At 34.8% G+C, this 61665-nt stretch overlaps 4 protein-coding genes across 8 annotated transcripts; all 4 read left to right on the top strand.

Moving 5' to 3' along the window:
* The first annotated feature begins 1448 nt into the window (after positions 1-1448).
* On the top strand, positions 1449-9848 carry mif4gda (MIF4G domain containing a). Of its 2 annotated transcripts, none has more exons than XM_005166179.6 (6): positions 1449-3220; positions 3458-3522; positions 4354-4463; positions 4619-4774; positions 4867-4959; positions 9083-9848. In XM_005166179.6, exons 1-6 carry the CDS (start codon positions 3141-3143, stop codon positions 9308-9310), a joined length of 732 nt encoding a protein of 243 aa, XP_005166236.3. In that variant the 5' UTR covers positions 1449-3140; the 3' UTR covers positions 9311-9848.
* A 527-nt stretch (positions 9849-10375) lies between these two features.
* Positions 10376-29484, top strand: gga3a (golgi associated, gamma adaptin ear containing, ARF binding protein 3a). Of its 4 annotated transcripts, none has more exons than NM_001089354.2 (17): positions 10376-10447; positions 12962-13046; positions 13126-13201; positions 13288-13386; positions 13520-13643; positions 13733-13830; positions 14086-14166; positions 15448-15585; positions 15682-15763; positions 15859-15969; positions 16936-17199; positions 18169-18254; positions 18856-19019; positions 19364-19623; positions 23552-23721; positions 23852-23962; positions 28348-29483. In NM_001089354.2, the coding sequence occupies exons 1-17, from the start codon at positions 10408-10410 to the stop codon at positions 28456-28458; spliced, it is 2100 nt and encodes a 699-aa protein (NP_001082823.2). In that variant the 5' UTR covers positions 10376-10407; the 3' UTR covers positions 28459-29483. The 4 variants fall into 4 exon arrangements, 2 of the variants coding, with proteins under 2 accessions (NP_001082823.2, XP_068077807.1); XR_012407338.1 differs by having other exon boundaries at positions 10392-10447; positions 18976-19019; positions 22025-23721; positions 28348-29484; XR_012407337.1 differs by having other exon boundaries at positions 10392-10447; positions 22025-23721; positions 28348-29484.
* A 1108-nt stretch (positions 29485-30592) lies between these two features.
* sumo2a (small ubiquitin like modifier 2a) lies at positions 30593-36988 on the top strand. Its single transcript, NM_001386416.1, has 4 exons — positions 30593-30836; positions 33669-33797; positions 36307-36378; positions 36461-36988. The coding sequence occupies exons 1-4, from the start codon at positions 30816-30818 to the stop codon at positions 36521-36523; spliced, it is 285 nt and encodes a 94-aa protein (NP_001373345.1). The 5' UTR covers positions 30593-30815; the 3' UTR covers positions 36524-36988.
* A 1750-nt stretch (positions 36989-38738) lies between these two features.
* Positions 38739-49479, top strand: jpt1a (Jupiter microtubule associated homolog 1a). Its single transcript, NM_001089513.1, is given in 5 exon segments — positions 38739-38932; positions 41168-41307; positions 42288-42397; positions 42540-42576; positions 48557-49479. Coding segments are annotated over 5 exon segments (489 nt in total). The 5' UTR covers positions 38739-38876; the 3' UTR covers positions 48703-49479.
* Positions 49480-61665: the final 12186 nt, after the last annotated feature.

Here is a 61665-nt window from a genome sequence, read left to right as displayed (position 1 = left end):
TGGGCATATTGTTATCAGAATTGTTGATAGTAGTGCTCTGTAAATGTTTATTAGTAGCATTTGTTGAGCCTCCCTGTATAGTCTGATAGAGCACTTGGACCTGGAATCTGTGACGTCAGACTTAAAAAGCTGATAGCAAAACAAATATGAAGTCAACTTTTTCTCTTAAAGCAACAGTTTACCAAGAAATTAAAATTCTGTCACTCATGTTGTTCCTTTTTATATAAAGTGTATTATTACAAATGAATAAATTACTTGATTGATTCATTCATTAAACTAATAATAATAATGAATTAAAAATGCATTGAAAATATTTAAATTTTTGTTCCACAGAGGAAAGCCTTTCTGAGCGTAATGGTGCCAAATTATCTGTAGCAGATCAATGATCAAATGCAACCAATTTGGATCATTTCACAACGACCTTTAAAATGCCACTGGATGTATTTCCTTTATTAAGCAAATTCCTTTAGAGCATGAATACTTTTTTTCTGTAAATTACACGGAATAAAAATATTTCCAGCAAAACCTTCCAATGCACTTGTACAGATTTCTTAAAAAAAAAAAAAAAAAAAAAAAACATCAAATGTTTGATGTATATATTTAGTAGTGAATAAAAAATCTAGATCTTGTGCCATCTAGAATGATGCCATAACTGTGTTGACAAAGGGCTGAACTTGCACAGATTGATTACTCAATAGTATGCATTTTGTCTGAATGTGAATAAAGTTTGTTGCCACAATTTACAGGGGGCCTTTAGAAGCAGCATATGATGTCATTTGAAGTTGATTTGTTTTCATTTTTGTTTTATTTTTGAGTTTGTTTTTGAACTAATGTGGTCCTGGGTTATTAAAAGAAAACAAATCAAATATCTTCTAATTTGTGTTCCACTTTTAATGCAGATTTTCAGTTGAAAGCTGTAATGTGCAACTTCTTAGATACTTTTAGCCCTTTAGTTGCTTTCTTCCCAGGAAGGTAATTTGTTTTCATGGGAGCAACTTTGTGTGTGGTAATTTTCAATGTGCAATCAGATTTTTCTTTTATTGTTAACTTAGAAATGAGATGTGTGTCTTTTTGGAAGAATAGTTTGTTTATTTTGAGCCATTCCATCTGCTGCAGTAAACCTCAAGAATAGAAATAATGCATAAGGTATCAGTTTACTGAATAAGGCCGTTTATAATTATGAGCACATCTGCAATGTAGACTGAATGCATTTCATAACATTTACCTTTCTCTGTGTGTGTTTTATTATCGCTATTATTTGTCTTTAGTTATTGTCATGTATGATGTGTACACAATGTCAATCGGAGAATTCTGGAGTCTTTGACTATTAGAAGTCCACTTTGTTTAAAAAAATAAAATGGTTTCAGCCTGTTTTGTTTGGCTGATCTATGGGTTCTGTTAAAGTCTGCATCAACCAGAAGTTGTAACTGTTTTTTTTTTCTAGTTCCTAGAAAAAGAGGTATATCAAATTTAAAAGTGGATGTGACTTATCTTGTTGATTGAATGTTGCAAAGTAGGAATTTCATTCAAAAAGATTTCATTTAAAAAGAGTTATTACAACCAACAGACACCTCCTCCTCACCATTTCTGTTGGTTGTCATAGTTAGTTAGTTGGAGGGGTGTGGTTAAGAAAGTTAACAGGCCCGTAGACAGAGGGGGTTCTAAGAACCCATCCCAGTACTGTCGAAGGTCCAGTATTTGTCCCATACATTAGCTCATTTGTCCTATTTTGACTGTTATGCCATCATAAATTATCAAAATATCCCACTGAAAAAGGCTTTATAAAGACCTAAAGTAAGACCTGCAAGTAAAGTCAACTTTCACTGTATTGTTGTTGAATATTTTAGAAGTAACTTTTATTCCAAATCTTGGACCTTGTTCTTGAAAGAAAAAATGACCAATAAAATGTTGTGTAGCCCATATTGAAGTTACTTATAATACAAATTAGGCTATTGTTGCTATCTATGAATTATCAAATGTACTTTTTATAAGACAGTCTACAAAAATCATGAATCATGCTCTATGTTATTATCATTATTATTAATTATTTATTATTCAAATGCCCACATTCTGACAGGGGAAAGTTTTTTGGGCAGTTTGTAATCTGCCTAATAAATGACAATAGGCCACAGTTTTTGTTTTAAAACTTTAACAGATTCCTATTTTTACCCCCTCGTGATATATGATGTAGTGAATTGTAACAGTAGTCTATTTTTCACATTTCTTTATTTTAAATCTTTAGAAAATATTTTTAGTACGTCAAAAAGTGTGACCATCTGTCAAACTAAAATTTCACTTAAAAACAGTATTTAAACCTCATAATTAAATAGAAAATAAGTTTAATAACTAAAAAAAAGTTTACTTTTTGAGGAAAAAAAAATAAATCACACCATTAACCAGGCTGGCTATGGGCTTGGTTAACCAATCCCAATGCATCAGACAGACATATGCATATGCGGACAGTGCATTTTCAGATATCAATTTTAGATAACAAGGTCAAACTTTTTTTTTTTTTAATGGCATGCACAGAAGAATTGTTCACCACAAAACTAGCAATCTGTTTATAATGTAGCATTACATGCTACATTATAACAAAGTCAACATGGTTTTGATTCCATGCATACTTTAATTACCCAAAAATAAAAATGTAGCCTACTTGTTATTTACTCTCCTTTAAGTGGTTATAAACAATAGTGAGTTTCTTTGTTTCTTTTTACTGTTTAACAAAAAAGATTATATTTGAAGAAATCTGAAAACCTGTGACAATTAACATTCAGGACAAACAAATACCATTTTCAAAATGTTTTCTTTTTTGTTCAACAGAAAAGAGAGACTCAGCAAGTTTGGAACACGAGGAGGGAAAGAAAATAATGACTATTTACTTTTTTGGATGAACTATACCTTTCAGGCCAACAACAAACTACATGTTTGCGGTTTACATTGTAATTTGTCGCCCCCCAGTGACCAGTTGGTAAATTATTATTTTCTGTAACTGCACACAGAAGACAAGCAGATATTGCAAATCATAATAATAATAAACGGGCACGCACGCTCATTTTAAGAGCATAATGATGAGACACTAATTGTCATATTTGCTGCATGTCAGTGTTGAAACCAGGTCGAAATTTGAATTCTGAGGTATGCTCCCATGCGCATGCGCGCAGCTCACAGCATCAGGAAACGAATCAACAAACGCCAGGATTCCGCGTGGATCTCTTAAGTAAGATCGATGAAACAAAATTGCAATTTCGTGATCTTTTTTTAACTAACGTTAAAAGAAGTTCGTAGTGAAGTTATCATTTGTGCAAAGTTGCAAACCGTCAAACATTTCAGCACAGCGATTTCAAAGAGGAGATGTAGGTGATAGCGTTCTGTGTTATTGTCATGTTACTTAATCTAAATTATCAATTTAATTTGTCCTTGTTTTCGTCTCTACGTTATTGTTTATTCCGAACAGCATGGATTCAGCATGGACTGCTCTTGATATGGAAACTCAGACTATGCTTAAAACAGCGATTAAAGGTATGCGAACTTTATCATGTGTCTTTCTCTGATGGTCTTTAAAAAAAGCTTTTGCAAGATTTTTAAACAACATGCCTCAATTTTTACGTTAAATCTTCAAATGGCAATTCACTCAGAAATGAAAATTCCATTCCTTCAAATTGTGTTAGGCTGTACTTCATTCAATCATTCATTCATTCATTCATTCATTCATTCATTCATTCGTTCAATTTCTTTTCGGCTTTGTCCTTTTATTAAATTGAGGTCGCCACAGCGGAATGTACCGCCAACTTATCCTGCAAATGCTTTATGCAGCATATGCCCTGCAACCCATCACTGGGAAACATCCATACACTCTCATTCACACACACCGTGGACAATTTTAGCTTACCTAATTTACATATACCACATGTCTTTGGACTTGTGGGGGAAACCAGAGCATCCGGTGGAAACCCACGTGAACATGGGGAGAATATGCAAACTCCACACATAAATGCCAGTTGATCCAGCCAGGGCTTGAACCAGTGACCTTCTTGCTGAGAGGCGATTATGCTACCCACTGCGCCACCGTGCTGCCCCTATACATTATTATTATTATTACTATTTTATATTATTATATTATATTATTATTGTTATTATTTATATTATTATTATTTTATTGCGCTTCAAAAAAACATTAAATGGCATGATTGAAAAAACAATGGTAGCCAAGACTAGAACAAAGAAATCCTTGAAGGTTTGGAGCCATTTTATGGTGATCAAAAGTTTGTACACATTTGGCTGTCCTGTCTTTTTAAGAAATGCATAACAAAGAAATAATAAATTATTGTATTTTACACCCCTTCCTCACAGATCCCAAGACAGTAGATTTGGAGAAGCTGTCTAATGCTGTCGTAGAACATTCTTTGAAAGACCTGTCATTCTGTAAAGATGCTGGCCGCATGTGTTATGCTGTTGTTCAGGTATATTTTTATGATGTTGTTAACTTGTGCTCTTTAATCTAGTCAAAGCAAAACAAAAACTGTTTTCATGACACAGCACTTTGCTTGTTATCTGAAAAAAACACACATTAAAATAAACTTGTGTTCATTAACTTCCTTGTATTTATATTTAATAGGCAGAGGCTCAGAAAACTGCATCCAGTGTGTTCAGGCGAAATCTGTTGAACCGTTTACAGCAGGAGTTCATTGCAAGAGAAGAGACAAGAAAACGCTCAATGCAGGAGTGGGTGTGTGTGGTCACATTTATCTGCAGCATTTTTGATTATATCAAGGTAAAATCTTACTAGTTTACCATTTCTTAATTGTATTGGGTGCTTGTTGTTTTTTTTTTATTTACCTGGCTTGTTTGTTGATTTAATTTTAGGTGAACAATTCTCCCATTGCAGCCCTTGTGGATCCAGTGTATGACTGCCTCTTTGGATTGGCTCAGCCTGATTCTTTGATGAATGAGGAAGAGGTAAGGGTATATTCAGACAAGCATTTGAAAGTTTGACTTTGGGAAGGAATGTGAAATTATCCTATGAAGCAATTTTTTTTACAACCCCAAATCAGAAAAAATGGGACAGGATTGAAATGGCTAATAAAAAAGAAAGTAGTGATTTCCAAATTTACTTGGAATTTTATTGCAGACAACACAACACACAATATTTAATGTTTTGCCTGGTCAACTTAATTTCATTTGTCAATATATATCCTTTCCTTTCATTCAGACCAACAACACATTCAAACAATGGGAACTAGAGCAGTTATTAATGAAGAAATAAGTAATAATATAGTAATCAGGTAAATTGGGTAAATAATAATGTAATTTGAAACCGGTGATGTCAACAGGAGATTGTAATTGTGGTTTGGTACAAAAGCAGCATCCATGTAAACAATTTGCTAACAAATATGTGAGAAAAAAAATATTTAAATGTGTAAAATTAATTTTCCTTAAAGAATGATAGGAAGACATTTGAATATTTCACATTTAACAGTGCATAACATAATTAAAAGATTCAAGGAATCTGGAGGAATTTTAGTGCGTAAAGCACAAGGGTGCCACATTCTTCACACATTACAAAGTCTTAGCTGCAGGAGAAAAGGATACAAGTATTTGACTGGCCTGTCTGCAGTCCTGATCTGAATTTCACCTGAAACACTTGGTGTCATCAGTCCCTAAATGTTTTTAAGTGTTAAATGTGAAAAGGAATGACAACATTACAAAGTGGTAAATGTGTTACTGTTCCAACATTTTTTGAAATGTGTTGCAAGAACCAACATTGGAATACGTGTTTATTTAAAAAATCATGAGAAACACACTAATGTGCTGCTGTATTGTCTGCAATGAAACACAAGACAAAGTAAATTTAGAAATCAGTTCTTTTTTACTTGCATTTTCCATACTGTCCCAACTTTTTCGGATATATGGTTGTAATATGTTGAACTGGAACCTTAACTTCATTTAAATTAAAGTGTGAGCTCAATCAGAAATTATGAAAATTATGTTATTGATTACTTGCCCTTATGTTGTTACAAACCCTTAAGACCTTTGCAAATTTTGAGACCTTTTTTGTTGTTGATATTTTAGTTGAAATCTGACTCTCATTCTTCATAAACAGCATAGGTCCCAACTTGTTTAAAGTACAGAAAAATGCTAGAGAACATACTCAAAGCAAACCATATGCAAAACAGAACTTCGGTGATTAAATATTGCAATATTTTGAAATTACAAAAATACTTTTGTGCACACATGAAACAAAAATAGCTTTTACCCAAGAGTTTCTTTTTTTCAGTATCAGTATATTGTGCTCTGATCTACACCCCTTATGCCTGCTTTGAAACAAAGCACAGACGCATCCGGGGTAATTTGTCAGAGGCCCGACACTGAGGGGAAGAAAATGTTGAATAAAGTCATTATTTTTATTTTATATGCACAGAAAAAGGATTTTTATAGATTGATAATATTCCGATTGAACCACTGGGGTCTGTTCTTCGTACCTCACTTAAAGGATCTAAGATGATTTGACAGATCCTGGATCTTTTAATCTCGATTACTGATCTCTCGCTAATTTGGTTCTTCAAACAAGTTCGCGAATCAGATTAGAATGTCTGGATAACTGATCTGAGATCGCTGCGTGTTTTGTGAAGGACAGATCTATCGATCCTCGAAATCATGATCAGCAATGCAACGGTTGGCTGACGGCACAGCAGCGTAATGACATCATCCGATTGATATTCAATTCTCCATGTGAGCAAAATTACATCAAATCAGCAGTAAACCGTTTGTTAAGTATGACACGCAATAACTTTCCACATTTGTTGTGAGCGGCAGGCTTTACACTTTCATGTGTCAGTATTAATCATGTATTTCAATGCATATCAATGTATTAAGTTCTGCATTTACAAAAGATTTTCTTTATTATAGTAGTCATTTTTTTAATCAATATAAAGAATAACGGGATGTTTACAAAAGCATTTTGATATTGGTAAAGGCGTCTGCAACTTTTGTAAAGCATAATCACTGGCATATTAACTGTCAAAACATGTTTATGACTGCATTTATGTATTATTTCTTTTTTTAAAGTCACATATTCTGTATTATTATTATTATCATACACAAATTGTACTAAAGCGATCTAAAAAGTTCTTACCAATAAGTTTTCTCTTTGCACCACCAGGTGGCAGTCTTTGTACTTTCATTACGGGGGTGCAGATTGCATAAGTTTCATTAATATATAACTTTATTCATTTTATTAATAACTTTATATATATATATATAAATATATATATATATATATATATATATATATATATATATATATATATATATATATATATATATAGTTAAAAATGTTTACTATTTTCCCAAGTGTATATAACTACTACTGTAAGAAAATATCAGAATTCGGTACATGCTTTCTTTATTATCTTTGCCTGAACTGAGCCGATCTAATCCTGTTTATATAAATTAAACCTGCTTCCGATCAGGTTTAAGCTAGCATAACTGTTGCTATGACAACAACTCTCGGATCAGCTTTGAAGAACGAAACGATCCTGGATCGTGTCAAATCGTCAATATCCAAATCCAGCTAACTGAGTAATCCACATACAAAGAACGGACCCCTGAAAGCCTATGGTCTGTTTTGAGGTACTTTAAATGAGTCTGGAACCTTACTGTGTATAGCTATGTTTCTATCCAAAGATGTGAATTAAATTTATGTGCATAACTGGAATATCGCATGCAAATAAAGTTTTCATCCAAGTAGTCAAACAGAACAAAATCATCACTTTCTGATTATTTGGCACCAAATATCAAAAGTAAAAATGGAATTTGCTGCGTTAGGAGAAGCTGTGTGAATTTTTTCTGTTTAATTAATGATTTGCGCCTCAGAAGGCAATGAACGCATGGTGGCGTTTGGTGGCATCAGATGCAGAGTGCCGACGCTCTTTACAATTTTGGAGGTAATCTTATAATAACACTAATACTGATGTTTTAGAATGACCAGCATTTCAGATGTTTTACAGTGTGCTCAGCCTGCTGGTTTGTTCATTCACATACATTTTTACCATTAAATGATCTTATATAAAAGAATAACTTTTTTAATGAGCATACTGAAATTTGTTCGATAAAAGTGTTTCTACTGTAGTTTATGCTCATCTTTTTCTTATCGAATAAAAAGTTTGTTACTCAGTAATGCGCATATGTTTTTATGCACATTTTTAAAATTGATGCCCATCATGCCGCAGGAAATGTACCTTATGTAAAACGAGAGCGCACTTAAATGTATCTTCATTTGTTTTCTGAACAAATGCCTCTGGGGCTTGGCGCAAGATGAGGTTGAGCATTAATAACAATTTTTATTTTTGGATGTTGTTAAATGATTGACAGATTATGGACTACAGGTTGTAAGAAAATAAGAGGACAAATTGTGTTTGATATTCTTTTATATCACAATTCACATAAAACAGTCTGAGAAAAACTTAAGCAGATTTTGATGTGCCTATTCCAGCTGACATTTAAGAAAAATAGACTTGTTGGTCTTTGTCTGTGCATTAACCTAAACATGCATATCATCACTCATCTAGGCTCATACAGCACACGCAGAAATCCACAGATGTTTGAGCCCATCATTCAATCTACTTATTTACTTGTATTAATCTGTATATTTATTCAGTTTTCTATTAATTTCAGTGATATATTTTTCAATAAGGTGGAGATGATTTTCAGATAAATGCAATTTGTAAAATCATATTTTCCATCTTTTAGTCAATGTATCTTATGAGAGACCCATTGTAACTTTTTCAAAACAAGTGGTTCTTATTAGATTTTAGTTGCATGTTTTGTGTTTTTTTATTTATTTTTTTGTTATATGTTATATTTTCAGTTCTCAAAGTCATGCTGCAAAGTCAGCAGATTCGGTCGTTATTTTAAATGTAGTGTATCAGGATTGTGTTTATACTACAGTACTTGCATTTTACAGGATATTCCTTAGTTGCTGGTGGTGTTATGGCCTATTTTATAATTTAAATATAAAATAATATATGGTTTATAATTAAAAATATTTTTCATACTTTGACATTAAATGATTTTCTACCAGGTGGACTGCCTGGTTGTACAGCTACATCGTGTTGGCGAACAGCTGGAGCAAACAAATTCCGAGCGCATGAATCAGCTGTTTTACTTGCTGCGAGATGGTTTTCTCCTTCAGGAAGACCTCAGCTCAATGACAAGACTCTTGCTCTTAGAGATCCTGGAGTTCAGGGCCAGTGGCTGGACTCTCAGTGAGACCGCTCACAAGTATTACTACAGTGAAGTAGCTGACTGAGGAGAGAATGTGCTTTCTTGTTAAAGTTTTAAAATGTTCAGTGTTCTCAGAATGTCTGAAGAGTACTTCATGGGATCCCATGTAGGGGTACTGTAACAGTACGGCAGAGCTCGTTCATGCATATGCATGTGTTGTGTTCAGCGTTTCAGTTTAGCTCAGAATGTTTAGGTCTTTTGAGGACAATGTGTTGAGTCTGCACTGGATGAAGTTTTGATGCAATAAGAAAAGCAATCACTACCAGCCGTAAAACTGTCACCAGCAGTATTCTTGATTTGTGGATTACATTTTTAATTGTCAAATTGTTCTTAGTGGTTTGACACCGTGTACGTTTTGTATGTACACATTCAACATTTTATAGCACAGGATTACTGCAACCTTAATAGGAGCTTCTCTAGTCTTAATCTGGGTTAATACTTTGTTTCTTAATTTATACAATTTTTATATTGTTCAAGTTGCTGTGTGAGACAATATGGTTGAAAACATGTTCATGTAAGTTGTGCTAAGTTATTTTGAATAAAAAAAAAAATTGAAAATGAAACATTTTCATTGTGTTTATAAGCTTGTGTGTGCCTTTTTATTTAATATATTAATCTTTCTCAAAAGTTGTTCTAATAGCAGTTTCAGAAATGATATGTTTGATAATATTATTCAATTGATTGGAAAGAAATAAATGGGTTTGAAAGACATTTTGATCTTGAGTAAACCATTAATTTAAAATGAATGAACAAACATTTATATGAGTAAAGTGATGATTGTTTCGTTGTTATTCTCATTTCCCCTTTATTTTATGGTTAAAAAATAACAGGTTATTACATAGAAAAACATCTTCTTGGGGCAACATTTATAAATCGTATACGAATATTTCACATATGGAAAAAAAACAATATAATACAATACAATGATCTAATATACTTAATATTAAAAATAATAGAAAATGCTGTCGTGTGGAAAAAAATGTGGAGGGATTTTCCAGTGCTTGAGTTACCATGAGGAAGACCTTACGCCGCTAATTCACACTCACTCACGAGAATGTCACATGACGGGAGTGTGTGTGTTTGTGTGTAGCTCGCTCTCGTCAGCTGTGCAACTGAATGATCATGGCGGATCCGGAAGGAGAGTCACTGGAGTCATGGCTGAGTGAGTTGTGCTAAATCATTAGCAGAATACAAATTATACGTTCTCTGTAACGTTAACGTCTCTAAAATAAGCAGTGCAGTACAGATGTTATTTGTGAGCTGTTGTTTCTTTTGTATTGACGTGTGAGGTAACGTTATTAAAGCCATTAACTGACATTTCTCCGACAGTCTTCGCATTTAACGTTATATATGTTGTGCCTTACAAGTCCGCAGAATATTTGGATCTTTTTGTGCCCCTTAAAATCTGGTTAGGCAGCTCACTAGATTTAGTTGTGGTTAGCAAGCTCCTCTGTCAACCACAAAATAATGTCGCTTTTGCATAAAACAGTGACGTTAACGTTATAGTATAGCATAGTTCATACTTCTATAATGTTGGCCTTTAAACGGTTGCTTCTTTTTCAAATAAAACACCACGGTTTGTATAATATAAGTGGTATACTGTAAAATGTTCTTAATGTAAACAGTGTACGTACACATTCTAATAAACTTGGCATTGTTTACTGAAGAGCGACAAATTCTTATGCACTTTTATTTGTAAATATTATTGGATAAAATGTGTTCTTCAGACATTGATCTCTAAATTCGGTGCATTCTGTAGGTATTCATAGCGCTTCACTTTTTCCACATTTTTTATTTTACTGCTGAATTCCATAATGGATAAAATTAATTTACTTCCTCAACATTCTACACACAATACCCCATAATGACAATGTGAAAAAAAGACGTTTTGAAACTATTGCAAATTTACCAAATATAAATTTCACGTGTACAAACTAGTATTCACAGCCTTTGCTCAATACTTTGTTAATGCACCCATGGCAGCAATTACAGCCTCAGGTCTTTTTGAATATGATGCTACAAGCTTGTCACACCTGTCTTTGGGAAGTGACTGTGTACAGCCATTTTCAGATCTCTCCAGAGATATTCAATAGGATTTAGGTATGGGCTGTGGCTGGGCCACTCAAGAACATTCACCGAGTTGTTGTGACGCCAATCTATTGTTATTTTGGTAGTGTGCTTTGAGTCATTGTCCTGCTGGAAGATGAACCATTCCCCCAGTCAGAGGTCATGAGCACTCTAAAGCAGTTTTCATTCAGTATGTCTCTGTATTTCTGCATTCATCTTTCCCTTTATCCTTACTAGTCTTCCAGTTCATGCTCCTGAAAAACATCCCCACAGCATAATGCTGCCACTACCATGCTTCACTGTAGGGATGGTATTAGACTGGTGATTAGCAGTGCCTAGTTTTTTCCTAACGAAGCGCCTGACATTCTTTCCAAAAAGTTCAATTTTAGTTTTAACGAACAAGAGAATTTTGTTTCTTGTGATCTGAGACGACTCCAGATGCCTTTTGGCAAATTCCAGGCAGGGAGTGGTTTCCGTCTGGCCACTCTACCATACAGGCCTGATTGGTGGATTGCTGCACAGATGGTTGTGCTTCTGGACGGTTCTCCTTTCTCTACAGAAGAGCGCTGGAGCTCATACCGAGTTTCCATAGAGTTATTGATCATCTCCCTGACTAAGGCCCTTCTCCCCTCATCACTTAGCTTAGATGGCCGACCAGCTCTAGGAAGAGTTCTGGTGATTCCAAACATCTTCCACTTATGTATGACGGAGGCCACTGTGCTCATTAGAACTTTCAAAACAGTAGAAATTTTTCTGTAACCTTCCCCAGCCTTGTGCCTTGAGACAATCCTGTCTCTGAGGTCTACAGACAATTCCTTTGTTGCCATGCTTGGTTTGTGCTTTTACATGACTGGTAACCCTGGGACCTTAGACCAGGTGTATGCCTTTTCAAATCATGTCTAATCAACTGAATTAACCACAGGTGTACTCCAATTAAGCTGCTGAAACATCTCAAGAATGATCACTGGAAACAGAATACCTGAGCTCAATTTAGAGCTTCATGGCAAAGGCTGTGAATACTTATGTACATGTGATTTTTCAGGTTTTTTATTTTTAATAAATTTCTAACAATTTCTAAAAATCTTTTTCACATTGTCATTATGGGGTATTGTGTGTAGAATTTTGAGGAAATAAATTAAATTAATCCATTTTGGAATAAGGCTGTAAAATAAAAAATGTGAAAAAAGTGAATACTTTCCAGATGCACCGTACAATAAACACACACTACAATGCAGTGTTCTACTTGTGGGTTGTTGTTTTTTCATTATTATTGCATGGAGCGGATTTAGCCTGTTTGAGAGAAAATTTTGAGAGAAAATTTTATTAACAAATAGTTGACTACATAAATGGATAGTGAGAAGTCTTTAACACTTCTTAAGTAACATGCAGTGACCTTTGCTTTAACAGACACTTAACAATTTGACAAAACAATACATTTCTTGTTTGTCTTGTTTATTTTTTAGATATTTTAACAGGAAATTGTTGTTGTATGATTAATATATATTCATTTGTATGTTTGTCAAAAGAGTGAACATAAGAGCAAATTATGTAGTTTAATTGGCATTTGAAAATGGTGATATTAGTGTATTGTTTTCTTTTCTCTTGTTAGACAAAGCCACAAATCCATCCAACAGACAAGAGGAGTGGGAGTACATCATTGGGTTCTGTGATCAAATCAATAAGGAACTTGAGGGGTATGCTTACCTTTCCTAAGTGGTCGTCTTGAGCATTAGGACACTATGTAAATATGAAATTTGTATCTGTTTTTTGCAGCCCACAGATATCTGTCCGGTTATTAGCACATAAAATCCAGTCACCACAAGAATGGGAGTCATTACAAGCACTAACGGTGAGTTCATCTGATGCCACCAATGAATTTTAGCAAAACCTGTATTTTTAAAATAGTCAGTGGCTGATTTTAGATTGTCTTTTCAGGTTTTGGAAGCTTGCATGAAGAACTGTGGGGGAAGGTTTCATAATGAAGTTGGAAAATTTCGATTTTTAAATGAACTCATAAAATTAGTTTCACCTAAGGTAAGTTAAAGGATAATTACATAATTTAAAGTTGTGCTGTCTATTTACTGCAGCGAATACTACTCATGTAGAGGTTTTCATTTCTTTATAATAATACAAATGATACAATCTTGCTGTGGTTTTTATCTTGCAGTATTTGGGAGACAGAGTATCTGAAAGAGTGAAGACTAAAGTAATAGAGCTGCTCTACAACTGCTCAGTTGCTTTACCAGATGAGGCAAAAATCGCAGAAGCCTATCACATGCTAAAGAAGCAAGGTTGTTTCATGACAAACATAAACACTGATGTGTAAAAGATCTCTCCTACTTATTTTCTGTCTTATGTCTGCTTCTTTCCAACATTTTAGGCATTGTAACAAAAGACCCAGAAGTTCATGTGGATAGGACCCTTATTCCTTCGCCAAAGACCAAAAATCCAGTGTTTGACAATGAAGAAAAGAGTAAGGTGAAGAATCCAAAAAGGCAATATTTAAAGTTTAATATAGTTTAAGTCCGGTTGGCAGTATTTGTGCTATGTTATCACAAAACACCACACATGATAACTTGTTTAAATTGTTTTAATTTGTCAAAATTTCTTCTTAACTTCTTTTAGTGGAAAGCTTTATAATACAAGTGTAGCGACAAAATGTTGACTGAGCTTAAATTGTCATAAGCGTGAACAGTAAATCTAATAGTTCTGTATGAAAAAAATTCTTTCCAGCGTCTTGCAGAACTTCTTAAGAGTAAGAAACCAGAGGATCTTCAAGAAGCCAACCGCATCATCAAGAACATGGTCAAAGAGGTGAGGAGACCATAATTGTATAAAAAATGAATATATAAAGATAAAGAATGTAATGTAAAATGTAATATTGTGTTTTATTTCCATTTTGTTTAAATTAAAAATAGTTTTTAATAAAAGTAGTCATATTTTTGAGGAGTCACACCACATGACATTTTCTGATAATTTAAGAGACATACAGAAGTGACCTTGACACATCTACAGGGATCTGCTGTGATGTAATATGATTTTTTTTATTTGAATGAGTGTTGTTGTTTATGTTGTTTTCTCTGTGTGTGGAATTGTTTTTTAAAATATTTCTAAGCTGTGAAGCAACTTTGTTAAAAACATTTCAAATTCATGTGAAATCAAAATTTAAAATGTTTATATTGTTAAGCTGTATAAATATTTCTTCCAAGTTAATCAAATGAAGAATTTTTTTTGTTGTTTTTTTTTTACTTCAATGAAGTCTGACCATTTGATTTCATGTTTGGTTTGGGAGTCCTTCTTTGAGGAATTAAGTTTGATGGCTTAAGCCATAATATTCTTAACCACACCCACTAAGCAGTAGTTAACTTTAAGGGGATGATGCTCAAAAAAAACCCCCGCCTTTACTAAGTAATGCACTTTAGTTGGAAGTACATCAGCATACTGCAATAAAAGTCTAAGCAACTTTTACACTGTTACATGAAATTTAATTATAAATATATCAGAAATAAAATTAATTTTATCGATTAAATGCAACCTTATGATAGAAAACGTGTCATTGAATTCATTAATTTGATTTATTTATTTAATTATTGAATTGTTTATTTATCTATTTTTTCTCCTCTGTCAAAGCCTTTATCGCCAGAATAACCAGAACTGAAAAATACAGCTCAGTGCTTCAACTGAATCTCTGCATCAGAATAAATTGAGAAGAGATTATATAAACATAAAAAGCATATTAAATACAAGTGACCGATCTCATATTTAATGTTTTAAACAACTTAAATATGGGGGAAAGGATATTTCATCTTTCAGCATAACAGACTGAAATGAAACCAATGTACTTTTAAAGTATATGCAAAGAAAAAGCGCATACAGAACATATACTTGTTTCATAATTTTTTTTTTTTTTTTAAACTTGATGACTTTCCTTTTTAATTAGTATTATTATGCAAACCGGCACACAATAACCTGGAATCAAATCTCATGTAATTTTGAATTAATTAACATGCATTATATCTTTATTGTTTCGTCTGCAGTTGACAGAATTCATTTGCATTCATCAAATATATCATTCCTTACTCGACTTTCTTTCAGGATGAGGCTTTACAGCAAAAAGTTTCCAATCGTGTCAGCACCCTAGAGAAGGTGAACAACAGTGTGAAGCTCCTTAATGAGATGCTAAGCCATTTCAAAACGGATGAGTCAACACAAGAAGACAAAGAACTTTTAAAGGCGAGACACTTGAGTTTCTATCTAGTCACTTCTGGTCTTAAGCTGCCATTTAAATGTGCAGTAACTGACTGTGTGTGACTTGTATTGTATTCATAGGACCTTTATAATGACTGTGACAACCTTAGAACTGCTGTCTTCAGACTCGCCACCGAGACAGAGGATGATGACAGTGCCTTAGGTAATGCACATCTGCCAATAAAACTAATATTAGTGTAGATCAAAAAGAACTTCCCCTCTTTACTGTGATTAACTTTGCCATCGTCTTGTTTATAGGTGATATTTTGCACGCTAGTGATGATCTCTCACGAGTAATCAACTCCTATAAGAAGATTGTTGAAGGACAGACCATTGTGATTGACGTACCAGCATCAACACCCTCAGGATGTATGTATTGCATAATATATTAGATCTATTACACTTTACGCTTTAAAAATATCAATTTTAGTATACTGCATTTGAATTATCCAAAGTGCTTTCATGGTTCATCAAATTAAAGAAGCCTGTTGCACAAAGCCAGTTTGGGTTTTTACCTAAGAGAGTTTGTTTATATTGTGCACAGTAACATGCGCTACATGACTAACATGCTCTAGAGCAGGTTTTATTCTGGGCTAATGCAAACTGGACCAATCAACTATGAGTAAAGTAACCTATTTCTGTTGCAACAAAGCCATTCCCAGTCCCAGAGCATCTTTTTTGCTCCAAATTAAAGTTTTTTTTACACTAAAAGCATTTTTGAGTAATTTTTTATGTATTTATAGTATGCTATTTATTGTTTATACTTGTATTTTATTTAATATTATATATTCAAATAGATGTGAATGGTCAATTAACATTATTAATGGCTTTACATAAAACAAAATGACATGAACCTACATTATTAAAATCAGTGGATTGATTTGCATTGATATAATAATACTTGCCTGAAGTTGCGTTTTCAAACTTCTGTTGCTTTCTGCCCTTTCAATGAGATTATATTTATAATATATTTGATAATGGTGTCTCGCAATCTTCAAAAGAGATGTGAATTGCACTGACTGAAATCATTAAAACTGACCCTCTCATGTGTACTGTGATTGGCTGTTTGCTACATTTGTCTTACTTTTAGCTGCATGCTATTCAGAGTTATTCACAAACACAACGTTAAACATCAAGTTGGACAGAGACAGTTTATATAAAGTGTTGTGAATTCATTAAAACTGATGTTAGCGATGCTGGATTTGTTTGTTTTGTTAATGCAGAAACTTACTCTGCAACCCAGATTTTGATCAACTTGTTTTGTGCAACAGTCCTCAAATTTTGAAACTGCAGTTTGATATGTTTTTAATTGATTGTTTTTTTTTGTTTGTTTAGGTATCAATGACAGAAGCTCTTCTGAGATCTTGATTGATTTAGCAGATTTGGGATCAGGAACTCCTTCACCCCTCCGCCATGGCTTGACTCCACCTCAGCACTCAGATTCTCCAGCAGCTGACCTTCTCACTCTTACGTCTTTAATGGGAGCTCAACCTTCCTCTTCCAACACGTCATCAGGATCCTCAAGTTTCCAAACCAGTCCTCCATCAAGCCAGCTTCCCAGCAGTCTGTCTCTTTTAGATGAAGAACTTGGCTCTTTTGGTAAATAATTAGGAGTTTTTTCATGGATGATGGGTATATTTTTAAGGATGTATTTAATATAAAATTCATAGACAGTTTGGGGTTGACATTTCCACATTAAGCACCACCAGTGTTGCCAGATATAGCAGACTTTTGCATTTCAACGAAACGCACAAAAACCACCCAAAATATTAAGATTAAGATTTTACTTAATTATAATTTATTTAAATCAGAATTAACCTAGTTTAACTAAAGTCATATATTTTAACCATACAGCAACCAACACCCCTCTCACCCACACACTGCACTTAATGTTGGAGTGTTTTACTTTCGAAATGGGGTATAAATTCATCCTATTTGCTGTTTTAAATTCTTTTGAACATAATTAGGTGCTGCTTGTCAATTGAATAACGCATCTATGATTGTTCTTGCTGTCAGTTGTGAAAAAAAAAAGATAGAAAAAATGTCATGATCAAGCACTGTTAGTTTAACTCTATGGTTTCACTGCAGGCGCTGTGTAATGTGCGTGCACGCGAAGGGGAGTCAGATTTTCACACAACTTTCCTTGATCTCTTTTTGCCGGTGGGCCCACACGGTTTGCGCCATGCACTGGTCACTACTAACTGAATGGAGTAGGAGCAAACAGTTTTTCTTATTTTTTGCTTAAAAAGTTGTATATAAAAGTTAAGTTTAAAAACCGCCCAAATTTTATCAACCCGCCAATGCTATTTTTTTACCTGCACAATTAAATTCAAAACCACCCAATCTGGCAACACTGAGCACCACCAACATGTAGGCACCCCAAACTTTTGAATAGTAGTGTAATCTTATAAATGTATATGTGTATATATATATATATATATATATATATATATATATATATATATATATATATATATATATATATATATATATATATATATATATCTTTAGGGTTAGTTAAGTTTACAGAAATGAATCTTAGAGCTTAAAATGAACACTACTTTTCAGGCCTTGGTAGTCTGGATTCAAACTCAAGGACATCTGCAGAAAAGACTACAAAGGAAGCTCAAAGCAATCAGTGGATTTCTTCACAAGTAAGACTAGTGAACATAATTAAAACAATGTTGTTCAGAAAATCCGCATTTTATTTACTATTCTCGTAAAATGAGTATTAGTAGTCATTTATTTGTCTGTTTTATTATTTTTTTATTATTTTTTTAAAGTCAGGCTTCTGTTAATTGAAATAGATAACTATTGATTATTAGTTTTCTTATGGTTATTTGATTTAATCTTGATTTTTGAAAATAGCAGTGATATTTTAGCAGTGTAAATCTCAAATGCAAAAAAAGCACATAAATGCCAATAAAAACTGCACATAGATAATAATCTTTTATTTATTGATTTATTGATTTATTTTGCTTTTCTTTTCATACCATTCTTTGTTTATGATGTTTCACTAAAAAGAAAAGAGGAAGTAATTTTACTTCTATGGACGCAGAAAAAAAGATGAAAACATTTTCTCATACATTTTTATATTTACATTTGATGTAATATACCTCTTAAATATTACTCACTCAAAGGAATAAATAAATAAATATGGTGTTTGTTATATTCCTAAAATTGTGTGTGTGTGTGTGTGTGTGTGTGTGTTTGTGTTTGTGTTTGTTTGTTTGTGTATTTGTTTTTATATAACAGATTTCAAATCCAGTGACTGACTTCCTCTGCAGCTCTACTCCCTTAAATCCTCCTAACTCAGCAGCACCACCTACATCTAAAACTACCTCAATAACTGACTTTGAAAACTCTCTCCAACAGAGCTTCAAAGATCTTGTGCTGCTGGACCTGGACAAGACTAAAAGGTAAAACCAATCAGGGAATTCAAAGTAAATGTAGTAGTTCATTCTGGGCATTTCATTCTGTCCATGATTTACCCCCTTTATTAAGCAGTATAAACTATTTCATCTGTGAAATAACTGCTGAAAATGAAACTTTACAGGGAACAAAATTTTTTAGAGTATTGATGTACATGGGAGTTGTATTTTTAACAGAAAAAGAACTTTTATAATAGCATTCATGCATGGAAGGAATTAAGCATAACACGCAGACTCTATTATTAGCACTTTTACAGTAGTCATGAATGAGCTGCAAGTGGTGTTTCTCATTACATTTAAATACGGATAACTGTTCTTTCTATGTAAATCAGCCTGTCCAATTATTCAAGCTTGAGCAGCAGAGAACTTGCAGCTGGGAAAGAGAACATCCATCCAGCATTAAACACACTGAGTCTGTCTGCTGGAATTACTCCATTGCCTTCTGCTGGAAGCTCTGCCAAACCCCAGAGCTTCGCCCCGGACAGCCCTGTCTTCAGATCCCTTTCTCCTACCCTACCCAGCAGTCAGTCATCCTCAGGCTCGGACATCTCCCTAACCAGCGTCTTTGTCCCGCTGGAGGCCATTAAACCAAGTAAGTCCAATAATAAATGTGGATGCTGTTGGTAGAAAGGATGCTGTATTCTATTTTTAGAAACTATTCAAGTTATTTCAGACCATAAAGAGGAATGTCAATGCCTGAATACAGCTATTTATTTTTCAACACATGCTTTTATCTCAGTGTAGCTTTGGATTACATGACTGACTGTGGAATAGATATTTTTCTAATTTTAATGACAGATTCAAAGTCCTGTCTTACACTCTTTTTGAAGAGATGTCTAACGGTGATGATTACGTTTTTAGCAAAAATCAATTGATTGAAGAGTTGACATCATATAAAATAACTTTAAATTTTATTGTCATTAAAATGGCTAAAGAAGCTGGTGTGGCATCAAATGCAAACAAACTTTCTCTGATTGGATATTGAGTTTAGAAAGAAGGTTATTAAAAGGAATGTGTGATGCTCTCATTTTGTTATCTTATCTGAGACTATAGATAAAATAGATATAGAAAATATAAAAAAATACTTTGTATTTTTTATAACATTAGCCACCTGGGATGAGGAATGCAATCAGCATTAAAGAGCCCATATTATACATGTAATAGGGTCATATCTTGGTTGTAAGGGTCTCCAACAACAGTCTAATATGCATGCAAGGTCAAAAAACACTTTCATGGTCTTATAATCTGCATTTATTTTTACCTAATTATTCCAGCGACTCCTGTATGAATCGTCCAGTGATTCATTTGTTCCCAAACCCCTCCTTAGCGCGAAGCTAATCTGCGCTGATTGGACTAATGACAGCCTGTTGCGATTGGTCGACTGCCTTCAGTCAGAGAGTGAAATCCCCAACAGCTAATCAGCAATATAAAAGTAATCACAGTTCATACACGCTCAATAGTGTAGGCGTGGATTTTATCTGCCAGTGGGTCAATGTAAATGCAGTGGATGGACTTGAAAATACAGACGACTAACTATTTTATTGAGCAAAAACTCCAAAAACGAGGAGATCTCCTAGCTTGTCTTACTCTGCTCTTTTCACAGACACACACACACAAACACACATATTGCCCTCGTCCTTGCGCGCACACACAAACACACACACACACACACACCTCCGGACGACAGCGCACGCACACACACACGCACACACACACTACCCTCGTCCACAGAGCTCCGTAAACAAAGCAGCACGCGTCGTGTTTTTAACGTGACTTTGCACGCGATATGAGAATATAGCTAGTTAACCTCATACAGTATACACGGTTACAAGTAACAAATCACAACTAAATACATTTGCAAGCTAGAGTCAACGAGGCAACAACTTTAATCGCACGTACTTACACTTGAGAAATGGAGGAAGAAACCCATCCTGACATCCATCAGTAAGTTACTTTTTACTGATCCTTCCTTTAACAAACGCTGATAAAGTATTCTTTGTAGCATGTAGTTTGCAGAAGTTTCCAGTAGTTTCCAACTGCTTGGTTATAATGCTGAGGTTTCATCTTTGGGTAGAGACTCGATAATATCCATCTGCAGTGTGACCTCAATCGACCGGCATGTTTGTGTGTGTGTGTGTTTGTGGGTGTGTGTGTGTGTCGGGGTTTCTATGTCAGAGGGCGGAGCTGCAGGTTTGAAATCTCCCGGGTTTGCGCGTGCACGTGGTTTTGTTCGTATGTCATGGCGAAACATCTAATGACTCGGCATCAAGGCGACTCGTTTGAAGCACTATGAGTCGACTCTTTTTTGGCTGAATCAACCGTTTTAAACACTGTACTCTTTTTAAGATTTAAGCCTTATCTGGATACTTCACTTCACTTAGAGCTGTGTTACAAACTACATAGAGGGGAATTTTCAAAAACCCATAATATGGGCTGTTTAATGAATATTCAACATTTTATGCAAGCTCTTTTTGTCTGAAGCAGGGGTCACTTTGTTTGGCCCTGGAGAGGCCAATGGATATCTCCAACTGTGATCAAACACACTTGAACAAGCTAATCAAGCTCTTACTTTAGCCCTCTAGGACCAAGTTTGGTGACCCCTGGTCTAAAGGGATAGTAGAAGCATCCTCCACTTCTTCCATACTTATATAAGTTTTTTTTTTTTATCCTGCTGAGAACAAAAGATCTTTTTAAGAATGTTGGTAACCATGGGGAGTATTATATAAATATCCTAACTTTATCATATCCTATTTGTTTGGTTTTAATTATGAACAAATTTAGTAAAAAAAAAAAAAAAGCTTTTACACAGGGTGTCCGTGGGGTCTTAAAGTATTGAAAGTTGATAAATCAATTATGAGAAAATTAGGGCCCTTAAAAGTTATTAAAAAGTCTTAATCGTGTTTTTACAAGGTCTTAAATTTTCAAGCATTGTCCAAAGTGTTTGACTCCAAAAAGCATAAATATTTTTCTTTTCCTCCTAATATTAACAACAGCGTGCTCGATCCACGCGATTGGTTCGGGCCGGGGCGTGTCCGGCCGAGCTCCTCCATCCGGGTGATGTCACGTAATTTGTGACAAATACGGAAAGGTAATGTGACGCTCTTCACATGTAGCGAAACCTTAGAGCAAAACAGACAGCAAAATGGGAAAATGTAAGTTTGCATATTCCTGGTTGGAGAAAGAAGAGTTTAAGCAGTGGCTGAAACCTTTCGCTAAAAACAACCACATAATTTATTCTTTCATGCTTTGTTACTTCCAAGCTTATCTAAGTTCTGTTGTTCAAGGTTGTGCACCGTTGGTTTATTTAACTTCAACTGTATATTGTCAACTGTTTATTAAGTTAATGGTTTGATACTGATTAAACTTGAAGTGTCGATGAGGTCTTAAAATATTCTGAGGAGGTCTTTAAAAAGTTTTAAAAAGGTATTGAAATTACTGCTTTTTTCCAGCAGAAGGATTCCTGCATATACCTTGTTACATTTAGCTATAGTTTCCTAAAAGTGTTATCTTAACTACAGATAGGAAGGTGCTATTACAAAAACATCTCAACTTGACAAGAAATCTTAAAAATTGTCTTAACTTTAGGGCAAACCAATAGCTGTCATTACTTAAAAAAATTGAAAGATAACAAATAAAGGTGCTTACAATTGCATTCTCCAGCAATAGCACTACATTTATTGATTTACAATGAAGAGGCAAGAAGTTTAATAGTGGAAAGACTCTTGGAGGACCCTGAAGATGTGTTAAACCTCAGTGACAAAAACACTTATAAGCAGTGTTGGAGAAAGTTACTTTTGAATGTAATGCATTACAATATTGAAATACTCTCTCTGAGATGTTCTGATAATCTGAGATGTTCAGTTCAGCAAAAGATTTGACTGTGTCACTGCATATCATGCAAATTAATATAATACAAAACAATATAACTAAAACAGTCACAATTGGACAGAGCGAGAGTTCTTCTGTTAAACTGAACAGTCGCATCATTAAATGACATAAGCGTGCTCGGGCTCTGGTTTGGAAGGCAAAAAATGCAACGTGAGTTTGGGCTGAGGGGGGACGAGGGACAATCGAGCCTGGGCATAGTTCAAGACAACCGTGCCTAGTGTGAGTACACCCTAAGATAAGAAACTTTCTATAGTACTCTCCAAGCTTACAGAAAAACTAAATTCATATGGGTTAGTAACAACTTAAGTATGAGTACATTGTGTATTCAAATATTGGTTTTGCATGAATTGTCACCCAACATAAACGTTGTGTATCTGCAGTCCTACTTTTCTGAATGAGGAATATTAAGTATTGATGGCTATTATTTCTGCTATAGATAGATTATTCTTTACATGCTGGTGCAGAATGCATGTGCTAGATGGCAGTCTCTCTTGGTGTTCTCAAACGTAGCTTTTTTTTAGGCACTCGACTCAAAAGACAACAAGGTCTTCTTCAGCCTCAGGCTCTTTAATGATGACTTGATGCGCCTCTGTCGTTAGGGCTAGTGATGTTTTTCGATTATGTTTTCACAGGTAAGGAGTGTCCAGTGACGGCTTATGATAAGGATGGTGTTCGCGTGTTGTTGCACTTTGCTACTGACCACCCAACAGGCCGTCCTGATGTTCTGGTGATTGTGGTGTCCATGCTGAACACGGCACCACTGTTAGTCAGGAATGTAATGCTACAGGCGGCTGTGCCAAAGGTGAGGGCAAAACACTTTACTATGCTCTTTTTTTTTTTTTTTTTTTTTACAAGCTAATAGTACTTTATAATTATTTTGTGACAGATGAGCTTTTGTACTTTTAGTTACCGCTCTGATTTATGATTGACAGTCTATGAGAGTGAAGCTGCAGCCCCCTTCAGGGACAGAAATGGCCCCCTTTAACCCCTTCATGCCCCCCAGTTCCATCACTCAAATCATGCTGCTGGCAAACCCATTGAAGGTAAAGGCACTTACACACACACATGCTAGGAAAAATCTGACATTGTGTTTCTGTGATAAATATTGCAATATATTTACAATTTTACCGGATGACTTGAAAACTGCTCTTTTGAAAGATTGTATTAATTTCGAATGATTGAGATGATTCTTTTGCCAGAGATGGGTTGTGGCTGGAAGGCCATCCACTGCGTAAAAACTTGCTGGATAAGTTGGCGGTTTATTCCGCTGTGGCGACCCCGGATTAATAAAGCGACTAAGCTGACAAGAAAATGAATAATTGAATGAATGAGATAATTCTGTAGAGAAGTGAATCATGCATCAAATGCAACAAACAATTGACAAGCGAATACAAAAAAGCAAAGATAAAAGTGAAATAAACTGTTTTTGAGGCAGTCAAATAGTATTTGGGTTAAGAATTGGAATAATCAAATATAAAATAACCATGCAAAAGTCTTTACTGTATAAATAATTCAATAAAATTATTCTTTACAGTTACAAACCGTATAATTTCTTGTGACTGCAATCCTGCAATGTGACAATTGCCGATGTGCACATTGTGATATTAATACTGAAACTTATTATTGTGCAGCTCTAACACGCACACACACTCTTTGTGAAACTTCTTATGATTATTATACTGTACAAACTTCATAAACATTTTATTCTGCATGATTTCTAAGCTGATTTCCACATGGTACAAAAAACTGATCTTGTTTATGTATGTTTAATCAGTGTTGAACCTTAAATTTGTTGCAAAGTGGATTGCCCATTTAAAATGTGAACATATATAAAAGTTGTTTATTTGTCAGATTGAGTTCAGTTCTACATAAAAAAGTGTCACCAAAATAAAAAATGGTTCGTTAGGTTTTATTTCATAAAAAAAAAAAAAAAAAAAACATTAAAAAAACTAAACTTATTAAAACATGTTATTGTGTATATATAAATGGGCAATATCACTGGTGGGAACGAGCTACTTCACCAACGTCACTTTAGAGCTAGTATTTGAATTCTAGTATTCTCTAGCGTACTGTTTAAAGTGATGACAAAACAGGTAATGTTGCTAACATTTTAAGATTATAAGGCTGAACAGCATGAAATGCCATAAGTTTAGAAGCATTTCCCATTTATTCTCTGCTGCAATATATCACTATAAGGCTACGTTCACACTGCAGGGAAATGTGAATCAGATTTTTTCGCTCACATGTGACAATGTGAACAGCCTAAACTGCATGGAATCTGATCTTTTTAATTCAGATTTGTGCCACTTTCATATGTAGTATTAAATCAGACACAGATCTGATGTTTCACAATGCTACCGCAGTGTGAACGGTTATGTAGGATTTCATGTGACTTTTACATATTCTTTGAGCGACATGCATAATCATTCTGTGCTGCAAACATTATCTAGCTTACTCCTCAGCAGCATAGTAGAATGGTACACAGCGCAATTACTTTACCACAGAAAGTTGGTTGTTCATTTTGAAAGAAAATTCGAATGCAAAACTGGTGCTTGATAACCAATCTGATTAACGATTGGGGCACGGGTTGATCAGGAAGCTGAAAAGCATCGGAAGAGTGTTGCGGATAGGAGACTCGTGCACAACTGAGCAAGCACATTAATTTTAAGGGGGAACTTTCTCTCCGAGAGAAAAAAGAGCAGGTGCTCAAGCACCCAAACACCTCTTCTGCACATGCCTGTTGTTTATAACAAAGTAAAATAAAAAATAACTCTACAAACAAGGAAAGACCCACTCCACCTTCTCAGTTCAATCTGTAACTTTAATCATTAACCCTTGATGAGTTCTTGACACTTATCAAGTATTATTCTTGACACCTGAGACTTATTTTATGTTTCTAATGATGAAATACACTTTAGTAATAGCAGAACAACCCTTCAGTGCATGAAATACACAACAGGTGTCTGTTAAAAGGGCAATAATCATATTAAGCATAATCTGACAACATGCTTACTTCGTACAGTATACACATTGTATGCATAGTTAGACAATTTGTGCAGTCCTTAACTTTACTTTTGCGCATGCGGGTCAGTTTAGGACCATAATCAGTACACACTGCAAATCTAATATTGGCCACATTTATAACAACAATGTTGTAAAATTATTATTATTTTTTTTTAATCTGAAAAAATCTTGATTTGAACACTAAGCCTTGCAGTGTGAACATAGCCTAATTAACTTCAAAAAAGACAAAGCAAACACTACCAGATTGCTATGGTATAAATACTACGGTTGGGTATCGTTTGGGATTATTTCGATACCGATGCTAAATCGATACTTTTAAAACGATTCCGGTGCCAAAACATTGCCTGAACCGATACTTTTGAGCCACAAAATGGCCACAAAATGGTGGATGACTCTAGAAAAATCTTTTATTTGACAAAATCTTTAAAAAAAATTTTATTTTAATAGAACAATATAATTTAACATTTATTTATTTTATTTTATATAAATATATTTATATATTTTATATATTTTAATTACATTAATATATTTACTTTGATCACTTGTTGGTTAGCATGAATTTAAGATTTGCATTATTAAATTTCATTAGCTTACTACTAATCTGTGAAAAGGCTGTCATCAAAATACTGAACTCCTTTTTTCTAGGGTTGGGGCTTTTAACTATGTTTATGTTTTGGTTATCAGTAATCTAACGATTTGCCTTAATCTAAAAAAGACAATAATATAATTAAGGTGTTCACATGAGTTGCTTTATTTTGCCCTCCCATTCATTTAAAATAATGTTTCTGAAATTTTCACAGTGTTTATTTAAAAAAATTATTATTCTGGAGTCGTAATAAGTTGTATTTCGTATTGTTTATTTCTTGAATAAAAGCAGTTTTTAATAAAAAAAAAATTAAGGTCAGTATTATTAGCCTCCTTAAGAATTATTTACTGTATGTTCAATATACACAACAAAACAGTTACAAAATAATTTGACTGATTATTTATTATTGTGTCAAAACGCCGTGGCGACGCGTCCAAAATTTAGGGGGGGGCAAGCTTGTTGACACGGGGACTGGTGGAAGAGTGCTCTATTAATAGAATGTGATACTGCACGTAAAATGGAAAGAAAAAACTCTGTATTTCGCGACGCATGTGTCTGTGGTCCTTTTAAGTTTATCAAAAATCACTGTTTACATGGTAGTCTAGACTCTAAATCAGAGTATTGTCTTAATCATATTAAAATCGGAGCATTGGTGTCCATGAACGTACTCATTGAAAGTGCCATATGATGTCAGAGACAGTGCATTCCTATGCCTTTGAGCCCTTAAATGTGTCATTAAGTTTGACGTGTTTCCCCCCTTAAAGGCTGATTTATACTTCTGCGTCAAGCACACGCGTATGCTACGGCGCAGCCTACAAGTGGACGCATAGCCCCTCACCGTGGCCGTCGACATTGCTGACGCGCACCTCTCAAAAAATATAACGCGTACATGTAGCGCAAGCTCTGTGATTGATCGGCTTGGTAGCGCTGACAAATGTGGGCGTAGGTGAGAGCGGCGTGAGCATGAAGCGGGTGTTTACAAGTGTGGAGTCCCGTGAAGGAGCTTCGGATGGAGACTGCTGATTTATGTTTAACTTTTGTAAAGCATCTGCTTCAGGTGTCAGAACTCTTGCTTGTAAAATACGCTTAATTTAAGCAAATTTGATGAATGCGATCATGTGTTGATCTGAAAAGAGTCACTCTCGCTCACCGTATGCGCTGTACTGCGTGGGTCCATTCCTAAGCAACAAGAACAAACGCCTGACATCGCCTGTCTGTATTCCTCAAAGTTGTTTAGAATTAAATGTTTGGACATGGTGTGACAACGTGTACCTATGTGTGCCCCCCTTGATGCGTCTTACGTCCTTGTCACAGTACCAGTGGCACCTAAACTAGGCACCAAAATTTATATGCTGATTTGATCCGGTACATACCGGTTACAAAGGTACCGGGGCTACATGTCTCTGGGTTTCGGTACCCAACCCTAATAAAACAGCACTACAACATACAAAATAGAGAGATTGACTTAGAAAGTCACTTACCTGTTTTATAATGATTTGATCAGCTGTAGTTCATCTTCACTAAGGGCTTATTATGCAGTCTCTGTCGCCATCTTGTGGCAGAACATCAACTGTCTTTGCTCTGCTCAGCATGACAGGCTGTTGAATGCCAACACAATTAATCTCCGAAATTATGAATATTTAAAATATGCACTATCCTTATAAATAAACTGCATAATTATAATTTAAACAACTACATTCTCGCCTAAAAAAGCCGCAAAATCAAAATATTGTCTTTAATTTTGCCTTAATAAGTTTGGGTTTTAAAAAAAAAAAAACAATTAAAGAAAAAAAAAAAATTTTTTTGTGTGTTTTACAGGAGAAGGTGAGAATGAGGTACAAGCTGACATTCATTCTTGGAGATCAACCAGTCACAGCATCTGGAGAAATAGACCAGTTTCCTCTAGTAGAAAAATGGTGTCATTTATAGCTGTGTAAGCATTATTATTCATAAAAGGAAATGAAAAGGCTTACTGTGTGTAAGTGAGTGAATTTCAGCTATATCTCAAGAATATTCTATGTCCATGAAAGAATCTTCGAAGCTGGATCTTACATTTCTCCATTCCAGTCTTTCAGTAATCCCACAGATATTTTGAATTGATGTGCTGGTCTTGGTCATCGGGTATTGTTGTCATTAACATGTTATTTCTTAACCGGTCATTTTTTTGTTAGCTGCCAGAGCACAATTTAGTCCATACCTCACCCTGACATGCAGTGAAGATGTCATAGCACTGGACGTTTTTTTGTTTTTTTTTTGTGAAGCAATATACCAGTTGAGTTATTGTTCTTAGTGAACTGTATTGATGTCCTCTCTTGAGTTATACATATTTATTTTCTATTTATCAAGTTCTTGGTGTTTGACATTGCTAGCTTGTCTGGCTTAAAGCCAAATATACACTTTTAACGTTAACAGCAATTCTGCAGATGACAGTAATTGACACAAGGGAGTGTATGAGCAAAAACATGGTGATTTCATTTTTGATTCGCTGTATGCAAATGATCAGTTTTAATTTATTTCCATTTTCACACAACTGGAAGAAATCTGTTTTGAATATAATTGGACAGGAAGCTTGCTTTGATGGGTAAAAAGAGACTTTTGTGGGGACGTTACAATTGCCAATTTTTACATTAAAAAAATGTGACTTATGTTTGCAGGAATGGGTTGATGTAAGCAATGGATGCCTTTTTTGTACTTCTTTTTATTGGTTTTTTTACAGCAGGCACCTCAGTATTGTATTGTTTTGTCGTATTTGATGTGTATGTATGTGTGTTGGTCTGGGGGCATGAGAGAGATGGAGGAGGGATTGGGATGATCATATCAATTAACTCTTAAATTATTTTGAATAAGAGCATTACAGATCTTCCAGTGATGCGCTTTTAGAGTTGAAAGTGAAATCTACAATGTAATATTGTGTATACTGTTTTAAAGATAAATAAATATATTGTTTTAAACAGTTCCCTGAATTTTGTGTCTATCTTTGTTGGCTGCTGTAGAATTTGTCAGGGCAAATTTAAAAGGCTCCAAGGGACATTTTGGAGTGTAAACAAAAATGGCTAACATTAAAGTGCCAAATTAAAGTTTCAAATCACAGTGCTTAAAACAGGTCACTTCGAAGGGCCCTTTGAAATGAAGGGTTTTAAAGGGTACAACTGATGAAAACATCAGGCACCTATGATCTGTTGCACAGTTGGTAATTTGTAACAACATACAAGAGCAATAACGGAAAAAGAGTAGTTAGACAGGACTGGGCATGGGTCAATAACCGATTTCAAGATATACTGCTGTTTGGAAAAGTCAAGGTTTTAAAAGGTATGAGTAAGATTTTTTTTATTTACATTTTTTAAGGACAACAGTATTTTCATCAGAAAAAAAAATTTCAAAGATGCCATTTTAAATTGTAAAGAAATCTATGTTTTGGAAACTAATGAAGACAGCAGAAGTCAATTAATCTTTTGAATTATTTAGACTGATATGTTTACTGTTCCAAACTTTTATAAATATTTCAAAAAATAAAATATTGTTTTCAAAGAGGAAACCTTTTTGTTTTTACCCATACGTTTAAAAAGAAGATATTTTAGAGCAGCACTGTGAAATCGTGATATTTTTGTCCACGGTTATCACACCGTCTGAATCTTATACTGGCTCATGCCTAGACAAGACAAATACATTTTTTTAGATTTAGACGCAAATCGAAACATTACTCAAAAAATAATTTTTAAGGCTTTAAAATAATGTTTCTTTTTCTTAATTTTATTATTTCTCGTCTCTTTAAATATATAAAGTTTGTGAAAGTTGTTTGGTGTCAAGCAATGACAAATTGAGTTTGACTTCACGAATAAATTTAAGTATAATATTTTTTAGCTAATTGTAAAAAGTTTATGAACAAAGTTATAAATTAAAACAAACAGTTCAAAATATTTTTTAATAAATGAAAAACGTGAATAATTACAAACATACACACGCATGCTAAATACAAACATGCATAAATAAATAAACGCTTAGCCGTTTCATGTATGTTTTGTGAGCATCAACTAAGTGCGTTCCAAAGAGAAGCTTTTTTTTTTTTTTTTGCCCCGTTTACACTAGTGCGTTTTAGTTACACTCAGTTATTCATTCGAAACATATGTCACTCCTGAGGCCAAACTTTTCGAAGAGATTAGGGCACTTAGATGGGACCTTCTGATGAATGAAACGCAGCGACAGATTTACCTTTACGTCGTCATATCCGGCAGCAATACGATCGCGTCATTAGCGGCATATTAAAGTTATAGCGGCATACTAAAGTCATGGCAGACGAAAAGACGAAGGTTTGTACTCAAATTTCTTTGGGCTTTGGGCTATTTATGCACTAATGTGTAGTAATGTGCTGTATTCATGGGGGACGTTTTTATTCACGTATTGTCAAGCGATCTTGTGTCTGAAAAGATGATCCTTCATAAAGCGAACGCGCTAATTATGAAGTTTGCAAAAACAACGTGGAATTAACGAATATTGGAATTCTCTCATTATTCGTATTTATCAGTGGTTGCCACAGCGAAATGATCCGCCCGTGTAGCTCACTTTACTTCGCAGATATATGTAAAATCATTTGATTTACGCTGGTGTTTTTTTTTTATTTGAGATTTTCGTAAATGTGCTTAATTTACAGACTTCACTGGTGCATTGTATCCTAATTTCCTAATTTTAATGACTAACGGATAAATGCTTGCATCATACGTTTTTATGGCTGTTGTTTTGCTTGTGGGCATTTTCATTAACGTTACTTTGTTATGGTTAATGGATTAAATTTTGAAGGACAATATTTTTTTCTATGGGTAAAAATATTTGATGTTTATAAGTCATAGTTTGCAGGGATGGGTAGTATAATAACGTTACAGTGTTTCAAATATGTATTTTAAATACAAAATAGCATTTTGTACTTTGTATTTGATGAGGTTTTTAAAAATGGGTTAATATTTTGTATCAAAATACTTTAGTGTCTTGTATTTTGTATTTTTAAAATACTGTAAAATACTTAGTAAGAAGTCTACATGATGACAATGCGGCCTCAGATGCTTTTTCAGTTGTTTGCCTAGGCTTGAGATTAGCACAGGAAATTGATTAAGCAGGTGGTCAATGCTTGTAATGGCCATTTAGTGTACAATTCGGCATCAGAATCAGAAATGAGATGGAATAAAATATTAGTCCTTAAGAACAGGATGAGGAGCTTTAGAACATCCTCAGTGTCAGTCTTAGGGCTGCAGGTGGAAATGCAAAGAAAGTTTAGAAATACAGTAAAGACCTAAAGATGGTCAACTGGTGTAAACTGAGACTTTTCCGGTTAAAGAAGAACTGAAAACATCTATGCAGAATGAGTAAACTGCACTAGCAATAGTAGTTTTTGATGGATTGCTGATGTATATGCCAAGAAAATAAGACAAACAACATACAAATAAGTTCTACTGTGGCAATTCCTACAAAACTTCATAGGCTGTTTCAAATGGCATAGCTGATCTGCAGGTGTTAATGAAAAGGAAAGATGTCAAAGTGTCAGTATATGAAACACAAATATTTTATAATACTCCAGTCTATATAGTCTGGTCAAAAACTCCAGACTCCCGTTACACAGCAGCAGGATGTATATGAAGAGTTTATTTGCAGAAACAGATTGCTACATTTTTTTTAGAGATATTATTGCTAAAACTGGAGATGGTAGTTAGCAGTTTTCAGAAATCATGTTCTTACATTAAGTACAAAAGATTTAAATTGCAAAAAATATATATATATATTTATGAAAAAAAATATGAACAAAAAATTAAATGTGTGACTCAGTGGTTAGCGTTTGCATGTTCACACCCTGTGTTGGTGTGGGTTTCCTTCAGGTGCTCCAGCTTCGCCCACAATCCCAAAACATGTGCTACAAGTGAATTGAATAAACCAAATTGGCCATAGTGTATGAATGAGTGTGTGTGTGTGTGTGTGTGTGTGTGTGTGTGTGTGTGTGTGTGTGTGTGTGTGTGTGTGTGAATGAGTGTGTATGGGTGTTTCCCAGTGCTGGGTTGTGGCTGGAAGGGCATCTACTGTGTAAAACATATGTTTAATAGTTAATTCTGCTGTGGCGACCAGTCATAAATAAGGGACCAAGCCAAAGAAAAAAGAATGATTGAAAATTAAAATAGCCTCGTCATATATCATCCTTTTTAAATAAAAGACTGTTAAGAGATGGCGGCAATTTTGATTCTAATAATCTTCAAGACAGGACTTTCTGTATAAAATTTGTAAACAATTTATGCTAAAGTCAAAGAAAGGTTTATGAATACCTTCATGTACAGTAGAGGTGAATGAGGTGCATAGAAGCTAACTTAAACTTACTCTGAGAAATGCTATTGCTGTCAATAGGGTATATGCTGAGCTAGTTCTGTTCCCATGCTGATACACTTCCGATGACCTGTTATTGTGAACTTTTTTCCATTTTATACAGTTCCTTATACAGCATCGATGTTGTTATGTCATTGAAATACATTCAGTTAAATAAACTGTAGCATTTATTTAGTTGCTCAAGTGTAAAACGAGACAAAAAGCTGTTTACTCGCACGCGCCCGTCAGAATCAGCAGGCTAACGCAGAAGCTCCATTGAATATACTGGGTTTAAATCGGATATTACTCAGCTAGTGGAGATCGCTGATTTTTGAAGAAAACAGACCTTAAACACACCAGATTTTGCATTGGCATTCAATTCGCTGGAAGCGCTTAACCCAGGTTACTGGAAAATTAAAAGTCCTATTAGCATGCTTCGGCATATACCCTATTGTTGTTTACTTTAAGTCAGTTTATTGGTAAGGGGATTGATCAGAGGCCTGTCAATAGAAGGTTTGCCAAAAAATGTCATACTTCGTTGTAAAAGTATTTTGCAGTATTTTCAAAATACAGTATTTTATTTTTATACATTTGTGGCTGCTGTATTTTGTAGTTTTCTTTTTTGATACATATTATTTTGAGATATTTAATTTTTGCCCATCCCTGATTGTTTGGATGCTTTGCATGTTTTTTTACTAAAACGGTAAATAACTTTGAAGCAGTTTTTTTTTCTTGATGGTATAATTATTATTATTATTATTATTATTATTATTATTTAGAATGATTAATTTTCTTCATTTCAGGATGGTGTGAAATCAGAGAAAAGCCACATAAATCTGAGAGTATCTAGCCAGGATGGCTCAGTGGTTCAGTTCAAAATCAAGAAGCACGCACCCCTCAGTAAACTGATGAAAGTATATTGTGACAGGCAGGTAAATGTGACTTTAATATTTATGTCAAATATATGAATCATTCATTCAGGTGCACATAGTGCGAAAACTGGCTCAGTGAAAAGCACTGATCATTAGAGCCAATCATAGTTATTTTTGTTTAATGAGTGAACATGATGGCCAATCGTGGGTGTTATGGCCCGTTTCCACTGAGTGGTACAGTACGGTTCGGTACACTTTTATGGCCGTTTCTACTGTCAAAAGGCGTAATGTACCACTTTTTTGGCACCCTTTGCAAAGGGGGACCAAGGGTACTAAAAGTAGGAGCTAGACAGAGATGCGTCATTCTTTTGCGCAACAAGCCAGAATGAAAACAAAGGAACCGCCATGTTTTAAATACACAGCCGAGAGATTACACCATGATAATATATACATTTAATAATGAGCCATGGTCGACCTCAGCTCAAACAAACCTTGTCGTCGTCTTGAAGAACAGCCACAAAGCCAAGAAGAACAAAATTTGCTGTGCCCTGTTGTTATTTTACAAGCCCTTCTAAAAGTGCGAGTGGTTTCACTTTGTCCAGAGAGCTCACGTTCTCATCTATATTTGAAATAACAAACTTTTTGAGCTCATATTAATAACTTGCTCGTGATCATTGAAGCTCTTTGATATCCGATCCTGTCAAAAAGAAACAAACGCGTGAGTGAAGAGCAAAAAGCAAAGGAGAAGCTGGAAAAAACAGCAACAAATGATGCGTCTGCAACCTAAAACATGAACAAACTGCCATGTTTAACTATTTTTATGACCTTTTGGACTATTATGAACTCGGAAAGACGAAATTACTTTCTAACAAGGGGCTACGTGTGCTGCTGAAGATTAAAGACACATATGAGAGGTCTGCTCTGACTGTGGGCTATGTTGCGTGTTGTTTTTGAACCCAAATAAAGAATTAAGCCCAATCATAATTTTACCCCTTAGCCCTTCCCCTTACCCCTACCCCTCGTTTTGCGTGTGCAAACCAAGAGGTAGGGGTGTCCCAATTCTCTTTAGCCTGAAGGCATATGGCTAAGTGGAAGGGGTGAAAAGCCCTTAGAACGAAGATTTTTCAGGACCACACTCGAGACCAAGGGGTAAGAAAATTTCCCAGAATACACCAGCCACAGCATGGCTAAACCCGGAAGTAAGGAGATCCACAAATTTGTATTTTTTTGTCATTATTACGAATTATTATGACAAACAAACATATGTTTTAATTTAGTCATTTTAATATATTCATGTTTAACTGTCATGCTTTGAAAAAAAACACAAAATTTCACGATCTATAATACTTAACAATAACAATAAATAACAATAAACAAAAATAACAATGAACAATAAACACACAACATTTTGACACTTGATGACACTCGAATACCTTGTCAGAAAAGTCTAGTGGCTGGGAATGAGCTTTTTTTACAGTGTCTGCTATATTGGTAATGTTGTTTTTGGTGTGTTTGCATTGATGAATATATGGCCACTGTGTAAATACACAGAACAGTTATGATCTTATTGCCACATTAGATCATTATGATAATATACTGTATGCCTTCAGTGATTTCCTGAAGATAATTACCAAAAAATTGCACAACTGGAATAAATACAGCAGTCACGATCATCTGATCTCATATGAAGCATGAGATTGCGGTGACATATGATGATGTGTGCAGGTGCTGTAGTGGTGTCCCAATTCTTAGGGGTAAATTTTGAAGCCCCTCCCCTTAACCCTCGGTTGTGAGGGCCATGGGGAAGGGGTAGGGGTACAAAAATAGAATTGGGATTGGGCCTTAATGTATGCTGTGTGTAGTTTTTTTGTTAGTAGTAACATATCGGAGACTGTAATGTCTGTATGTGTTCATAAATGTTGCATTTATTCATTTATTTTATATAATTTCAGACGTTACAGTAGGCTATTTCGCATTGATATGCAGTTATAATTAAATTATGTTCATAGAAAAGTTAGTATTAAACATTTATGCACAAGTAGGTATGTGTAAAGTGTCTGTTTTGTGAGAAGTGCTTATTATATGATATGTGAACGACCCGTACAGCTTTACTGAAGACATTTCCTCGAGAGTATTTTAGCAATAAAAACAAAAGCCTGATAAAGGTAACCCATGCCATACAGTACTGTACTAATCAGTGGAAACAGGCCATTAAAGAACTTGTTCATTGGCTCAAAAAGCAAGTGAGTAAAATGCTGGAATTTGGATTATGTACTTTTATTATTTAACGGTGTATTTATTGTAAATGCTTCTGTTGTCTTCTTTGCCCATACTTGAGTTTTGTTTGATACTTTCTCGAATGCTATTGCTTTGATCAAGTGTGTTCAAGTCTGTGCAAAATCAAAATGTACAATGTTTATTTTGCTCACATTGTTATTCTTAAAACAAATAATTAATCCGTGCATGTTAATCCACAGAAAAAGTAAAAAAAATGTCACCTGAATTCTCATTTTATCTAGAATATTTCATGTTGTCTTAAGCAGCTATGTCAACATTTATCTCTGCACAGGGGTTAACAAGGAAGCTGATTCGCTTCATGTTTGATGGCGAGTCAATTAAAGAGACTGACACACCAGCTCTGGTACAGTTCAATACTATAACCAATTCTGAATGTCTTTGTGCTTAAAACATGTATGCAATTTACACAGTTTTTCTATTCGCAGTTGGAAATGGAGGATGAGGATGCCATCGAAGTATTTCAGGAACAGCTAGCTGGCCTGATTTAACAAACTACCTCTGACATTATTAACAGTCCACTTTGTTTTGTTTTGTTTTGTTTTTGTTTTTCATTTTGTGTGTGTGTTTGTGTTTGTTTAACAAAGTGTTCAATACACTGGCCTCACTCCAAACAACCAAATCCTTCCTTACTGAGAAATCAATCTTCTCACACATCTGATAAATTACATCATTTTTTAATCTATTTGACTAAACAGTGATATTTTATCAGATGTGTGTTCTGAGAAAAAAGCCTTTTGATTGGTAGACAGATTTATCTATTTATTTTGTTATTTTTGAGGCCAAAATGTTCTTCCATTTTTTTTAATAAGCACTGTTTTGTTTACTTTGAGCCTTTGGGCTTTTATATAAATTTCTTCTTTTTTTACTCAAGACAAGACAATTATGTTCTGTAACTTGTTGTGAATTGAATCGTTAATTAAGGTTTTACGTTGGAATAAATCAGTTTTACAGAATTAGGTCATTCTTATACGTTTTGTTCTTGTATTTTAAATTTTTTTTAAGTTAAAGCAGACATTACATTACTGCTCATGCCACAGTTATATCACCCTGCAGCCCAAGACCAGTTGCTTCCTGAAGTTAAGCAGGGCTGAGCCTGATCAGTACCTGGATGGGAGACCACATGGGAAAACTAGGTTGCTGTTGGAATTGGTATTAGTGAGGCCAGCAGTGGGTCTTCAACCTGCGGTCTGTGTGAGTCTTAATGCCTCAGTAAAGTGAAGGGGACACTATACTGGTAGTGAGTGCTGTCTTTTGTATAAGACATTAAACCGAGGTCTAGACTCTCTTTGGTCATTAGAAATCCCATGGCACTTCTCGTAAAGAGTAGGGGTGTAACCCCAGTGTCCTGGCCAAATTTCCTTCATCAGCCCTTACCCATCATGGTCTTCCAATCCTCCACATCAACAAAATTGGCTCTGTCACTGTCTCTCCACTCCACCAATAGCTAGTGTTTGGTGAGTGCTGGCATCATTGTCCTGTGGCTGCCGTCACATCATCTAAGTGGATGCTGCACACTGGCACTGGTGTGGAGAGACCCCCTCTCATGATTGAGAAGAGCTTTGGGTGAATGGCCATGTCTATATAAATACACATTACATTATATTTTTAGGCACAGCTGCAATATTTTTTCTTATACTCGTTCGCAAAAACATTTGAAAGCAAATTGCTCACATGCAGTTTTTCTTCACATTGTGTCTACTTTTTTTTCTTTTTTTTTTTTTTTTTTTGGCTGTTAACCATGAATCCCTTGTTTGACTTAAGAAGTTAAACAGCTCACTGGCATCCAGAATATTCTCCAGATCCTCATTTTGCACATTATTTGCTTTTCTAGTTTCTTTTTATTTGTCTGTCTCTCTATCTACAGTATTTAAACACACAGATACACACATTTACGTGTATCGTCTTATATATGATTGAAAAATTAGAAACTCAAAGCATGATCTCTGTATTTTGGCAAAATAAGCGTAATATAGAACTCTTTGCCTTTCATAAAAGCCAAATACCAATGATACCTAATGAGCAACTAGAAGTCAAGTTATTTATTTAACTGCTGTTTCACCTTAAATTTACTGTCACCTTTCAGAATTCACTTTAGAATTTTCAATAGTTTTCTATTGGGTCAATTTGAGCATTAAGGAATTTGTGTGTGTATTTATATACATACAGTTGAAGTCAGAATTATTATCCCCCCTGTTTATTTTCCCCCTATTTTTGTTTAATAATGTTTTGTTATAATAATAATAATACATTTTTAACACATTTCTAAACATAATAGTTTGTTCTGTAGACTATCAAAAAATATATATAGCTTAAAGGGGCTAAAAATTTTTACCTTAAAATGTTTTTTTTTAAAATAAAAGCTGCTTTTATTCAAACCGAAATAAAATAAGACTTTCTCCAGAAGAAAAAAATATTATTAGACATACTGTAAAAAAATCTTATATATATATATATATATATATATATATATATATATATATATATATATATATATATATATATATATACATACATACATACATACATACATACATACATACATACATGCATGCATGCATGCATGCATGCATACATACACACACATCATTTTTTCTTTCTGAAATACCCAAGTTTTGTAAATCTGCGACTGCTGCTGTGTTTTTCACACTATATAGTTTGCTCTCTGGCGCCGCTCCGGTGGCGAATCCGCAGAATTCAGCTCTTGTCGCGTCTAATGGGCGTGTGCAGGAGCGCAGATTCAGCACCGACAGACTGATGACCTGAACAGGAGACGCTCTTTGTGGCTTTATGATAATCTGTCGAATATTGTTGAAAAGCGTGAACAAACTGTGAGTGTTGAAGATGACGACCACCACCACTTATCAAGGCATGGACCCGACCGCGAGGAACAGCTCCAGGTGCTGAGAGACATAAATACATGACTGAATGCTCAAACTGTTTGGAATGATTTTAGCTGTCATGATGGCGAATTGTTTCTCAAACCGTTATATGAGGTTTAATGCTACTGACCAGATTTACTGTCCACTTCATCGATATTAGTGTAAAAACGGGTGGTGATGCTTTTGAGAAGTGAACACCATCTTGGGGACAATACTGCATTTTGGGTGATAGGATACGCAACAACTCAAAATGCAAAGTTTAATCTATTGGGTAATTAAAATCATTTCACCAAAGGTTTTTGTTTTAAAATATAGATTTATTGCAGTCTAATATTTGGATCTCCTTCAGAGTCTGAACATGTTCTAGCTTACAGGCAATATTTCGGATAGACACCAGCATTTTGAGACAGAGTTGCTTTCCAAGTCAGCTAAATGGTGATCCAAAATGCTGTCTAAGGCATTTTGCGACATATCCTCTGACTGCAGAATCCCCAAAAGAACAGCCCATAATTAATGACACAATTAAGGAATTATTGGAGGCTGTTACATCCATCGTTTGCAAATATGAAACAAGTCCCTCTCCACGTTTTCCTAGTACGAGGGGGTGTTTGAGCGCATGTGTGCGTTTAAGGTTGGGCGCGGTTCAGCTGGCGTAGTAATTTTTATTAGCTAGTCTCCTGATTTAGCTATTCATTTCATACCGTTTTATTAAACGAATGACGTGCAAATAAGCGAATTCGCCATCATTACACGTTTCTTCTGGCGAATGGAATTTGGGAATGTTGTTAGTTTCAGCATTGATTGAAGCTTCATTGCCATGGAGTGAAGTTAAAATAGTATGAGCGATATGTTTTGATTTAAAGATTTAATCCATATTAGATCCCATGGATAGCCTAATGCAATAGATTCATGAGATATTAGGAATAAGTTTGCATCCTATGCTAGCTTCTGCTGCCTGTAATACCGTTTTCTGCAGAAATATTTGGATTGAAAACAACCCTCCCAAACTAGCCTTTTTAGTATTTTTCTATAGTGACTCGTGTTCTATTATCTTTAATGCAGTATGCTCAATGTAGTTTGAATGTAAAAGGTTATAGAGCAAAATAAATAAAGTTATTGTAACCTATAAGAAAAATGATCAGAGATCAGCCATTCGCTTTCATATTTACTTCATAAATATATTTTTATTTATAGGTCCCTAACAAATTTGCATAATGCCAGCTTATGGTCTTGGGGTGCTATCACCATTGGGTGAATCCTCAACTACTGTAAAACTAAAGCTAAACAAAACTATTAATATAATTATATAATAAAATAATAATTGGCAAAATATTTTTAATTTTCAAAATGAATAGACTATCATTCTGTGGAGAAAAATCTGACTTGTTTAGAGAAACACCTGTAGATGCACTTTCAGAGCCAAAACATCAGTCAAGTGTATGATTATAATCAAAACATCTAAAACATGTTTAATATTTTCTTTATTTACCAAAAAAAGGAAACTAGGTTCTATATTATCTTAATTATAAATACATTTTTAGATGTCTAATTGTTCTAAAAAGTTTTATTTAAATTGCATTTGTATGTTTTTTGGTTCAGTGTCAGTTCAAACCACTATTTTTATTACTAAGAGGTTTGCAATCTTTGCTCTGGTCAATATTGGATATTCAGCTTTGCTAACAAAAAATACTAAAACTGAAATGGTAAAAAAACTAAATAGATGTGTTGAAAAAATAAAAACCAAATTAAAGCTAACAAAACCATTAATGAAACAAACTAAATCTTTATATAATTATATATTATATAATATAACAACAGCAGAATGAGACAATGAGTACACAAATCTGATATGATATAAAATTATATAAAATCACTGAAACAGATGCATTCCGACCAATAAGATATTGGCTTACCTGCATGTGATAATTTTTGGTCCGTTTAAAAGTGTTACTTTTGAAAGCAAACCAAATGAAGAAGATATTGCAATGCTGCCTTTGCTCACTGCTTTGGAACAATTGAAGCAAACAATTTACGTCTATAATTCTATAAGTTCAATGTTTTCATGTTGTGGGGATGTCAGTGAGAAAACATGTCCATTCTCAGGAAGTCATGAATATTGTTTCTTCAGAAACTAAAGATAACAAGACATGAATAGGAAACAAGAGCATACGTGAATATAAGAGAGAGTGATTTTAAATCTTTTAATTAAATTGTTAATTTACATTGTTAATCTGTATTTGCTGTCCATTTTAGGGTGCTGCGTCCACCTGGTGGAGGCTCAAATATTTGCTTTGGCACAGATGAAGAGAAACCTGTGAAAAAAAATAAAATGGCATCTAGTATATTTGCCGAACCCGAGGACCCTCATGCCCATCGGAGGAACAATCCACCAGGTGCTGGTTTATATAAGCTTGATCACTTTTTCAATATATTTCTTCTAGATAAAATCACCCGCTTGCCTTTAAAGAACTAAACTTTTGACTAAAGAAGACATTTAAAAAGCTGTGTATAAGTAAGCCTTTCTTTAAACTGAATTAATTTTAGAGATAAACTCCTTACTCATAGTTCTAGCAAGGTAACTCAGCATGATTCACTTTGATGAAAATCACTTGTAGAATGTGTTTAAGTTCCACATAAACACACCTAAAAAAACTAACACATTCATTAATTTCCTTTTCGGCTTAGTCCCTTTATTAATCTGGGGTCACCACAGCAGAATGAATCGCCAGCTCATCCAGCCTATGTTTTATGCAGCGGATGCTCTTCCAGCTGCAACCCATCACTGGAAACATCCATACACACTCGTTCACACACATACACTACAGACAATTTTGCCTACCCAATTCACCTGTACAGTATGTCTTTAGACTTGTGGGGGAAACAGGAGCACCCAGAGGAAACCCACGCGAACATGGGGAGAACATGCAAACTCCACACAGAAACGCCAACTGACCCAGCTGAGGCTCGAACCAGTGACTTTCTTGCTGTAAGGCGAATGTGCTACCCACTGCGTCAGCGTGCAGCCCCATAACTAATGCAATATGTGAATAAAATAGTTCACTCCACCTGTACCAAACCTGTATGAGCTGTTTTCATCAGTTTTACACAGTTGATGGTCATCATTGACTTCCATTGTAGGAAAGAATTACAATGTAAATTAGTACTGAACAAAGTGAATTACTCTTTTAATTTACTAACTTTTCAGAGTTCTAAATGTGCTTATGGTTGTATTTTTTTGTGTGGCGATGTCTTTGCTATTAATGTGTTTACACAAACACAACTTTTTGATTGGATATTTGTTGACTGCAAGTATTGTATGGGTTATTGAACACACATGCCACAGATGCTTTTAAAGTTCTCATTTGTTTTGAAGGTGGGAAACCTACAGGTGTGTTGTGTGGAGAACCATCTGCCCCTCTCAGAAGATGTACTGCTCAACCAGTCAACCACAGTAACAGCATGGTTAACAATAATCTACCTGTGGTAAGAAGAAGTATCTTCAGGCATTTTTGACTCAAAACAAAACTTTGAACTTGATTAGACATTACACATTTAAACTGATTGCTCAATTTGAAATGCTCTTTCTAAAATCCATTGTTAAGCATATGCTTTTATTTTTGCACAGAATGGTGAGAATGGTGATGAAGGCCCAATCAGTGTCGGTAAGTGTTTCATTAACTCTTATTTTTAACTCGTATATATACAGAATACAGGTGTTGGACAATGAAACTGAAACACTGGTAAATTTAGTATTGGAGGTTTCAGGGCTAAATTTGACCAGCCTGGTGACCAATCTTCATTGATTGCACACTCCACCAGTAAAGCTGCGGTCACACTTAAGTTTGAGCACGTCAAATTTTGTAGTACGGCACTGCGAAAAGGAGCGGGATTAAACAAGATGATTAGACGTTTAGAAAAGTGAGCGATTGGTCCATATTTTAAATTTCTGCCCTTAGAGGTCATTTTTTTATGTTCAATTGGTTTCACACAATCACGTGATGATATTTTGCAGGTTAGAGTTCACCAAGCTTGAACTTTCCAACGCAGCAAACTGCGAAACTTGTCGCACGAGCTTGCGTTTCTGGTGTAATGCATTCACGTGCATATAAATGGAAGTCTATGAGGAGAAAAGTCTACTGCAACAGCAGCTTAAGAGCAGCATGTAAAGGTTTAATGAACAGAGTAATAGCACAGTTTTGCCTAAAATATTGCAGTGTACACAACATGGTGACATGTCAGAGTTTAAAAGAGGACAAATTGATCGCTGGTGCATCTGTGACAGCAAATCTTTGTGATGAATCAAAGGGCCACAGTATCAAGACTAACCCAGGACAAACCACATCTAATAGGAATAACTGTATAGAGGAAAGAGGAAGCTGTCTGAAAGGGTTGTCCCGGTGCTAACCGTATTGAATCCAAAAAAACATAAAACCACAGCTGCCCAAATCACTGCAGAATTAAATGTGTACATCAAATCTCCTGTTTCCACCAAAACTATTCTTCAGGAGCTTCACAGGGTCAATATGGGCTGCTATAGCCAAATCTTTGGTCACTCAAGCCAATTCCAAACGTTGCTTTCAATGGTGCCAGCTGTGAAAATCTTGGACTGTGGACAGGATGAAACATGTATTGATCTCTGACAAGTCCATCTTTACTGTTTTTTTTTTACATCTGGGAGTTACGTTGTGGAGAATCCCCAAAGTAGTGTACCACCAAGAATGCTAGATTGATGCATCGCTGCCAAGGACTACCGAACTATTCTGGAGGACCACGTGCACCCAATAGTTCAAACATTGTATCCTGAAGGCAGTGCATTTTATCAGGATAATGCACCAATACACACAGCAAGACTGATGACAGAGTGGTTTGATGAACATGAAAGTGAAGTTAAACATCTCCCATGGCCTGCACATTCACCAGATCTCTAAATATTATTGAGCCACTTTGGAAAAGCAAGTCAGGAAATGTTTTTTTCTCCACTAGCATCACATCAAGAATGGCTCAAAATCCCTCTGACCTTTGTCTTTCCCATAACCAATTGATGCTGCATTGGCTGCAAAAGGAGACCCTGCTCTACTACACCATACAAATAAATTATTGTGGTCTAAAACCAGGTGTTTCAGTTTTATTGTTCAGCCTTTGAATATATAAATGTGTGTTTGTGTGTGTGTGTGCGTGTGCGTGTGTGTGTGTGCGTGCGTGCGTGCGTGCGTGCGTGTGTGCGTGCGTGCGTGCGTGTGTGTGTGTGTGTGTGTGTGTGTGTGTGTGTGTGTGTGTGTGTTTGTGTGTTAGAGTTTTTGATATTGTCGGGCTCTCATTTATAAAACTGCATATAATTCATCCTAAAAATGAATGTATGCCAGAATACAATTGTATTAATTTATTAAGAATTATATTGTATGATTTAAAGAGTGGAAATTGGCTTGCACATGTTTTACCCGTTTCATGTTTACACCATGTTTATAGATGTGACTCCTGGTTGTTGTTGTTTTTAACAGTGTTTCACTTATATGGAATAGCCACTTCTAAATTAGCTTTATATTATGAATTAAAACAGACAAAACAAACATTTGTTTATAAACATTTCACAAATTTTGATATCCACCGTAACAACAAAAACACCAAGAAAATTGCTTTAAATGTTTAATCTTTAAATACTATTTATTGTTTTTGAAATGTTGGAACCAACAATATTTTATACTGTTAACAATGTATGTTGTAGGCAGCAGCTAGCTTTCTGCAGCTTTCACATGGTCTCCCACTGAAGTCAAGCAGGGTTGTGTATGGTTAGTACCTAGATGGCAAGTTGGTACCTAGACTGCATGGGAAAACTAGTTTGCTGCTGGAAGAAGTTCTAGTGAGGCCAGCAGGGGGTGTCATTTACTACTATTTTTCAAATAAGACTTTAACTAAGGTCCATTAATGTCCTTTGCGAAGACTAGGGGTGTGTTTCCAACATCCTGTGGCCTAATGTATCTAATAATGGACCCTTTACACAATGAATTCACTTAACTTTTGCCTATCTGCAGTGAATTTCGGGCCTGTAGCCAGCCTGGTGAAAGGGGTGGCTCTGTTTTTTTTTTTTTAAAACTGGACTTTTTTTTGCAGTTATTTGCCTCATTTTCTATTTAATTATTAGGTTTAAACACTTTGTTTATAGTGACATTTTTAACACATTTTTAACACTTTTTTTTTTTTGCTGGACTAACTGTCATCATAACCACAGTTTGTGATGCACCAAAAACATTTTCTAAAGATTTAGAATAAAGAATTTTTAATACAAATTTTATTAAAACACAAAATGATTACATCATATATGAGATATATGATTGCATTATATATATATATATATATATATATATATATATATATATATATATATATATATATATATATATATATATATAAATATATATATATATATATATATATATTAGGAATCTGTTAAAGTAAAAAAAATGTAGCCTGCTGTCATTTATTAGGCAAAAAAACAAACTGGCCAGCACCTCAGTCACTTTCCTCAGTCAGAATTTTGCCATTTTAATAATACAAAATTAAAACATATATTTTGTATGTTTTCTTACACAGCTGGATATTGGACTAGTGAAAAATTATTGTTTTTGTTTTCCAAAACTTTTTAGCTGAAGCAATAGCCTACAGAGGATTCCCAAGCCTTCTTCAATAAGTTATTTTTACATGTCCGATGGCATTGTATGGGAAAAATGTTGGACATTTGTTGGTGGGAGTTGGGTCTTTTGAGCTACCCGAAAAATCTGTTTTAATTGGATTATATGTATTACCTTTTACAAATAATTTCAGATTCTAAAAAAATAACTATAATGCAGTCTTCTCTTTTTTTTTTTTTTGCAATTGTAAATACATTAATTCCATTTTCCATATCACTGCACAGGTAGATTTTGTTGATTAGTAAATGTCACAAACATTATTTTTATTCTATTTAATTTCATTTGAATGTTAAACAGACATAAAATTGTATATTTATAAAATTGTTAAAAGATTGATTGATAAAAATGCCAGAGAACTTACCATTACATAGAATGTGAAGAAAATGAATGTGTTTGTGAATCAGCTGTCCACAGCAGGCTGTAAAACTATCACAGTACCAGCACAAAAACGCTAGTATTGGCCATCCCCACACATTTTTATTTATTACTTGTTCTTCGGTGCTCAAAAAGGTCTCAAATCCTTAAATTTGACTTGTTCAGCATCCAGTAAAAGTCTGAAATCTTTATTTGACAAATGCTGACAAGTACATACCACCTTTTTCTGGATCAAAGACATCAGCACAAAGCAATGCAAGTACAGCACTCCTTTTAAAGTACCATTTTCTCAGTTCAAGCAGAAATCTCACTGCATGGTAACTTTGTTTGAGATGGCAGATGTCTGGCCTTGAATGCAGACAACAGAAAACAGGCATAGTTATCATCTAACCATATTTGTAGTAAATATACAGGTGACTGGCTGAATTCTCTATTGGTGGAAGTACCGATACACAAACTGGATGCTGAATGATATCATGTGAAAAGGGTCTAATGGCTTCATCACTATGTCTTCTCTCCACCTAAAAGATGGTGCGTGGTGTGCAGTGGATTTTGTAAACTGGTGGTGATTGCGATCCCCCTTTCCCCCAAATGTCTATGGTTTTAGTGAGCCCATAATGTAATTGTAACAAATTATTGTCATTATTATTATTATATGAAGACAATTTGTTCAGTAATCATTTATGTTTATCATAAAACCAGTATACTGTGCATCCAGAAAGTATGTATAGCGCTTCACTTTTTCCACATTTGTTTATGCTACAGCCGTATTCCAAAATGTATTAAATTAATTTATTTATTCAAAATTCTACACACAATACCCCATAATGACAACGTTAAAAAAAAGAGTTTTTTAAATTGTTGCAAATTTATTAAAAATAAAAAATGTACAAAAATATTAACAGCCTTTGCTCAATACTTTGTCTTTTTTAAATATGATGTGCTTTTTGATGTCTTAAGTCTTTTTAAATATGATGCCACAAGCTTGTCACACCTGTCTTTGGAAATTTTTGCCCATTCCTCTTTGCAGTACCTCTTAACCTCTATCAGGTTGGATGGGAAGTGACGGTTTACAGCCATTTTCAGATCTCTCTGACATGTTCAATAAGATTTAGGTCTGGGCTCTGGCTGGGCCATCCAAGGATATTCACAAAGTTGTTGTGTAGCCACTCTATATGATATTTTGGCGGTGTGCTTTGGGTCATTGTCCTGCTGAAAAATGAACTGTCGCCCCCAGTCTGAGGTCAGGAGAACTCTGAAGCAGGTTTTCATTAAGGATGTTACTGTACATTGCTGCATTTATCTTTCTCTTTAACCTGTCTTCCAGTTCGTGCTGCTGAAAAACATCCCCACAGCATAATGCTGCCACCACCATGCTTCACTGTAGGGATGATATTAGCCTGGTGATGAGCGGTTCCTGGTTTTCTCCAAACTTAATGCCTGACATTCACTCCAGTTCAATTTTAGTCTCATCAGACCAGATAATTTTGTTTCTTATGGTCTGAGAGTCCTTAAGATACCTTTTGGCAAATTCCGGGCGGGGAGTAGCTTCGACGTGGCTCAGACATATTGACCAACGGGTTATTGATCACCTCCCTGACTAAGGCTCTTCTCTGAAGATCACTCAGCGTATATGGTCGGCCAGCACTAGGAACAGTCCTGGTGGTTCCAAACATCTTCCACTTACGGATGACAGGGGCCACTGTGCTCATTGGTACATTGGTAGCAAATATGTCAAGACAACATTTGACATCCTGTCTTGGATGTCTACAGACAATTCCTTTGTCTTCATGCTTAGTTTATGCTTTGACATGCACTGTCAACCCTGGAACCTTATATAGACAGGTGTATTCGTTTTCAAATCATGTCCAATCAACTGAATTTTCCACAGGTGAACTCCAATTAAGCTGCTGAAACATCTCAAGAATGATCAGTGGAAACAGAATGTACCTGGGTCAATTTAGAGCTTCACAGCAAAGGCTGTCAATACTTATGTACATCTGATTTTTCAGGATTTTTTTTTTTTAATAAATTAAATATATATATATTTTTTCACTTTGTCATTATGGAGTATTGTGTGTAGAATTTTGAGAAAACTACATTATTTGAATCCACTTTGGCATAAAGCTGTAACATAAATGATGTGGGAAAAATTGAAGTGCTTTGAATACCTCCCGAATGCAATGTATATCAACATCTTCTAATAAGATATTATTGGTGGTGCAATACCAAGGACTAGAATGGAATGAAAGCAAATGTTGCAATGCTTATATACTGTATCATCTCAGATAGGGCATTAACTCGTTTTTGTCCCAATTTATTGTAAAGCTTGAAAGTTTTTTAATTCATTCTAATGTTATATGTAAATGTGCATCAAATGCTTCCAAAGGTTCAGTTTTGGTGTCTTCCTCTATATAATGAAAAAATGTCTGAGAATGTAAATAATGTAAGGACTGAAGATTTTGGGTTTTCATAAAATTTTAATCCACTTAACCAAGTGTTTAAATTTGTCAAAATGTTTTAATAAAGTTACAATAATGTGACAATTTTTTCACATGTCTTTTTGCTTTGCTGTTCACAGATTGCATGGAAGAACCTGAACATTTTCAGGAGCAAAATGAGACAGCAGCTTCTTCTTCTCTGTCCACAACTGAGGAGCCTGCCGCTGGGCTTCCCTCCAGCCGCAGAAACCCACCGGGGGGCAAATCCTCGCTAATCTTAGGTTAAAGAATTGCCTGATTTAAGGTTAAGATCTGGGCCTATGCGAAACGAGCATCTCAGAGTTCATGTGCTGTTCTGTGGTCAGTGCTCATCCTCTGCGTAACTATTTCTAAAATGACAAACTGACTCAAGTCATTCAGATCAGGACAATTTAGTGACTGAAGCATGTCACAAATCTCTGAGCTTGTTCAAAGAATATCTTTGAATGTTTTAAGTGTTGCTGTCTTGGTCTTGTCTTGACTGAATGGCCTTGATAAATGAAGAGCAGATACCGGTTATGCACTGCTACTCTCAGATTCCACAAACCATAGGCCACAATTTGCCATCACAGTTCTGCCATCCAATGCATTTTACCGTCAATGGTCAGCATTTAGTAAGTTAAGCTCCATTCATGTAAGCCTAAAAAATCTCTCCCTTATTCAGTGTCTATGTATTAAGTTTTGTCAGCACTTTATGAACCATGGCGCCCAATTTGTGGTGCCTCAGGCCTGCTGATGAACTATTCTGTATTAAATCCATCACTGCAAACATTTGTAGATGTAAGGAATAAGAATAAACAATAATTTACTGAGTGCTGAAGACAAAAAACATAACATCTGGTTATTCAGTTCCACATTAAATCATTGCTTGTGCAAACAGGAACGTGGTTAAAAGAGCAACAACCTGAGAGTGCAATGAAATGTTCTAATCAAGAACAGGTGTGCCAGAAAAGGTGCATGTGAGCAAGCTATTGTGTTTGTTACAGAACATAAAGTAATAAAATGTGTACACGAGTACAAACAACAGCCAGTGTAGTCATTGTTTTTTTTTTCCAACAAGAATCTTCTTATTGCCTTGTTATTTTACACATGCCAAAAAGTATCTTTGTCTTTTTTAAATACATTATCTTTTCTCAAAATGAAATGATTAAATAAACAAATAAAACTTGTATAAAAGAAACTGTCTGTGTCGTCCTGAGAATAGATAGAAAAGTCGCTGTCGTCCAGTCCAAATACCTTATTGGTATAGGTCTATTCATAAGTGTATTATATAGAGTAAGCTGTTCTGTGAAAAGGAGTGTGTTTTGAAGTAACAGCTATAACGTCATAACGAAAGTGAAAGTATGTTACTGTCACAATGTGTTAACAAAAGCCCTTAAATCTGCAGGTGGCAGCAGTGCTCTCTCTCGTTTTGAGTGTGTTATTGTGTTTTTGTCATTAAAATGTTTTATTCGTATTCTTCTCCGTCTATTATTATTATGATAACAATGTAAATCATAATGGTAGTTGATCTAGCAAACAAGGCAAAATTAGTTGTTTTTTCTTCCAACTGTTTACACACATTTTTAAAACAGGGTCACCTTTTTTCAAAACTACATACAATTCTTAAAACTGCACACACACAACGCAGAATTCCTCACATTTCCTGTATTCAAACTGCCATAAACATATGTCAGAATCAAGCATTTACACCAAATGACAAACATTTCTTTCATAATAAAACACTTTTGGATATACCATGTAAACATTGTTTTTCTTAATCTAAAGCTCCTCGCTCTTTAGGCGTATATCTACATTTTAATACAATGTTCTCCAGTGACAGTAATCTGCGGAGAGAGGGGGAACAGGTACAATGTAAACACCAATGATATGAAAAAACTAAAAATATTCATTAGGGCAAACATTACTGGTGTATACAGTAGCATACAACAAACCTATAAACATATAGTATGTAAAAAAAAAAAAAAAAAGGTAGAAATGAGGGTAGAAAACTACAAATTGTGGATGGGTGGCAAACCATTATTATTTTTTATTTTTTTTGGACCAGAACAGAGATTTTAGTTTTAGTTTTGGTAAAAACTGTCCATGGCTGAGAGAAACAGCTTCTGGTTTTTGTAGCTTGGTGTAGTTTTGCATTTTGAGAGAGAGGTTTCAGCAATTGTGAGACAAGAAAAGATTTTTTGTGTAAGCAGTTAGAAAAAAACTAAAAGCAACCCAACAATGCAAAATGTTAAAATTGTAATAATAATAATACAATAATAATAATAATAATAATAATTGTATACTTCTTAATTATTTGTGACAATATGCAAATCATAAATGGGTAGCAAACCAGTTTTATTTTTATTTATTTTTTTTTGTACCAGAACACCTACTTGACCTATACTACAGTAAAGCAGTGATTGGTTAGTAACTAGTTAATAAATTAGTGTTTGCACATGTGAGGAGTGTGTGTGTGACCGTGTAAATAAGTGTAGCATTTTAATTGGTTGTGTTTGGAAAAGAAAAGCAAGTAGCTTCCTGTTAAATTTGTATGTTTTAGATAGAAAATTGTGTGTGGTGTTCTGAAAAAAAGTGTTTGTTTTTTTTAGCTATTGAAGTTCAAGGCTGAGAAATAGCTTCTGGTTTTGGAGATTTAGCATTTTGAGCGAGAGGTTTCAGAAATCGTGCGATAAGAAAAGATTTTGTGTGTAAGCAGTCGGAAAAAACTCTAATGTATGCAAATGCATTATTGCAAATGATCTGTTCACTGTCTGTAAAATCTAACAAATATATTTTATTTTTATTTTTTATTAGAATTTAAATGATTGAGTAAAATAAAAAAGAAACCAGAATAGAAACAGAATACACAATATACAGAATGTGATATGGTTACAAACGTTATATAATAATGTATCGATAGCGAACATTGTTGTATGGTCGGCAAGGCTTGACTTTTTATCATTCAGTCATCTTCTAATATTATAGGGAAGAGTGGATACCAAAGTACCATTTTTCATAAAAACACAATTTTAAAAAGATCATGATTTTAGCAGAAAACTATTTTTGCTGGGCTAAGTAACTCACAAGAGTGGTTTATCAAAACAGGTGTTATTTTGTATCAGTGCAGCTCCAATATAACTTCACTTTAAACAAAAGTTGCACATTGTTACGTTTGACCCTGTCAGAAGGGATGAAATTAAAACAACAATATGTGTTAGATTTACTGCCTTAGTCCTAAATATGTCTGACATTTACCTTGTTAATGTTAACTGCAAACATATTTTGTCTTTTAATTTAGCAAAAAATAAAAATAAATGAATAAACAGCAGTTTCATTTTAAAGACCAGTTCCATTAAATGTTTCAAAAAATGAAAATTGAAAATGTTTAAATTTTGTTACATTTTTTTAATTGAATCCAGTCACTGCAAACTCTAATGTTGATGTGAAAAACAAGGTATGAATATTAGCAGTGGGACATTCAGTTACATTCTTCCCCACAGGAACTGTTTACACCTGATTTACTTTTAAACTGAAAGACTCAGACATTGGAAACTTAAGAATGTGTTATTGCACTAAATAACCTGCAGATTGATCATTACTGTGACACATGAAAAGTTGTAAGGAAAAAAAGACCAGTTACTTTCTGCACTTAAATCTGGAATTGGGAACTAACTGCAGGACACGCATCTGAAATCACATGATAATTAGCAGTTTCATCGAGGGTTGCATGCAGAATGTGCTGTTATAGCCTGGAAAGCAGATGTTGTCAGGGCTTTGAGAAAATCGATTTGTTACTTAAGTCTCACGTTTTGTACCCGCTATCCCCAAAAAATTGTTTTTTTTGGATTAACTGATGCTCATTAGACACTTCTAGAATTGACTATTTGCTCTATGTTTTGCATGGCATTGTCCTGGGACATCTATAATATACTTGGCAGGTATGGAAATAAAAAACAATATATAAATGACATGCAAATGGCTCATTTATTTTTTTAAGTATCCTTTATAAAATATAATAGGGCTACATGTATAGCTACAATGTAAAAAGGCATACTGGCCGCAGTAGAATAGTGTAGGCCCACAGGCTACAATTTTCTGTAAGTTATTTACAGTTGAATCAAAATTCATAGCTTCAATGAAAACAAAAAGCAGTAACAAATGGGTTTTTCGACAATCGTATAGTCGCCAGTTGGAGGCTTTAGTCAGGCTGGCTGCTGTGCTTGTGGTCAACAACACTCAATATATCCTGTCTTTGTTGTTGTCTATTTTGCAATGCGTTTTGTTGCATTTCTGTTTTCTATTTCTAGAATGTTTAAGAGCTTGTCCTTAAAGCCATTTCCTCTTTCACTATTGTGCATATCTTTCCACAAAGTTATAGTCTGAACTCATTTTGTGTAGTAATTTTAAAAACAAACATTTAGCCTGTAAATAATTGCTAAATCAGTGGACAAAATTCATTATAATTGTAGGATAAAGATCGAAATAGTATTTTTATCATTACTAGTGATAGTCAGATTTTAAATTAACAGGAAACGAATGGTTGACTTACAACATGACATCTAATCTACATGTACATATTTTCTATGAATCTACTTTCTGAAGAACACTTCCTTAAAAACACTTTAAAGAGTTTAAAAAGGAGCTAGTTTTGTATTGGTCTGAACCAGAAATGCAGACAGTCTGGAAATGTTAATCAATAATTTGTCAAACAAATTATATATAAATAAATATACAGTTGAAGTCAGAATTATAACTTTTTTTTCTTTTTTAAATATTTTCCAAATGATGTTTAAAAGAGCAAGGACATTTTCATAGTATGTCTGATCATATTTTTCTACTGGAGAAAGTCTTCTTTGTTTTATTTCGGCTAGAATAAAAGCAGATAAAAGCAAAATTTAAACACTATTTTAAGGTCAAAATTATTAGCCCATTCAAGCTATATATTTTTTTCGATAGTTAACAGAATAAACCATCATTATACAATAACTTGTCTAATTACCCTATCCTGCATAGTTAACCTAATTCACCTAGTTAAGCCTTTAAATGTCACAGTATTAAAGGCATTAAAAGCCTAAAATTATCGTTTAAACTGCAAATTAATTCATTAAAGTGAATTAAGTATGTGATGAAACTACATAAGCTTTTATTTTAAATCATAACAGCTTTTTTTAATGCCCTACTTTTAATATTTGACACACGATCATATTTGTTTAAGCCTGAAAAATAACCTTTGATCTGTAGAAATTTTCAGTAATTATAACTCATTATTTCAAACAATCCTCTTAACATTTTAAATATACTTATCATATATTTAGCTAATTTATTATATTTATATGGTCAGCCTTCGTAAAACCAAAAATTGTTTTAATTTTTCCCACAATGTAGACAAAACACGAAACACACAAAGACAAGAAGGCTCATCATTCTTTGCTGTTTTCTCTTGCTTCATGTCAGGACTTGTCATGATTTATGATACAAGAGAACAGCAACAGCCTGAGAAGTAAACACTATCGGCAAAGAACATTGCAATGAGGAATCTCACCTTTAAATAGAAAAAGCTTTTGAATAAAGATAAATAAGAAAGGTGTGGCATATTACGTTTTGTACATTTTTTGGTCACACTTTACAATAAGGTTCATTAGTTAATGTTAATTAATGCATTTACTAACATGAACAAACATTGAACAATACATTTACTACTGTATTTGTTCATGCTAGTTAACGTTAGGTAATGAAAATACAGTAGTTCATTGTTAGTTCATGTTAACTCATGGTGCATTAACTAATGTAAACAAGCATGGACTTAGATGTTAATAATGCATTAGTAAATGTTCAGTTATGATTAATAAATGCTGTACATGTGCTGTTCATGATTAGTTCATGTTAGTAAATGCATTAACTAATGAACCTTATTTTAAAGTGTTACCCATTTTTTTTTAGATTACATGCAGCTATTACATTATGAGTTGCTACAAATGTAAGTTGTCATAAATTGTAATAAATTGAGGCCAAATACTAATTTTCAGCCAAGGCTAATGAACTATTGGGATGAATCAAGCATGAAAAGGGAACATCCACTCTCACCGGTCACTTTATTAGGCACACCTTACTAGTAACTTGTTGGGCACACTCTTGGCTTCAGAACTGACTTAATCCTTCCCGGCATAGATTCAACAAGGTACTGGAAATATTCCTCAGAGATGTTTGTACATATTGACATGTTAGAATCGCGCAGTGGCTGCAGATTTGTCGGCTACACATCCAAGATGCGAATCCCCACACCCCAAATGTGCTCTATTGGATTGAGAGCTGGTGACTTTGGAGGTGTTGACACAATGTTTAATTGGTACTAATGTGCCCAAAGTGTGCCAAGAATTTCCCCACACCATTACATCACCGCCACTAGTCTGAACCATTGATACAGGGCAGAATGGATGCTTTCATGTTGTTGACATCAAATTCTGACCCTACTATCATAATGTCCAGCAAAAATCAAGACAGTCAGACAGTCTGATGAAGAGCCGTGTGGCTCGAAACGTTACATGCTTTGTGTCAGCTTTTTTAATTTAATAAATTTATATTTTTGGAGCTTTGGTGTTGCCGCCTTTAATGGATATTTAATTTGCACCTTTTTCGTTTTTTGGCTGAGCACCCAGTTAAGTTAAAAGGGATGTGCGTGCCTTTGAACAGTTTTTCATATGCTTTACAAACAAACATTTGGAAGGCTAGAAACCAACCTACATGTACATTTGGCCTTTGTTAAAGGAAGGTTACCAGATGGCTTGCAAGCTTATTTAAATAGAGTGTAAGATTACATAAAACTGGATAAACTGGTTTAACTCAACTACAAGAGACTGCTTTTAATAGTCAGTGACTTATATAGTCATATGCTAAAAATTCCCACACAGTTAAATTTTAGTTCCTGATTAAATCACTTGAGACATTATTTTTTTTATTTATTTTATCAGTACTGTGAGTTCAATAATTTCCACTTAATAAGTTAATGAGTTGAAGACGACTAATAAATTGAATGTAACAAATGGAACTTTTCTAAGAAATATATCACTTAAAAATAGACTTTTGTTTGTTCATTTAAAATGTAACCCACTTTATATAAACCAAAATATAAACCAATTATTATTATCTCATATAATTCAAAGACAGTCGTTCATTATCATACAGACCGGAGAATTTATTATCAATCACAGAGGGCACATTTTGGTAAAATTTTATTTTACAACCCTGTTTTGCATGTACACAGTAGTTATTACATAAACTGTGCAATACCTTTCCTAAATCACTGAACCTTAGCCCATGAAGTTAATTTATAATAGTTATATAGTTTATAACCCACTACAAGTGCACTGTAGATTCATGTTAAGTGCACATTTTGTAAAGTGCAGCCAGAAATTTAGATCAAAAATAGGGACAGATTAACTGTGAAACATTAACATTCGTTCATGCATTGCTGGAATGCTCATGTGAATTGTTAAACAGCCTACGATGCACATGATAAATCACAGTACAATGAAATATGATACTTTGCTTGCCTCTTTCTGACTGTTCACAAACTGTGTTGTATTAAATGAAAGAAGGAAGAAAATAAGGTTTATACACAGGATTAAGTATTCGAGTTATTATTATTTAATGCATTTATTATTTAAATGTATTATTCATTAATTTTCTTTCCGGCTTAGTCCATTTATTAATCTGGGGTCGCCACAGCGGAATGAACCGCCAACTTATCCAGCATATGTCTTACACAGCAGATGCCCTTGCAGCTGAACCCATCACTGGGAAACACTCATTCGCACACATTCAGTACGGATTACTAAGCTTACCCAATTGTTATTATTATTATTATTATTTATTGATTTTATGCATTGTTTGCAATTTGTAGTCCTTTATAATAAACAAACTAGCGTCATTTACTACTATGTATTTATAATTTGTGCAACTTTGATCTAGTGTGTATTTTAATTGAAAATATGAAAATCATCATTTGTAAATGGAAAATATAATTAACCAAAGTCAAAATTGTTTTTCTCAGATTTTTATTTAAGCAATCAGTCCAGTGCGTTTATGAAAGTGTACCAGATGCTAGATGTTCTAAATTGCCCTGTTACTAGGACTACTGCTGCATATTAATTTATTAGAAAAATACATCAAGTAAAAATCAAATCATACCAAAACACAGACACTTTTTTTTTTTTTTTTTGACTGGGTGTGGAATAGTGCTTAAAAAGTTTAGAATGCGCCTGGGTGTAGTAGGAAGTAAATGTTTCCCCAGCTGCCTATGGCCTTGATTCAAGCCTTTTTTTTTTTTTTCGTCTCCAAGACAGTCAATGTCCTCACTCATTTTGTTTTATTATATAAAAATATTATTTTTTATATCAAATGCAATTGAGCTTGTATATTCACTTACATATTAGCCACCACATATGTGCACACATATCTGGTGGTGGTGTGGAAAGACCCCTCGTAGGCTACAATTTGTAAAGCCCTTTCAGTGTATGGGCAATAGCAACACACAATGGATGCGCTATATAAATGTACATTTCTTACTTACATAAAGGGATGCACATAATCAGGAACAAACCACGTCATAGCATTTAACAAAGCTTAGTTGCTGCAAAACTGTATAAACAATATACACCTTATTACAACAACAACAGCAGGATGTTATTCAGACCCTACCATGTGAACGTTACAAAAGAACTATGCAGCAGCTGCTGCTGTTCTTCAGGGAAAAAAAGAGAAAAAAAAGTCTGGAATGTCCTGCAGATTCAGTTTACTTTTCCTGAAAGAAAAACAGTTACGGCTTATCCAGAACACTGCTGTCAGGATTCTGAACGGAACCAGAAAATCAGTGCACGTCACACCTGTCCTTAGGTCTTTACACTTCTTCCAAGTACATTCAGAATAGATTCAGATTAAATTATTATTATTACTTCTTTATAGATCACTAAATGGCCTAGGACCTCAATACATTACAGATATGCTCACTAATACTAACTTAACAGATGACTAAGGTCATAAGGTCATAAGGTCAGAAATTCCAAAAGGTGAATCTGCTTACAGTGCTGGAATCAACTTTCAAAAGTGATTTGATGTGAAATACTTCAATACAGGCCTTAAAACACCTGTTTCTCCATGCCTTCATCGAATTAGCACTATGCTACGTCCAACAGATTGCATTATTTGTTTTATTTTTATTCATTTCTAACCTGTTTAAACAGATTTTATCTGCTTTTAATCATTTTATTTCTTTGTTTCTTTATTTCTCATATTTATTGCACTTCTACCAACTGTATCTTTATTCTTCATGTTAAACTCTCCAATAGTATCTGACTACAGATTTTCACATGCATACTGAAACAAGCTCAGACATGTCAGACACATGAACTCTAAATAACTAGTGACGTCAGTGTGAGGGACAGGGTTAGGGGTGGGCTTAGCATTAAAAGCATTGCATGGAGTCTTAGTTTGCATGTGCAGCCGGACCCTTCTTCAAACACTTTTAAATTACCATTATGTTTTAAATGTGTTATATAAATAAACTTCCCTTTCTTTACTTAATTTTCTGCACGAAGCATGCAAGTATTTTCTGTTATCTTTTAAGGGCCATACTAAACATCTTCATCCTGTTTATAAGTTCTCACCCCCCTGCTTTTATTGCCTTGTGTTCCCTTCTGGAACATCAGTGAACATTTAAACCTTTTTAACAGCTGTGCTTGTGTCTCTCAATTGTCCAAGGAGTGAAGGGATACATTTCACAATCATAAATTCACTGGTGGAACGGGTTAAAAGCTGGAGAAGATGCCAGAAATCTGCAGCAAATGGTTTTTCTGAATAAAAGACTCCTCACTAACAACTATCACAAACCAAAAACAACCAAACAAAACAACATTGGTAGATCATCAGGTAACCATACAGTATTAATAATGCTCAAACATTTGCATGTGTCGGTTTATGAACTATAGAACTACATGTGACATATTTTATGTAAAATACTTTACTCAAGGCAGTAAATAAACAATAACATGCATTTTGATCTCTCTTATTTTGTTGAAACTCTTCATACTTGAACAGATCTTGCAAGGGTACACAAACTTTTAAGCACAACTGTAGAACATTTAATAGCATTTTCCCATTTGTTATTAAATACAAACAAACAATTGCATAACACTTTATTTTGAGGTGTCCTTGTTACATATTATATGTATCTACTGTACAATTTACAATTAATTTAGCATAATTATATGCAACTAAACTTAATCCACATTCTAACCTTGTGTGTGTACCTACCATAAGAGGACATGAATTAATGCCACTTTTTTCATGTATTTTTTACATAATTTAAATTGATTGTTAAAAAGTTTACACTACAATATATTGACAAAGCAAGAAAGAATGAGAATAAATAAAGGTGTGCGTTTGTGTGTTTTAAAGTGTGTATGTACTTGCATGGTGGGAGATGGACAGAGAAATCTTTTGACTTAGTCTTGCTGGCTGTTTTTCCGCACACTAAAACAATTCAGATAGCTATTGTTTAAAATGAGTACAAATATTGTTTAAAATTCTTTAAGACAGCTAAACTTAATTGAGAAATTTGCCAAAAGGCCTAAAACTAATGAGACAAATATTGCTCCCCCACACAGGGTACAGACCATAGACTCTTCAGCATTGAGCTGGGAACAGCATTGAGCTGGGAAAACTCCAGGCCCAGCCCATGTCTCTTTCATTGGACAATTGATATCCAGCTTCCAGCTGTGCAGCTTTCTTGCATGGAAGCGCTACCTTGCAAGATGTTTTAAACTATTTAAAATGAGCAGACATTTCCATTCTCACAACGAGTTTCTGTGTTCTGTGTTTCACTCTTCCAACCGAGTTTGTTCTTTGAAGGTAATCTGAGAACACATTCAGTGCTGCTGCGAATACTTTGTAAATGCCTGTCCTGCTTATTCAAATTACTTGTTCCAATTAATTAAATTAATTGACTGTAATTGACTGGCACAATGGATGATTTTGTCATTAACCATGAAAATGGTTTAATATAGGCTTCTCTGAAACTGTGAATATTTCACTTTTATTTTATTAAGGCTTAATTATTATTTAACAAATCAGTTTGTGTTTTGGCGTTGAAGTATACTGGTTTTAAAGAACTTCAACTTAAATGTTATTCATTCTTCTATTTTATAGTAGATAATTGACCACCAAAATGTGCATTAAAATTAAGATACTGTACAAGGTATAGCAAACAAAATTTGTTTCAAAAAATATATTTTCTAAGAAAAATATACAAATTATATTTTTGTTTATATTTTGTTAGTTGTGCGTCTTGTTTACACACTGCTTAATACACACAGGATGTACAGCAATACGCAAATATCTTTACATATAAAAGAGATTTAAAGGATTAAAATATTACAAAAATATTTTCTAGCCTACATAAATATAAAAACCATACTTTCATGCCTTCTTCAACTAGTTTTTTTTCAGTTTATTCATAACACTTTGCTTTTGTATAGCAACAATTTTGTATAATTATTATAATCATAATCATTATTAGTAGTAGTATATGTTATATGCATATTTATTTTTGACTTATTAAAAACTAGCTTAGATTTGTGTACCTATCAGGTTTTAAACCAAAAGGGGCATAACATGTGTATTTGGATATAACCAAAGTTTTTTTTTACCACACTTCGTTATTATTGTTCATTTATTCGATTGCTGAAAATTTGTTTGCTGGAAATTTGAACTGAATTTAGAAATAGCTTTGAAACAAATCTTTGCGCTTAACAAACTAAATTATGTATAGGCTAATGGATAATGGATTTACGTACAACACGTTTCCCTATCCACGAGAGTGAAAGAAAAATTAAAAAATTTGGAGGCCTTATCTCTCATTCTCTCCTCGAGACACTAGCTGCCGTGAGAGCGCATGGGCTGCACGGTTGAGCTCGCCCAAAATGTGGATGGCGCGCAGACGGCGAGGGAGCTGAGACATGCGGCAAGAGCATATATACCCCCCATACCGTTGATATAAGCCATCGTCGCCATGCTGTCTGTCCTGACCAGCATGTGTTTCTGCTCCAGCACCGGTAAAAAGTGGTGGAGGTCGAGATACATTCCCAACAGCTCCAGGCAGTTGATATGCCAATGCAGGCAGGGTCCGGACCAAAAACCCGCGGATGTATGCTCGTTGTACACGGCCCCCCAGCCCATGCTGGAGGCATCTGTTGTTACGACAACATGCCTGGATACTAGCCCTAGGGGCACTCCGGCCCATAGAAAAGCCAGATCCATCTAGGGGCTGAGGGTGCTGAGACACAGCGGAGTGATGCGATCGAGTGCCCGTCTGGAAGCTCGATCGCAAAGCCAACACATAAGTGGTCTCATATGAAGCAAACCGAGTGGCGTGATCGTGGCTGCAGATGCCATATGCCCCAGGAGCCTCTGAAAACATTTCAGTGGGACCCCTATTTTCCTGTGGAGCTCGTTTACCGAGGAAAGCATCAGCCTGGCGCCCTCCTCGGAGAGGCACGCAACCATAGCGACCGAATCCAGCTCCAGCCTGAGATAAGAGATCCTCTGCAAAGGCAAAGTTTGCTCTTCTCTCGGTTGACCTGAAATCCTAACTGGTCGAGGTGCCAAAGCACTTTGTCTGTGCGCATAATCAGCTGATCGCGGAACGAGGCTAGAATGAGCCAGTCGTCGAGTTAGTTGAGTATGCGAATGCCCACAGACGCAGAGGCGCTAGGGCACCCTCCGCGAGCTCGGTGAAAACCTGCGGAGACAGAGAGAGCCCGAAGGGTTGGACTTTGTATTGCCAAGCTCGTCCTTCGAAAGCAAACCTGAGAAAAGGGAGGTGGCGTGGAAAAATGGACACGTGAAAATATGCAGGTCTATGGCTGCAAACCAATCCTGTGGATGAACACTCTGAATCAAGCATTTCTGTGTGAGCATTCTGAAGGGCATTTTGTATAAATGACAGTTCAGTCTGCGCAGATTTAGAATTGGCCTTAACCCCCCGCTCTTTTTGGGCACAATGAAATACGGGCTGTACAACCCAGACCTTATCTCAGTGGGAAGGGCCTGCTCGATTGCATCCTTATCTCAGCTGGAGGGACCTGCTCGATTGCATCCTTCGCCAGGAGGACAGCAATCTCCTGTTGCAAGACAGGGGCACTCTCGGGGATAACCCTCGTGAAAAGGACACCCG

Source organism: Danio rerio, chromosome 6, assembly GCF_049306965.1.
Source record: "Danio rerio strain Tuebingen ecotype United States chromosome 6, GRCz12tu, whole genome shotgun sequence".
NCBI classification, from domain to species: domain Eukaryota; kingdom Metazoa; phylum Chordata; class Actinopteri; order Cypriniformes; family Danionidae; genus Danio; species Danio rerio.
The sequence above is the reverse complement of the archived record's forward strand: the minus strand, read 5'-3'. Positions and strand labels throughout refer to the sequence as shown.

Coding starts and splice junctions, on each gene's coding strand:
- mif4gda (XM_005166179.6), top strand. CDS start 3,141: ATGCTCCCATGCGCATGCGCGCAGCTCACAGCATCAGGAAACGAATCA. Junction 3,221..3,457: donor ATTCCGCGTGGATCTCTTAA/GTAAGATCGATG, acceptor TATTCCGAACAG/CATGGATTCAGCATGGACTG. Junction 4,960..9,082: donor CTTTGATGAATGAGGAAGAG/GTAAGGGTATAT, acceptor ATTTTCTACCAG/GTGGACTGCCTGGTTGTACA.
- gga3a (NM_001089354.2), top strand. CDS start 10,408: ATGGCGGATCCGGAAGGAGAGTCACTGGAGTCATGGCTGA. Junction 14,167..15,447: donor TCAAGAACATGGTCAAAGAG/GTGAGGAGACCA, acceptor ACTTTCTTTCAG/GATGAGGCTTTACAGCAAAA. Junction 15,586..15,681: donor AAGACAAAGAACTTTTAAAG/GCGAGACACTTG, acceptor TTGTATTCATAG/GACCTTTATAATGACTGTGA.
- sumo2a (NM_001386416.1), top strand. CDS start 30,816: ATGGCAGACGAAAAGACGAAG. Junction 33,798..36,306: donor AAGTATATTGTGACAGGCAG/GTAAATGTGACT, acceptor ATCTCTGCACAG/GGGTTAACAAGGAAGCTGAT. Junction 36,379..36,460: donor AGACTGACACACCAGCTCTG/GTACAGTTCAAT, acceptor TTCTATTCGCAG/TTGGAAATGGAGGATGAGGA.